Source organism: Helianthus annuus, chromosome 13 (genome assembly GCF_002127325.2).
Source record: "Helianthus annuus cultivar XRQ/B chromosome 13, HanXRQr2.0-SUNRISE, whole genome shotgun sequence".
Lineage (NCBI taxonomy): Eukaryota > Viridiplantae > Streptophyta > Magnoliopsida > Asterales > Asteraceae > Helianthus > Helianthus annuus.
In genome coordinates, this window is record NC_035445.2 from 134,288,152 (window position 1) to 134,360,240 (window position 72,089).

Consider the following 72,089-nt stretch of genomic DNA (forward strand, 5'->3'; position numbering starts at 1 on the left):
GTTGTTCCCTGCATCCTTTGTCATGACGAAAATGCCCATATGATGCGGTGCCAGCCGCATCGTTACGTTCATCTGCTTCCACATACAAGGTAAGGCTTCTCGTCCTCAGACCGATCGGATTCGAAGGACGTGACCGCATGGACGTGGTTTATTGCTGGTGGGGGTTTATATGTTAAGGGTGATGGTCGATTTAGGACCATACCCCTTCAAGTCCCCCAGTCTAGTGTTGCTGCCTCGTGTAAGTTGCATGTGGGAGGAGCACTGGACTATGGTGTCTGGAAGGTAGTTTACAGCCTGGAGAAAATTCTAGGCCATGTAGATGGCTTTCGTTTTTCGTAAATCAAGCTGGAGATCTGGTAGAGTCATGTGACGTCTCTTCCGTACCGGTGAATAAGTTTCGTCTGATGCGAAATTCTCAGCCGTTTGGGTAGCGGGCTACCTTTTCCTGATGTCATCAGGTTGGTTGCCACCTGTTGGTGTGTCGAACCAACCTCTGAGATCGTGTCTCTGTCTTGGAACCAACCTCTGAGGTGATGAATGAAGAAGAGAGGAGGCTTCGAACCAATCTTTGAGACGGTAATCGAAGATAGCTATGCTGCAAGTGCTTTGCTCAAGCTCTACGTTCAGCAATTGGACATGAAACACGGATCCCTATCTTGTGGGGTGTTCGTGTTCTTCAGTCTAGCTCTCAAGTAACTACACGTTCTTTGCGGTTATCTCGTTGTATCATTGTTGGCCATGTTTGGTCGAACAAATTGAATCTGCACTATAGGCCAATAAACATGGTTACAGGCCAGGTTACGCCCACCATTGTTTATTCTATGCGGCTCATAGGTGGGCAAACTGTCATAAGCAGACTTGTTATCGTTGTTCGGCTGCTTGTTGTTCGATGAGATCTCTTTAGGTGATTGGGGATCTCATCTATTCTTGTTCTGGAGCCACTTTCCATCACGCTCCGATACCGGGGAGCTTTCCTTGAAGTAACTTCGTTCATCTGTGTGATGACTTAGTTGTGGCTCTTCCGTAGTAACCATTTGCGGAGCTATGGGTGTGTCCGCAGCGACTCATGAGTGTCTGCGGTTTTGTAGCCCAAGACTTGCTTGAAAAGAGTGTGTTGCTCGGATGTAGCTCTTGAAGGATCAGGAGTCAGGGTTGCTGACGTGCGGTCGCGTACATTCCCATCCTTCTTCCCTACGGAGAAGCTATTTACGCACCCTCTGTGGTTGTGAACTGGACAAGAGGGATTTGAAGCTTGAAGAGAAGGAAGGCAGTGCGGTTTACCTGTTCCTGAGATGCGGTTCAGTCCAAAGAACAACGCTGGTTCTGAGTATCTGACACACCTGTACGGACTCGTGTGTGTCATTTCCGCATATTCCACGTGTGCTCGTGGGTATGTGCGGATATAACTTATACCCCCTTATATAGTGTAGAGATATATATTTTTTGGCTATTTTTAGGGGTATGTAAAAAAACGACATGCGGTATGGGTTATGGTGCGAAATACCAGAGAAACCGCATGCCGCTTATAGTTGGATAATGTAGTCGCTTTTTTGTTGCATACGTGGTTGATTGCACGTGTGAGTTGGTGGAAGTTTGTGAGATTTTTTGTCATGTGCTGAAATGAAAGGACGTTTGTACTGCCCGAGGTCATAAATGCACTGTAGCAAGAGTGTGTAAACGTCTCTTATGTCAGGCGCGTGGGCGGCCACGCGCGCGTGATTACCGTCAGCAGAACTGCCGCTGAACACGTGGCGCCGCATGATTCGTTCTTTTTGGACGTGATGATTCGGTTTCCATGTCGCATTTATTGTGATGAGTATATAAGGGGAAACCGTTCGTGGTTTCCCTCACATGTTCAAAATTTCAAAATTTTCCCGGCGAGAGAAAAAAGATTCCTCCGTCTTCTCCGATAACGATTTCTGAAATTCCGGTGAGATTGTTTGAGTTTTAGTACTCACTTCCTTTTCTTCGACATCTCTTGTGGCTGAACCATCAAATCCACATAATGTGGAGGGTGAAAACCCTGAGCAACAACCACTGGCGGCGGCTGATGATGATGAAGACGATGATGGTGGTGCAACCGGTGGTGGTCTTCCGGTACTGAAGTGGTCAAAGGGTCAATTTAATACCCTGATGACCAGTATACAAATGGCGGGGGAGTGGGGTGCCACCTACCCACAAGAGGGTGACACCGTTGCCGATGCTCCGGCGGGATATATCACTCTGTGGGCTGAGTTTTTTAATGATGGCAACCTCCGATTGCCGGTGACGGTGTTTGTTGCCGAGGTGTTAGAACACTATCACCTTCATATTTCCCAACTGACTCCATTTGGGATGTTCCGAATCAGGAACTTCTACTACACTTTCCGTGCCCTTGGCTTGGATGTTACCGTTGAGAATTTTCGGCGGTTCTACCAGTTGACGGTAAACACCGGCTTTTTCTCTTTCAACCAGAGGTATGGGAGTCCCAAGCTGATGACCCCTCCGAAGGGTCTTACCAAGTGGAAAAAGAGATTTTTCTACGTTAAAGCCTGTGCGGTGTATGCCGGTGTGACCTTTAGGAACGTGAATGTGGGCGTTACTGCGGAAGATATTGCTCTCCCCACCGCGAAGACTGTAGATTGGTTCTTTAGGCTTCGGCCTATTGAACTTAAGAAACTGGACAACAATGAGTTGTGGGTGTTGCGGATGATGCTTACCAGGCCGGATAGGAAGGCAAGGCCCGTTTTGCGGGAAAAGAGTGGTGATAAGCCTGTTACTCATGTGTGTTTTCCTTGCTTCTTTATGCTCTTATGAATTTGCATGTGTTTTATCAGAGGATGCGGTCGGCCTGTGGAGGATGTATGAGCCAAATTTCAAGGGCAAAGTTGAGTTGATTCCATGTGGGGAGCGGGAAGGTTTTAACTTGGAGATTGTTGGCAATTTCCATGTTCCCCCACGCAATGTGTTGAACGCACCGATGCCAGAAGGCAAAGGTATCTTCGAAGATTTCATATCTTCTAAGATTTCCTTCTTGCTTAAAGTTCCCCCTTGTATTTGCTTGCCTGATTGTTTAAATGCAGGTAACCTTGGGAGGATTTAGGGAAGTCTGAAGTGAAAACTGTCCCTAAAACATGTGGAGAGGAAACAGGTGAAGAAACTCGCGCGGGGTCGCGGTAAGGAAAAACCTGAGGGTTCTGTCGCCCCTCCTTTGGTGCCGCAGGCCGCAGGTATCTCTCGTTCTTATTACCGCAGATATACCAATTATGTGGTAGTATCTAACACCCTTGAGGGTTTGGGTGTTCCAGGTGGCGGTGCGGCTGTAGGTGGGACTGCTGCGGGTTCCACACTTGCTGGTGAGAAGAAGAAGCCCGAGCAGATAGCTGCTGGTGTTGGTGAGGTGAAATGTCAGAAGCTACAGGCCAAAAGGTCTGGTCCAACACAAAAGAAACCTGTGGTTATTTCTGGTAAGTGATTTATACCCTTCACAAGTATTTGCCGTTGTGACCTGATTAATGGTTATTGTTGCTTTGTTCGCAGAACCGCAAGATGAAGATTTCTCTGTCTTTGACGCTCCTTCGTCTCCCCTGCGTACCACGGTCACGGATGCGGGGGTTACCAAGGAATCTTCGGCACCTTTTGTCAAGGTGGTGCCTGATCCGTCCGTGCAGGCGGAGAAGACTGTGGAGAAGGTTGCGGCCCAGATTTTTGATACTGTTGATTCTTCTAACAACCTGATCTCTCCAAATGATGCTGATGATTTGGATTTGAGGTTTTCTGATGCTGGGAAACAAAAATCTGGTGCTGAGCCGCAGAAGTCTCCCGCTGCTGAGAAGGTTTCTGGTTCTGCTTCTGGTTGTGTGGGTTATGATGGGCCTCCAATTCAGCCTGGGGAGTCTGAACTGGAGTATTATTACCGCACCTACACACAGGATCGGAGTACGAGTTATCACCGACCCCCTGGACTGTTATGCAGGGGGATGATATTTCAAACGATCCTTCTGCTTGTAGGAAGATTCTGGGTGGCCTGGGAACACCGTTCGAAGTTGATCGTGCCCGTGTCGCGTCCTGTGAACTTCGAATCAACCAACTCTCTACCATGCTTGTGGGAAGTTCCATAGTGGCGAATGCCATTATGGAAGACTACAAGGTGTTGAGCCGGAGGGAGGAAGAAGCTGCACGCTTGCGGGCCGGGGCGGAGAAGTTGGTGAGAGCTGCTCGCGCGGGTGCGGAGCAGCTTGAAAAGGATAGAGCTGCTTTTGAGAAGCATAAGCAGACGGAGGAGTGGGCTGCCACCGCTGAGCTTAAACAGGTGCGTACTCTTGCCAAGTTACTTTCTAAGGAGCGTAAGAGTTGGAAAGAAACCCTTTCCAATGAGCGCAAGACGTGGAAAGAATCTTGGGCCAAACAGAATGAAAATTTGTTTCGTGTTCTCCAGGAGTTGGCCAATGTAAAGGCAACGAATGTTGCTTTGGCTACGGAGAAGGCTGCGACCGAGGCAGCTGCAGGTAGGGCTAGGGAGAATGAGGCCTAGACCTTGAAGGCTCTTGAAGAGGCCAAAAAGGCGGGGGCTCGTATTGCCAATGCCCTCGATGAAGCGAATGCTGACCGCACTCGCTTAAACCAGACCGTTGTGGGCCTCCAGGTATGAGTTGCCTTTCCTGTTGAACTTTTCTTTTCCTTTCTGAGGATGTTTAATGACTTTTATACATACTGCGTTTCTTGTTTTCGAAAGGCTGAGGTGCAGACTCGCGAGGCCAAGCTTGCGGAGGTTAATGCCCGTGTGATTGAAGCTGAAAAGCGGGCTAATGAAGCTGCTGAGGCTAGAGATGGCCTTACCTCTTCATTTAATCAGCTTGAAGCCGATCGTGAGTGGATGCAATTGCACGGTTAGGCATGTAAGTATCTAATGCCTTCACTTTTTATTTTGGATTTGCATGTGATAACCTGATTGCTTATGTTGCAGTTGTCAAGGCTATCTTGGATGCACCTGAGACCGCAACTGGTATCGACTTGATTAAGCAGCGTGCCCGGGGGGCTGGCTTTAAGGCTGGTTACAACCGGTGTATTGGTCATATAAACGTGTTGGGTCAAGGCGGATACACTGACGAACGGTCTAGGTTCCACGGTGTGAATACCGAAGCGCGTCTTGATGAGGTCGTTGCATCATTTTATGACATGTCTCTCTCTTCTGTTGAGAAGCTTGATGAATGCTTAGAGGCGGAAGACTATGTATACCGCTTGCGGATGCTATATGCCGATGCGGAAGAGTTGGAAGAGGAAAATACTGCTGGTGATGGCCAAGATGGCGCGGGCACTAGTGGTACAAAATAGGACTAGGTTGGCCTGCATGCCCCTTTTTGTTTTCCTCTTTGTACATGTTAGATCTTCATATAAATCCGTTGTGCACCACGTGGGTGCATGAATTTTTGGAATATAAAGTTTAACTGTTTGCTTAATTTGTACAAGTGTTTTTACTTCTTGCATGTTTGGACTTGTGTATGCAGAACTCTACCCGTTGTAAACGCGGTTAAGTATACTTTATACCTTTGTCGTATGAGTATTAGTCAATTCCCGTGTCCCGTTAGGGTTTTGGAATTGTGTAGGTTTTGTAAAAACCGTGAGTGTATCCGGTGGGATTGACACTTAATGTTTTGCCTTGCTGGCCTATTACAATAATTGTGTGTGGTCACCACTTTGTGTGGGTATCGCGAATGAAGATTTTGCCAATCTGTTTTTGCAGATACCGCAAAGTGGAACACACATTTGTAATAGTAGTAATAAACAATATTGCATTAAATTGCTTGTTTTATTTATTTGCAAATGGCCTGCGGCCCGGTAGGTTACATGGAAAACGTAAAAGCATGGCTCACATGTAGCAGCGTCGAAGCTGTTGTGCATTCCATGTGCGTGCGATAGGTTCGCCTTCTAACGTTTGCAATTTATACGCGCCTTTGCCCAAGACCTCTTTGATGAGGTAGGGTCCTTCCCACTTGGGGGCAAGTTTTCCTGGGCGTTCAGCGTTAGATGCTTTGTTGTCGCGGAGGACGTAGTCTCCCGAGTTAAAGGTACAAACCCGCACGCGTGAATTGTAGTATTTTTCAAGCTTGATTTTGTGCTTGGCCTCGTTGATGGCGGCGTTTTCGCGCCTTTCTTCTAGGAGGTCCAAGTCAAGCCTGCGTGCTTCATTGTTGGCTATTTTGTTGATAGCCAGCATTCGAGGTGAAGGAAGACCTACTTCCGCGGGGATTACTGCTTCTGAGCCATAGACCAGGCTGAAGGGTGTCTCCCCGTTGCTCGTTTTTGGGCTTGTTCGGTAAGCCCATAAAATGCTTGGGAGTTCATCGACCCGGCCACGCCTGGCTGTTCCCAACCGTGCTTTGATGCCTTCGACTAGACTTTTATTGATACTCTCAACTTGGCCATTCCCTTGCGGGTGTGCCACGGAGGAGAATATGTGTTCAATATGTAGTTCTTCTAGCCATTTTTGAAATTCGTCAGCAGCAAAGTTGGTGCCGTTATCGGTAACGATGCACATTGGTAGACCGAAACGGCAGATGATGTGTTCCCAAATGAATTTCCTTGTTATCATAGCAGTGGTTGAGGCGAGTGGTTTTGCCTCTACCCATTTTGTGAAGTAATCGACTGCTACTATGATAAATTTGACCGCACCTGGTGCGTCTGGGAAAGGTCCGACCACGTCGATTGCCCATTTTTGAAAGGGCCATGCGGTGGTGACCGGGATCAAGTTGTTCTTGGGGCGCAAAGTCTTAGGAGCATGTAGCTGACAATTAATACACTTGCGCAATTCTTTGACGGCATCCAGGTGCATGACGGGCCAGTAATACCCAGCATTCATGATTTTAGCCACTACCATGCGTGGCCCTGCTTGTATGCCACACATTCCCTCGTGTATCTCTCTGATGAGATATGTGGCATCTTGGGGGTCGACGCAGCGTTGGAGTGGGCCTAGGTATGATTTACGGTATAAGATACCGTCTCCCATTTGATAATGGCATGCTTTGTATTGTAATTTGCGTGCCTCTGACTTGCTCTCGGGAGTCACACCTAATTGCAAGTATGCAATGATTGGTGTCATCCAGGATGTTGTACCGTACTGGATGACATTGACCTGGCGCAGGGGTACCGAGGGATTCTGCAGAATTTCAATGCGTATCTCCTTTGCCAGGTGTTGGAAGCTGGTGGATGCAAGTTTTGACAGTGCATCCGCGGATTTGTTTTCACTTCTGTTGATATGACGGATATTGAAGGAAGTGAATTTTGATTTTAGTTGCAGGGCTTGCTCGAGGTAGAGGATCATGATATCCCCTTTTGCGGCATAGTCACCACGCACCTGCCCTGCAACTAACAAGGAGTCGACGTGTGCTTCCAAATGTTGTATACCAAGCTTGACTGCCAAACGTAGTCCTGCCAATAGAGCCTCATACTCTGCCTCGTTATTTGTGCTTTTGAAATCGAGGCGGATTGCATAGGTAAGCTCTTGGCCATCAGGACTGACGAGTCGCAGACCTGCGCCTGCACCTTCCTCGTTGGAGGCACCATCGGTAAAAAGTGCCCAGGTTTCCGAGGAAGGTGGTGTTGGTGTAGGGTTTTGTTCTTCTTCGCATTCTTGGATGCGATTTGCCGGTACCTCGGCAACAAAATCAGCTAGGACCTGGCCTTTAATCGCGGGGCGCGGTTTATAGTTTAGCGTGCGCGCGCCCAGTTCGATTGCCCATTTTGCTAATCTCCCAGAGATGTCAGGTTTGGATAGGATCGGGCCGATCCTGTAGTTGGTTAACACCGTGATGACATGGTTTGCGAAGTAGCGTCGCAACCGTCTTGACGCGTATACTAGTGCTACGACCAACTTTTCCATTATTGAATATCTTGTCTCTGGGTCGTTGAGCATCTTGCTGATGTAGTAGATGGGTGTTTGAACTCCCTCCCACTCCACTATTAGTACCGCACCTACCACATTACCTACGGCGGATAGGTATAATATAAGTGGTTCATCTTTGCGTGGTGCGTTTAGCGTTGGGAGTTGTATCAAACACTCTTTCATTTCCCGGAAAGCGTTTTCAGCCTCTGCGGTCCATTGGAATTGTTCTTTCTTTAGACAATTCCGCAGGATCTTGATGAAAGGATAGGACTTAGCTGCATGGTTGGCTAAGAATTTGTTTAGTGCGGCTAGCCTGCCGACTAGTCGTTGCATCTCTTTCATTGTTGAAGGCGATGGCATGCGCTCGATCGCCTGAACTTTTTCCGGGTTTACCTTGAATCCATCTTTGGTTACGATGAATCCAAGGAATTTGCCTTCTTCCATTCCAAACGAGCATTTCCCTGGATTGAGCTTTATATTGACGCTTCGCAGAGTTTGGAATGTTCTTTCGATATTAGTGAGCATGGTATCTTCTTCCATGCTCATGACGACTAGGTCGTCCATATAGATTTCGACACTTTTGCTGATTTGCCCGCGGAAAGTGTCGTTCATCAGCTTTTGATAGGTTGTGCCCGCGTTGCGTAACCCAAACGACATTTTTGTATAACAGTAATTTCCGGTAGGAGTGCGGAATGCCGTTTTGTCTTCATCCTCGATTGCCATCTGTACCTGGTGGTAGCCTTTGTAACAATCGAGGAAGCACTTCCATCGGAATGGTGCGAGGTTATCGACCTTTTCGTCGATTTCTGGAAGTGCGTAACAATCCTTGGGACAGGCTTTGTTAAGGTCTTTATAATCGACGCACATGCGCCAGCCCCCGGATGGTTTCTCTACCATAACTAGGTTGGACAACCAAGTCTGGTATTTGACTTCTCGCAGGATGCCTGCGGAGAGCAGCTCTTCCACCTGCTCATGCATCGCCTGGTTTTTTGCGGATCCAAGGTAGCGTTGGCCTTGGATCACTGGCTTGATACCTGGCAAGGTATTCAAGTGATGTTGTGCGATTTCGCGTGGGACCCCAGTCATGTCTACGGGTGTCCACGCAAAAGTATCTTGGTTCCTAAAGAGAAGCTGCTTCAGGTGCACTCTGGTGTTGGGGGACAAGGCGTGGCCCAACGTGACCTTTTGTTCTGGGTGTCTCGCGTTGAGAACCCATTTTTCTGGTTGGTTGTTGGGGGTAGGCCTTGCTATCTTGGTCGGACGTATTTCGTCCGACATCATGACGTCTCTGCGTGCGTAGATTATCGCGACCCCTGTTTCGGTTGGGAAACCGACAGTAGAGTGGGGTACGGACGTAATCATGTTGAAATCGCCTTGGGATTCTCTCCCGAGTAGCACGTCATATTTGGAGGTATGAGGTAAAACCATGAAGATCACCTCTTTTTTTCGTGTGTGCCTCCCGCTGGTGAGGCGCACATGAAAAGTAATTTGGCCCAGGGGAAAGACAGTTTCCCCTGCGAACCCGGCCAACGGGTAATCCACTGCTTGCAACCGATCTTTGTCCTCCTGATCGAACTGGTTGAAGCACTGCTCGTAGATGATATCAGAAGTACTGCCCGGGTCGATGAATAGACGCTCGGTGCAGTAATGAGACAGTTGGCCTGTAATAACGACGGCGCGCGGGCCGCCTCGGACTTATGGAAAGACGACTTGCTCGTCTTTCCAGTCATTGTCCGGTCTTCTCGCCGCCTTGCGCGGCCTTCCTTTGCCTCCGTTAATCATATGGGTTGAGGCCACATACATGGTCCTCTTCCCTGAGGAGGTGCCTTCGTCGTGGGGGGTAATGCGCTTGGTGGGCTTTTGCCTACCTGGCAACAGATGTTGCAGTTTCCCCTCTTTTAAGGCTCGCTCAATCTCCAGTCGGAGACTGATGCAGTTGTTTGTATTGTGGCCCGAGTCCTTGTGATACTCACAATAGGGAGTGAGATCTTGATTTTTCTTGGACTTCATTGGTTGGGCCGGTCGCAAGAACTGCGCGTCCGTAAGAAGGACTTCGCTTGGCGACATAGTGATCTCGGTCCAGTTGCGGTCCCGAGATTCTTTCTTTGACGCCCGGTTATCCCGTTGGGCGTTAATTGTTGCCCTTGCGTCGAACGGGTTGGTCCGCGGGAAATATGGTTTGGAATTGCTGCCGCGATTCCCTGTGTCCCGGTTGTGTTTATTGTTACGCTTGGGCTCATGGCGGTAGGTTTGACCTTCCGCTTGGGGCTGTGCCTTTGTAAGGTGCGGTTTAAGGGACCGCTGCGTCTGGGCGTATGTCTTGACCGCAGCCATGACATCTTCCCATTTTTTGGCAAGCCATCCTTGCCGGAGATGGTCATAACCATCTGCTCGTCTCTGACGGCTTTGATGAAGTGGTTACGTGCCATTTGGTCTGCCACGTCACATATCTCCAGGCATTCTTTATTGTATCGGACGACGAATGCTTCAAGAGATTCGTCGTCCCTGCGCCAGATATTCATGATGTCCATCAAATCACGTTCGTGACGTTGTTGCTGGCTGAAATGAGCGAGGAACTTTGCATGTAAGTCCCCAAATGAGGCCAGTGATCCTACTGGCAAAGAATCGAACCAAGCCCTGGCCAGGCCCGTGAGTGTCTGGGGGGAAAAATGACACCAGGTGGGTTCGTCCCACCTGCCGTTGCACCCTGCACCCATGAAAATGTTCATGTGATCGTCCGGGTCAGACGAACCGTTGTATTTCCCAATGCAAAATGGAAATCTTGTGGTGGTTACATGGGCGTGGGCGATTCTTGGGGCGAATTTGGAGTTTTCGGCCGCAGCTTTCGGCCTATAGGGCTGGCTCTCGGGGCGTTTCGCAGCCCTGGGGTATGTGTTACGGGGGTGAGTGGGAGGAACATAGTGTCGTCCTCTCGGTCTGCTACTGGTAGCATGAGAGTCCCCGTAATATGTATGGTCGTCCGGGTCGGTACGGCCATACCCTTCGTCGTGCGGCTGCGGGCCCAACCGGCTATGAATTCCGGAGCCATGCCGGGCTGTGGACTGCCGCCTGTCCTCACTGTTAGGGCCTAGGCGGGTATGTACGGGGCCCCTGCTGTGGGACCCGTATGAGGAATCATCCTCATCAATTGTGCGGACATCATAGTAAGATGATCCGCGATCTTCACGCCTACTTCTGGAGGCTGGACGTGAGGGTGCTCTGCCGTCGTATTGTAAAATACGACCCGCAGGTGTATGTGGTGCCGGGGTGGCCCCGGCTTGTACTTGCGCTTCAGCGCAAGCTCGGTTGTATGTTGCGGCCAGCAGGGCCGCCTACTGGTCATACCAGGCATGAGGGTCCATGTCTGGAGGGATCACAGATGCGTACTGTGATAGGTCGTGTCCGAACGTAAGGGATGGACACCTTTTCGTTGATGTGCCTATGTGGCCAGGATTTGGGGCTGAGGGAGAAGTCCCTATAAGCCCTGGGTTTGTGGGGTTTAGGTTATCCCCAGTGGTGTTATTTAGGCGATCAGACATGATCTTTTGAGTGGGAGAGGGATGGCTGAAAAAGTGCTAAGAGTAGCGGTGGGCGCCAATGATGAAACAATGGTTAACCGGGCAGCGTTAACTCACTGGTCTCGTCAAGAAAGGTAAATCCCTTCCTCTCGAGGATCGTTGGCTGGATCGTCCGCTGGTTGATCTCCTACACAAGGGAAACAAACCGTGACTCGTAACAAGGAGGATGGGGTGGGGGGTGCTCCTTGTTACCACTCTCCGGCGTGAGAATCAGTAGTCTGCTTGGGAAGCAAAGTATGATAGTAGTAGTAGTGAGAGAGTTGTGAAGAGATACCTCAAACCTGGTTTGGGGTTGGAATTTATAGCCGAGGAGTGAAGGAGGAGATGGATGAACGAACTGACGACATGCTGCACCTTTGCAGGTGTGTCAGGCTTGTCGGTTCTGGAGGTAACGCCACGTCAGTCTATCGCTTACGTAGACCTGACAGGCGACTGTCATTAGTGCTACTTGCACCGTGGTGTCAGTCCCACGTGTTGAGCGCACAGGATGCGGTGCGGGCCGCATCGCTGCCTGCGGTAACTTTTGATGTTCCCGCGTCTCATGCTTTGATCAAGAAATACGCGAGATGCGGTGCCAGCCGCATCGTCGTCTGTGGAGACTGTTGCTGTTGCCTGCATCCCTTGTTATGACGAAAATGCCCATATGATGCGGTGCCATCTGCATCGTTATGTTCATCTGCTTCCACATAAAAGGTAAGGCTTCTCGTCCTCAGACCGATTGGATTCGAAGGACGTGACGGCATGGACGCGGTTTATTGCTGGTGGGGGTTTATATGATAAGGGTGATGGTCGATTTAGGACCATACCCCTTCACTGTGGTTGCTTACAATTGTGGTTAAACTGCTTTTTGATTTCTGATACATGCATATTCATGCATCATACTTTATTACTGTCACTCCATTTATCACACAAAACTATAGTGACAAACTTGATGCACAAAAGCACAGTTAGCACAATGAGCGAATAACCCAGTAAACATGCTGACATAGCCAACACTAGACAGACACTGTCTCTGAGGCCAGTATGAGCCGGGAATAGATTACTACACTAGTAGGGAGTGTAGGGGGTGAGGATTGTAAAACTGCGTCACTAGGTGTTAGTTATAGTGACCGGATGCGCCTAAAACATGCTTTAACTACAAAATTCTACACTTTATTACAAAATTCAGCATTTAACTTAACTAGTAAAGTGCAAAAATTTGGTAAAATAATACTAGACACTTTCCAAAGTGTCGGGAATTTATTGTGTCACTAAAAGCACTATAAAAGCACTTTAAAGCTTTACTTGACACTTTAACGGATCAATATCCAACCAAACAACCGGACTTTACCCGGAACATAAAAATATTGGCAGTGACATTGTTTACACTTTTCTGAGCTAGTTAGTGACCCCGAACACCCTAACACTCTTTGTATTATACTACACACATAATACTCTAATTAACACCATTGGAACTTAACTAGATCTAACTATATCATCAAAATCCAACCATATACCCCCCCCCTCTCAATTGACGGTCACCATGTGGTGACCCACACTCCACCATTTTGATTATTTTAATCAACCTTCCCTAATATCTAGTAAACACTTTGTATAATGGATAAAAGCACAAGATTGGATTATATATATGCATACTAGTTAACCATTATCTCACCTTAACACTTCACAAAATTGCTCTCTCTTTCCCCCTCTTGCTTGCTTACGGCCGAAACCATCAACCACCATCTCACCATCATTCAAATCTTGTTCAACCATTTCCTACATATACAAGTGTGCAAGGGATCATACAAGGAGGCTCGGTGCTTTCGAAAACTCAAGAACCTCTCTAGATTGCTATTATCCACCTTGTTTACGCCTTGATTCTTCCCTAGCCACGAGCTAGTAGTAAGTGCTTTTAGACATCCTCTTGTTCTTGTTTAAAGTGGTTAATAGGTGATTTAACGGTTAAAAATCAAGAACACACAAGATCAAAACTAAAAGTCTTGAATGTATGATGAACAAGTTGGTTAAAGAGTAACTAGTGGTGTAAATCTTGTAAATCTTGCTTTGTTGTGAATATTTGATGTAGTTTGATGCTAGTAGTGGGATGGATCATCATCTAACCATGCTAGATCATGTTCATGAAACATGAACTAGTAATATGTTAAGTGTAAAAGTTGTAAGATGATGAACCCTTCCACTCGCAAAACATGAACTTGTGTAAAAGTGATTTTTCTTGTAAAATAGAGTTCTAAACTAGTAGATCTAAAGATCTACAAGTGGTTTTTCAGAAGAACCAAGTAAAAAGATGCAAGTCTTGTTCAAAACCCGGATCTAACATAAACTAAAGGCATTTTAGTGAATAAACAAGTGTGTAAACACTTGTGTAACAAGAAGATTTAACAAAGAAATATTTTCGTAAATTTTGACTAGAAGATGTTGAACTTCAAGTTCCATAAAAGATGAGTTTTTAAGGAACAAATTTCATTTTTAAAGATAACGAGATCCACTAAAAATGTTATAAAGTTGCCACATATTTTTACACAACATTCAAGTTCATGAGTTTGCGATTTGTACTTATTTTGACAAGTTTGATGTTTAATATTGTATATTGATGATTGGTGAAATGTTTGATTGAATTTGAAAAGAAAATGATACGCTAGTAAGCGTGGCCACCTCCGGTTACAGAGGAAAATCTGGCGAAATTTTTCCAGAAAATAACACTTAGAATATTTTTGTGACAAGTGTTTATAAATATATTTTTGACTTGATTTTCCAAACAAACTTCGCCATGATTTTTGTTATAAAATAACCAAGTATTCGGAGGTGGATTTTCGTAAATAAAACTTCTTAAATATATGTCTAGAATATATATTTCATAGTATAACGCTTGTGTGATGATATGATTATTTTGTGAACTAAATATATTATTTTTAGGATAAAAATAATATAACTTGAGTACACTGAGAAGTTACGACTCCAAAATAATATTAACGCTATCACAAGTAAATATTTAAATTACACCGGTATTGTTATTACCACACGAACCTTAAAATGTAACTTATGTATTTTCGGAAAGATACTCTTAAATGCGTATTTTGATAAAAGTATTATTTTGGAAATTGTATGAAATAAAATATAATATTTTTGGGAAGAATATGTATATTTTGGAGATAGAATATTCTAGACAAATGAATTAAAATATATTCTTTAAGTGAGACTTAAAAATATATTTTTGGAAATTATAAAAACGCACATGTATTAATACCCCCATCCTTGGGAAGGAATATATTTACAAAATAATTAAGAAGTGTAAATACGAAATAGTTGTCTAACTATTTCCCAAAAACATTAAACCTTAAGCCAAGGCACGGTCGTCCGTCTAATAGAAGTTAGTACGTGTAGGTCATCACGCAGCAGGTTATTTTGGGACGGACTATTTCGAGACGCACTTCAGTGAGTTCATGTCCCCCTTTTCTCTTAATTGTTTTCGGTTTTTATACTTCGGGGGTGAAATACATGTTACAATGTTTACGGATACTTATGTGAGTAGGTAGGCGGAAACTAGAGGCCATTAATCCTCATTGTAGGACCGAGGGTCATTAGCGGTAGATCTATCTGGGTGTAGCGAGCCCAATTCCAGGCCCAACTGTACGGACCTCGGGGTGACTTTGAGCCCGACGCAAAAATCTACTAGGTTTGAGTCTTCCTACTGTACTTCACACATATCATTGACCTTGCAAACCAATGGTGATCTCATTTTTCCTTATTTGCTACATACCAGGGATTTTCATACATACAAATGTATTACAAAGGTTTTACATACTCACTTTTACATGAACTCGCTCAACATTTTTGATGATTTTTCAACTTACATGTATTTCAGGGAATTAGGGATCTGGCGAGGTATGCTATGTCTTCATGCTGCGTAAGAGGATTGATGTCATCCAAGTTTAGGGGTTGTGACTTTTGCCTGGACGAGTCACAAGTCTTAAACTGTGTTTATTTCATGTTTGTGGTTGTGTCTTATGGACAAGATTTTATTTTGTTGTGTAGTATTTTCGTTGCATGTGTCAACTTTAAAACAATATTGTGGTATTTTATTTTTAAAACGTGAAGTAATGGATGATTATCATGGTTTTACTATCATATAGCTTGTTTGTGATTGAGCTATGGTATTAAGAAGTCACACCAAATAAACCCACGCTTTCGCAAAGCCAGGGTGTGACAAATTCGATCTTAATCATCACTTGTATCAATTACATGACCACAATTTGACCTCATCAACAAGCCCCAATTATGCTTTTGCATCAGTTGAAAAACCAATAATCCGCATACCATGTAACAACCCATACTTTGGCTGTTCCCCTTTTACCATCATTTCATTCGTAGACGCTTGTACTCCGATATTCAATTAATGCCACTGGGTTGAACTATAATTTAAATGCATTTTACATCGATCATTTATCGCAGTTAAACGCTTACTATTTAAACACTTATCGCAACGCAAACTCGAAACGCGGATTTATTTACATTACTTGTGTGTTCAATATGTTATATGTGTTGATTACATCGCTCAAAAGCTACTCGCATTTTATCACATCGAAACGCAACGCTACACTTAATGTCTCACTAAAATACTTAACATACTCGTACTAACTAACGCAACAAAACGCACTACACGAGCATCCTACACACGAACCGAGAGTTTTCCACACAAGACTGGCCCCTTTGAACGAAGCCGGCAGCTTCGTACGAAGGCAGCCAGCTTCGAACAAAGGCTTCAGCCTTCCTCTATAAATACCTAGCCACTCTCATTCATTCTAACTTGCTGCCATTCTCTCCAAAACTCTGTCGAATTGTTGTCCATCTGTTTTCCAACGCCTTGTGACGAATGGTCCATGAAATTATCCGAGTAGGCTCCAAAGCCTTGTGACGAATGGTGGCTAATCGAGCAAGCGCGAGACTATTCTCATCAAACTGGAGGAATGCATGTTTCTTTGGTCCAGCCATAACCTACACAACAACTTTTAAGAATGAGTGATCAGCAAGAGATTTATATGCTAAACTCTAATACGACTCGTGTGGAATGGAGATTTAGTACCATACAAGTCGTACAAAGATTGTTGCATAAAAACTTGATGCATGCATTGATTATGAAGTAAAAACACATTATGAAGTACATTCTCTTAAGTAAAAACATTAAAGTCCGATAATCAAGCGCAACAGAGTTCGAAAAAGAAAGAAAAAAAATGCAACAGTCTTTTAGTTTTTATTTATTAGCTAATGGGTGAAACAATTATGTTTATTGTTTAAAGTGTCAAACTTGGGCCGCGGGCCATGACCAGTGGGTCAAACAATTAGTAGTCCAGTAGGGTTAATATTATGTAATTTGCTTTTTTGGGCCGTAATATGCGAACCGGTGTGAGTACGCATAATACCACTGCAGCGGTAATGATGGAAGAGACGTGTCTCTTCATTGAAGCGACATAACTGATACTCACACCCATTCGCTGCTATATATACGGTTCAAAGCATATATATACGGTTCAAAGCATATCAGTCTGTATGAAAAGTTTGTACTACAAGATTCTGTTTATAAAGTTCTGTTTGATTCAAGATTTGATTACAAGTTTCGGTTAGTTCGGTTTCTTTCAAGTTACTGTTTCGATCATGTATTGGTGTGAATTGTGTTGTGATCATGTTGACAAATGTAGGCATCCTTCGACTCCGACATCTCGGTCCCGTGACGCCTGGGACTTCGATACCAACATTGGTATCAGAGCCAAAGGTTCCATCAAGATCAAGGAGGAGAAGGATGGGGGATTTGGAGATTATCTGAGAGTGAACCAGGCGAAATCGGTTGGTGCTGGTTTTCGCGACAAGGGCAAGAACATAGGAATGTGCGGTCAGGGCAGCGTAAGGTCGAGTAAGAACGTGCACGGGAAGCCATCCACTCGTTCTTGGAAGTCGCCTATTGATAAGTTCCCAAAGAAGATGATTCCGAAAAACTACTCCAGGAAAGTCAACATGAAACGATCCGCACAAGTGGGAAGACCAAGAAAAGTAGGGATCCGGTGTTTTACGTTCAAGCAATTCGGTCATGTCGCCTCCATTTGCCCAAGTAAGTATGTTAATCTTAGTCCGTTACCGGAGAACGGTGATTATTTGGTAAAAGATACTTGCGGAGGGAAATGGGAATCGATATGGGTTGTGGATCCCACTTTCAAAAATCACATGACGGGAAACCGAAATCTATTCAAAGTATTCAAACGACACTTTGGGGTCTTAACCAACAGGAAACGAAGGGAATTCTCATTCATACACGGTATCGGTGAAGTTAAAGTTCCCGTTGACGGAAAGGATAAGAAAATCCCTTGTGTGAATTACGTGCCAAAGATAAGCGTAATGTTCTTAGTTTAGAACAATTGCTATATCAAGGGATTGAAGTGGTTACTTGGGGTGATGAGTGTATGTTGAAGAAGATGTTTGGTGATGGAGCGAAAGGTGTTGATATATTTGAAAACAAGTCTGAAGTGGATCTGGAAGAAGAGTATTTGGATAAGTTTTACGAGAACTTAGACGTTGAGAATGGTTATCTCAACGAAAAATAAAAACTACAAGAATAAGTTGAAGAATATTATGAAAAGGAATTCGAAATAGAGACACAGAAAAACAAAGAAAAATTCGAAGAAAGCACTTCGGGAACGGAAAATGTTGATGTTGAATATTCTAAGCGGGCGAAGTTGGGTTTGATAACTTACTTAGAAGGCATAGAAGAGAACCCGCTAGAATCAAGAGAAGAGATGCGACGGAAGGCGGTGTCGAAAGCAGAAGACGAAGAAGATATAATAGAGAAAGATACCATAATCGAAAGTTGCTTGGACGTGCTGGATTTGATCATTCTACATGAAGAAGTGGCGGAACATCAAAGATTCTTCAAGGCGAGTATAAAAGAAATCGTAACATTGTTCATACCATGTTACTTTGGAATTTGCAAAACAAGTGAAATGCCACCTACACTGTTGAACGGTAAACCCGTTGATTTGGTTGCACTCTGCGAAGTTGTTAAGGAGTATGGTGGATTCAAGAAGGTTATACAAGATAATGCAAGGAACAAAGTGGTTGTATAATGCGGTTTCGATTGTGATGACGATTATGAAGTGAAGGTCGCATATGTTCGTTACATCGTATTGGTGGAATAGTGTTTTGAACTCATGAAGACCAGGCGTGAAGAAAATGAAGACAACACGCATGAAGCGGGTACTAGCGAAGCAAAGGTTGATGAAGAAAGAAAGGCGGTCGATGAAAAGAGCAATGGCTGGATCGACGATTCGAGCAACGATGATTTTGTGATCATAGTTGAGGTCACCGACAAGAAAGACGAGTAGCATGAAATAGCAAACTACGGCTGCACTGATTAGGAGGGAAAATGAAGTCCGATAATCAAGCGTAACCGAGTTCGAAGAAGAAAGAAAAAAAAACGAAGCAGTCTTTTAGTTTTCATTTATTAGTTAACTAGGTTATAACCCCGTGTATTACACGGGTTGAATAAATGTAATTTTATAGACCAAATAATTAAAAATATATCTTTAAAAATCTCGTTTATTACACGGGTTGAATAAATGTAACTTTATATACCAAATAATAAAACAATATATATTTAAAATCTTGTTTATTACATAGGTTGCATAAATGTAATTTTATATATTAAATAATAAAAATAATATTTTAAAAAACCCGTGTATTGTACGGGTTGATTAAATTTAATTTTGTATATTAAATAATGAAAAAAGTTACATTTTTAAGAACCTTATGTGTTATACGGGTTGAGCACATGTAATTTTATATACTACATAATAAAAAAACTTATATTTTTAAAAACCCTGTGTATTACACGAGTTACATAAATGTAATTTTGTATAGTAAAAAATAAAAATCTTATATCTTTAAAAAAACCTCATTTATTACACGGGTTGAATGAATCTAATAAAAATTTATATGATATACTCGATATACGATAGATGGGGGGATCGCGGTGATGGTTAGTGTCACGTAAACATTGTGATTACCGTATTTGAGTTGAGAGTTGAACACGAAATAAAAGTACAGAACCAATAAACATCAATTAATATTTTTGTTAACTACTTTAGTTCAATAACTAATTAAATTATTTACATTATATTAATTTATATTTAGCGTACATCTTTTGTTAATTTCAGGATAAATAATTTTGAAATCTGATAAATATTTTAAAATATTATATTATCTCATATACGAATTGTTTAAATTTATATTAAATTAAATTTTATAATTATCTTTTAATTGATATTAATTATCTATATAAATAGATGGCTTAAATAAATAACATGTGTTCTCTCATTGGTTTCTTTTATTATATAGTATAGATGGGTCAAACAATTGAGTACGCATAATAACCACTACATCGGTTATGATGGAAGAGACGTATCTCTTCATTGAAGCGACACAACTGATACTCGCACCCATTCGCTGCTATATATATGGTTCAAAGCAAATCAGGTCTGTATGAAAAGTTTGTACTACAAGATTCTGTTAATAAAGTTCTGTTTGATTCAAGATTCGATTACAAGTTTCGGTTAGTTCGGTTTCTTTCAAGTTACTGTTTCGATCATGTATTGGTGTGAATTGTGTTGTGATCATGTTGACAAATGTTGGCATCCTTCGACTCCGACATCTCGGTCCCGTGACGCCTGTGACTTCGATACCAACAAACATATTATGAAGTACATGCTCGATATAATTGCAGGAAAATGAGAAAAGAACACGCTGACATTGATCATAAACGAGCATAATTCAGCAAAGACATAGTTAGAACCTAGAATTCTAACAAATGAACTGATTACAACTCGAATGCCAATAACACAGCTGTTTGCAACACGAAACAAACACGCATGGATGCAAGAATGAAACATCATGATTCAACAGGTTGTAGTCCATGACCATAATATCTCATAACCATCTTTAAAAAAAATTAACACACCAGACTTATCACAACCATGTGATTCTAACAGGCTATGAACAAGTGTAACCCAATCATCAAAAACAAGCCAGTAGTGAGGACATGATCGAGTAACAGCAGTAGAAACAATTTTTAACCAATCAAACCCATTACAGCCAATTTATAGACATAACGTGCATCTATAACTCGTTTCTAACAGATTATGAGCATTAATTGACAAGCATCCCTCGGAATTTCAGAAAATAGATGCAACCGAAACGATTCTGAGTGAGCAGGTTGCGATCGGTGTCACAGCCACACGCAACCCAAAACACAGATCTACGAAATGATTTTTTTTTTTTTTTTTTTTTTTTTTGAGAAACATTGCAGAAAAGTTCAACCAATTCCCACCATAATTTCAGACTTGTTGCGTAAACAGGAGCAAAACTCACGTTTCAGTAGCTCAACCTGATAAAGGCAAAATGTAGACTAAAACATGCATCATGAACATGATTCTAACAGTAATGAAGCATCAATCGACACAATTTCACTCCTCAAAGCAGAAAAGAAATCGATATTGACTAGTACTAATCATAATCGAATAACAACCACATCATACCCCTGTTTTAGCAACTTAACCACATGAAACCAAACCAAGACTAAAACATGCACCCCTAACTCGATTCTAGCAGGTACTGAACACAATTTCATCTCAAGACGCTCAGCCAACAAATCAAATAAAACCAAAAATTTCATGCAAAGTTAAGGTAGGGTGGGTAAAATGTAGACTGCCTTACTTCTACCGCATATGACTAGAGAGACTGCTTCCAGTGAGACCCCCGGCTCCATATTAGTTTTGCATCAAGCCTTGGACATAAGGCACATAACTCTCGGCAAAAAGACCGATTAGTGCATGTACCCCCTTGTCTTTCGACTATCAACACCACTACATGATGCATGATTAACTGTCCCCCGCCTTTAACGTTATTTTCACGAAATTAGTAACGTTAAAATTAGTGCAATTTCACTTTTTCCCTCCGAGGACCTACACATATATACATTATATATGCACACCGCAAACGGGGCGTAAAATAATCACAATATACAAATGTGTATATAAATAAACACTAGGATACATGGATAATAAACAAATCAAGTAAATTAAAACCTAGAGTGATACATAATTACGTACATATCATTCTTAATGATCTCATGCATGAAAAAAAAATCATTTCCTATAATCATCTAAAGCCAGTACCTCCCTGCCTATGATGCAACAAGTCTCTAATCTAACTCAGTAAGTTGCACTACATTTACGGATTTACCTACCATTTACCCAACGACAATCTCATCGTCAAACAAATCAAACTTCAATTAAATCCTCATCCATGGCCTCATTGTTGATCTCACAAATGTTGTGCAAAACACAACATGCCCCTAAAACCCTTGGCAATTTTTCAAGCTTGACTTCTGTCCTTTTTTGTAAATATGCCCATCTCCCTTTTAATCTCATAAATGCATCTTTTGCTATCCTTTGTACCACACCATGTTTCTCGTTAATTAAATGCTCTCTCCATGTTTTATTTTGATTGTTGTGCGGCACCAAAAGCCAGTCTAGTAGTGGGTAGTTGGAACCGCCCAGTATTGATATGTTTTTTAATTGACCACTATTGAATCTTTGCGAAAGAGCTGATTTTTCCAATATTTTGGCAACGGGCATTGAGCCAGGGTAGCCGATACACACATCGATGAAGACGCCTCGTGAGTCAACCACACCTTGGATCGTGATTGAGTATGATATTTTTTGATATCGCTCGGTGTGTTTTTTGTTAAAATATGCAGCCATGTTGGTTTTTGGTGCGATTACGGAGATGTGGGTGGTGTATATTGATCCACAAATGTCGGGTATGCCTGAGATTGACCCGAATTCAGTTTTAATGTCTTCAAGACGTTCCTTATTGGGCCATTGTATGAACTTGGGCATTAGGACTGTTACAATCGCGTCACATACTTCAAGGACTAGTTTGTGGCATGTAGATTTACCTAGCCCAAATACATTTGATACTTTTCGCAAAGGATCACCAGTTGCTAAACGGTATAAGCAAACTGCGACCCGAAGACGAACTGTAATAACCGAAGGGGGATCGACGTCATTTTTACTGACATGTGAATCTAACTCGTCACAGATCATATCAAACGTCACTTTACTCATTCGGAAAACTTTTTTAAATTCCTCGTCTGGACATTCGTCGCTATTGTAATGCTCCCACATCGTCTTCGATCTTTCTTTTACCCACAACCGCCGCTGTCCTCCACTGCCACTGTCCTGGCTAGAACTCGCCTCCGTAACTTTGTCCAAATTTGGGGTCTTGAAATCTTCCATTTCGGAAACAAAATTCGAACCTGGTATTTTAAAATCCATGTCATAACAAAAAATTGTATTTCCGGTTTTTAATATTAACCCATTTGATCCATCAGAAGTTTCACCTCGACTCGTAATAACTTCATCGCATTACTTCTACTCTTTTATGGGACAGATAAATAAGTTCCAGTATTTATGTTTTACCTTCTGAATCATCAAATTCATCTCTGAAGGGGGTTGACTGAGAGCAATCGTCATCGGCCCGGTCATGAAATCTGTCATATATTAACAAATTGACTAAATAATGGAAAAGGATAAACCAAAAAGTCATCATCCAACGAAGCAGACCTTGGTTTAATATTGAGAGGACGATCATCATCTAGTGATTGATACATTTGACTATGGCTGCTTTCAAGTATGGGTACGTTTTCAAAAATCTCCTGTAACGTTCAAGATTGATGTTAGACTTGCAACATTGGAAGATTATAAAAGAACAAATGAAATTGAAATAACCTGTTGTTCGAGTGAAAACTCAAGTTCTTTAACGATCTCAGCCATGGTGGGCCGCTCTTCTCGAACTTTTTTCACACATTGATAAGCAATTGCTGAAAATGATTCCAAAGAGCCTGGATCCATTTGTTCTCTTAGATCAGGAAGAATAATCTCATCTAATCTTTTTTCATCATAATATCGTCTCCATTTAGGTACTAAAATTTTAGTCTGCTCACGATTACAAGACTCATAGCATAATCTCCCACACAAAATTTCAAACAACACAACTCCAAAAGAATACACGTCAGACTCTTTTGATAGGAAACCCAACTCCATATATAACGGATCACAATACCCAGGCATGCCAACACCATAGGAGACCATATATGTGTGCGCTTGGTTAGCAGGGCCAACTTTTGACAATCCAAAATCGGAAACTTTAGCTGTCCAGTCGTCATCCAAAAGAATGTTTGCGCTTTTGATGTCTCGATGAATAACTCTTTGTTGTGAGTCCTTAGGATCATGTAAGAACTGTAGCCCATGTGCAACCCCGACACTTATCTTCAAGCGTTGGGTCCAAGTGAGAGTACTAGCATCAGACAAATACCGATCGAGGCTTCCACGAGAAGCATACTCATACACGAGGATCATCTCATCGTCCTCGATGCAAAAGTGCATAAGGGTGACTAAATTTTTATGTTTGTATTTGGAAAGCATCATGATTTCCTTCCAAAACTCTATGTCCCCCTGCCCTAGTCTTCGATCTAAATGCTTAAAAGCGAAGGTGATTTGTCCCTCTGGGGAAGAGAGTTCTCCTTTATACACTTTTCCGAATCCACCAAAGCCGATCACCCTGGTGGGATCAAAGTTGTTGGTGGCTGATACTACATCTTTCATTTGAATTTTAAGGTGATCAAAATCTTTCATGAAAGACATCGTATGATCAAATCGGGCAAAGGAGAAGATCTGACTTAGTTGATTATGGACCGGACCTCCAAATCCTCTACCTTCACGTCGAGTCAGCTTCACTCCTTTATTACTACAGGGAAGTAAAAAACTACAAAGATGGAAACAATGAGTAGCTTAAACGAAGCTTGAAAGAGCTAGCTACTAATTATTGATGTGTTCTAAAGAGAAATCAAAGTTCGTCAATCGCCAATAATTTCACACAGCCATGGGCCAACTGACCCACACCTTAATTCATCCTTTATAATAAACGACAAAAACTGGTTAGTACCTTGGTGGGCTGTGGGCCAGCTAATTCCATCTTTAAGTTTTTTAATGAGTAAATTGTGATTTTAGTTTCTTAGGTTTGTGTAAATTATCATTTTAGTTTAAATAGTTTTTATTTTCCTCTGGTCTAACTACATCCATAACACCCAGTTAAGTCAAAGGGTATTTTGGTCAGTTTATAATTATTATTATTTTTTTTGCCATTTTAATGATTTTGGTCACATAATATATGGTCACATATATATGTATACTGTGTATATATGGTTTGAGGGTTTGGATTTTGGGAAGTGTTTTGATTTCTTTTGTTTGTTGCCGATCGGTTGGGCGATGTATTGTAGCTGGGCTTTGGCTTTGATTCTTAGTGCCTTGCTATGGATCAGCTGAATATTTTGGTGGTGAAGAATGAGATTTGCTTTGGATGTTAAAAAAAATAATGTCTGATGATAAACAAATTATGGAGGAAATTAGATAAGGATATGTTGAATATTGACTTTAATGACTTTAATGCATTATCCATTCACAGATCCAAAATGGAAACTAAAATCACTTTTAGGTGCTATTTGTTTTTTTTGTCAGAAGTACTTCTGGCCATTTATGTCTGCGTCGCGCAGACATGCGTAGACCTTTGAGTCCTGCAGTTTGTTTATTTTCCAGAAGCACTTCTCACCTTTTAACTCTTCTCCACGCAGACATAAGCCCACATCTTCTCACCTCTTCTCTTTTTCAAAACGCAGACACTCTCCACATCTCTGCATCACCACTCTCCACCGCCACTCTCTGCATCCCCGCCACCACCACATCTCCGCCACCACCTCCACCCCCACATCTTCGCCACCACCTCCACCACCACATCTCCACCACCACTCTCCACAGACCTGCATAAGAGGGAAAGAAGAGAGAGAGACCCTAGAGAGAGAGAGAGAGGGGGGGAGCAGCAGGAGAGAGAGAGAGGGAAAGAAGAGAGAGATCGACGGTGGTGGGTTTGATGTTCTTCATCTTCAAACAAAACCCCCAAATCGAACGACGACAGCGGTGGTGGGTTTTGATGTTCTTGGCGGTGGTGGAACGAGGAAGGCGGTGGTGGTGGTTGCGACGGGGGTGGGTTCTTGGAGTGGGGGCTAGGGTTTGCGGTGGTGCTTGGCTTCGCGGCAGGAGACAGGGGGCGGTGGTGCTTGACGGTGGTTGTTGGTTGTGGTGGTGGATGGTGGAGGAGGTGGTGGCGAATGGTTGTGGTGGTGGTGGTAGATGAAGGCAGAGAGAGAGGAGTGTTCTGTGTGTGTGTTGTGAAGTGGTTTTTGTAGAAGTAAAAAAACAAACCCTCTTCTCCTTGCTGACTGCAGACCTTTGGTCCACCTCTTCTCCTGCAGATGCCTGCAGATGTGGTCCGCAGATTGCAGACCTTTTGCACCTGAAAAAACAAACACCACCTTAGTTTGTATATATGAAAATCGCTTTTGGTCTGTGTGTATATGTAAAGGAAAAAGGATAAATTGAAAAAAACTTTGAAAGAAAATGGCAAAATCCTTGACTTAACTGACTTATTTGGATAGAGTTAGCGAAATGGATCAAAATGGCAAAAAAAAAAGAGAAAACTCAGGGACCCATAGGAGAAAAAAAAAACTATTTGAACTAAAATGGTATTTTGAGTCAAACTCAGGGAATAAAATGGCAATTTACTCTTATTAATTAACTTCTTTTATTATTGTTTGTTGCTCCCACTAAGTTTTATGGTTTAGCCCCACTTAGATCGTTCATATTTCATCCTCCATTCTATATAATACAGAGAAAAAAAGGAAATATCAAAATCATAATAAAAAACACAACTATATTGAAATCTCTATAGTAGAGAAAATACAAATAAAGTAAACGACACCTCTACATAGAGTATTCACATTGGAGCCTCTATATTAATAGATTCTATATAATATAGAGTAAGAAATAGAAGAAACATTAAAAACATCATTATATTAGAATCTCTATAGTAGAGAAAATTTTATAGATATTAAAATAAACCACTATATTTAGAGGATCATATATCCAAGCCTCTATATTTTTGTTGTGAGTGTGTAAGATAGAGAAAAAATAATAAAACATGTGATTGTGAGTATGATAGAGATAGATAGAGAGTTGGCTGTGGAAAGGCTTTTGAAAAATAAACATAATTTAGAGAAATATGTGTTTTTGATTAGATTATATTAGATAAGGATAAAGGCTCCAATGTGAATGCTCTTAGAGGTTCATATTCAACCCTTTGTAATTTTATCGTGAGTGTGTAGGAAAAAGAAAAAAAATAATAAAATAAGTGTTTGTGAATAAGAAATAGATAGATATAGAGAGTTGAATATAAAAGGCAAATTGGAAATAAATAATCCCACCTAACTCAATTTGGCCGATAATAATCCCAAGTCAGTTATTGGCCGATAATAATCCGAACTGGTCAATTTTTCTTTTGTAAAATAGTCCGCTGTTAAAATAGCTTAACGTAGTTAAGTTTTTTTCGAATTACAAACTGATGTTTTAGGGGATTTTGATCAGAACGAGGATACGAGTCGATTGATGTAAAATTTACCTTGAAATACCGCCCCAACCCACGAAAACGGTGCTTCAATTTGGGTGTTTAAACTTACCTTGGATGTTTTAGGGCTCTGATGAAGATTAAAGTGCTGATGAGAAAACTAAACATCAGTTTAGCCCCGAACAAATGTTCAATATTAACAAACAGATGTTTGCCAAAACAAATGATATAATTACAACAGAGTCTGTAAAATTGTTGTAAGGAGTCTTAGAACAGATGTTAAGATGGTCAGATGTTCTCTAAACATTTGATAATATTTTCTGTTAGGAATGTTAGATATCGCTATCAAGGTGATTTTAGCCCTGAATGCCTAACAGATGTTTGTACTTACTATAAATAGTTCTTCTCTATTATATAATACTCTATTTTTCAACATTTCTATGCATCAATGGTTGTAAATTATGCCTCACGTGTTGTACCAGTTGTTATGGGGTGCAGTTGTGTACCATGCCAGACACACATAGAGAGACATAAAAAGGAGAGTCACGGATTTTAGAGAGAGAGAGAAGAGAGATACGGTGGAAGGACCACCGTTTCTGGTGGTGAACCCGACTGCGCACGGCAGCGCCTCTCACTTCCGACGCATAAACGACCGACATGGCGGCGGTGAGTTGTAGGGTTGTACTTCAGGTGAAGTCCGGCCAGTCTCTGTCACACCCCCAAAATCCACATGCGGAACACCACCGCTTGGAGGCGTGACTGACCAGGATCCAGCCACCAATCATACTGAGCATTGAATTAATAGTAGAAATATTTAATATCCAAAGTAGTTAGCAACATCGTAGTTAAGTTCGATAATTAGTTTAACAAAACAGCGGAAGCATAAACCAAATAGTTTTAAAGATAGTCCTTAGTTCAAGATAGTTAAACCCAACACACAGGTTTTGACGAACACTACACATCCCCAAGCAGCAGCTCCTGAGTCACTGGTTACCTGCAAAGCATGCAGTAAGGGGTCAACAATAATGCTGAGTGAGTTCACTAGTTGTCCAGTTTTAGTTTACCAAAAACTTAAGTTGTTTAGATAAAGCATTTATAATCACGTTGTGGGGAGCTACCCCACCTGTAAGCTCACTAAACTGTAGATACCGAAACTGTTGACGGAAAGTTGTTGTGCCCCGAGTCAATGTCTATCGTCATTGACCATGTTGCAAGGTCTACTAGTTCACGCCCGATCTCCCCCGGTCACGGTGTGAGGTTGTCAAACCTAATAGCGCTATCAACTAATAACCCGTTCGCCCCCGGCGATTAATCGGTACTGTAAGCAGGGACTTAAAGTGATAGAGTTTCGTTTAGCATGGCTAGTTGTGATTTATAAATAATATCCAAACGTATCTCCCCCGGAGATAGTAATTACCCATTCTGTTTTCCCCCGGAGTAATGGGTCAAAAGTGTTTTTCCCAAAGTTGGTAGTTTGTTCGTGTCCCTCCGCGGGACGCATGCTTTTAGTGTGTGAACTCATCTTGGGTTGCTCGGCAGATTAGGTTACTTGTCAAACACGTTGGTCACCACGTCCTAACATGGTTACCGGTAAGTCAGGTTTGGTGTACAAGCAATCACGCAAAATCTACACTTAACTAACACGTTGCATGCATACAAGTAAACAGTGGGTTATTGGGCCGGCCCTAACATTTACAAAATCAAACAGCAACACATAGTCCAGTCAACAGGTAGCCCATAATACACACATTATGGCCCAATAACCAAAGTGAACAGCCCAGTCGCAACCAGGTGATCTCGAGTCGCAACCAGGAGGTCTCGGCTTGTCACGCTGTGGTCGCAAGTCGCAACCGCTGTGGTTTCGAGTTGTCACGCTATGGTTACGAGTCGCAACCGCTGTGGTTTCGAGTTGTCACGCTATGGTTACGAGTCGCAACCGTGTGGTCTCGAGTCGCAATGCTGTCCTTTTCATGTTCACGTGTTGATTCAGATACATCAGGCTAAATTGTACTATGTATTCAGGCCCAAATCAGGAAACAACCAATAAGGTTTCAACTAACACTTTTCCTAATCTGACCATTAGTAAACATGGATCAAACATTGCCCTTTTTAAAATCTTCCAACCATATTCAACAAGTTCATCCTATATTCATAAATTTCTAGGGTTTTCATCTTATCATAATCATACATTTTTATGAACCAAAATCACCTATTTTAACAAGATCATCATGCAAGAACAAGAAAACATACATTTTGTAGCCGAAATCTTATGTTTAACAACATCATTTTGCAAGAAACAATGAAGCATAGTTTGGTTGGCCATGAATACTCTTAAACTACCATTTTCTAGCCATCTTTAAACATGTTACCAAGTATTTACACATAATGGTTTACACATATAGTGAAACTCACAAATCAACCTAAAATCATGCATAACAATTTTAACTAAACACTTTCTAGTTCACTTAATACACATAAAACACACATAAAATAATCACTAACCGGTTGTGAAGAAGGAGCCGAAGCAAAGGAAAAGGAACCGAGAAAATGAAGTGTCCGAGTGATGATGATCTTGACCGAGATTCCTTGTGAAATCCGAGCTTGAACCGAAGGTTGGAAGAGAATGGGATGTTGTTTGGGGTTTTCTAGTGAGAGAGAATAGAAGGAGTGTGTGGATATGTTTGTGTAACAAATGAGGGAAGTGGGGAAATGTTGGAGATTTTATATAAGGCTTCAAGGTAGGCTTAGGGGGTTTCGGCCCAAACCGGTTACGGCCCACTCGAGACCGAGTGGCCCACTCGAAACCGAGTGGTTGCGAGTCATGGTCTCGAGTCGCTAGTATATACGCGTATACTTATATATATATATAATACATACACAACACATATCATGCAAAAAAAAAAAAGATCACGTTTTCATTTAATAACATATATATACACAAAAATATTACAAGGTGTTCGTTCGGAAAAACCTAGAGTGTCACATTATCCCCAAGTTTTAAGAACTTTCGTCCCGAAAGTTAAAGCAGCCACTGTCAAGCTAGAGTGTTTCAGCAGGGTGTCACAGTCTCCGGCGAAGATCCGATAAGTATTGTATTGTACTGCATGTTAAATTTTCAGTTAGATCTGCTCTTGGTATGTTGTTTGAGACTATTTTTGGTAATACATAATTTCGGCAAGAATCCGGACCAAGGTTCGATGAACGAAAGTCTACCTTCATGTCTTGGATAATAATCTGGGTATAATTTTGGTAGATCGGGTATGGAGCTCATGGGATGCCTCCGCAAAACAGTGTGGAAATGATAACACAATCACAGATTTGTTGATTCACACTCAAATTTCACATATTTTTTTTATTGATTTGCAGGCGAACGAGTCTCTGGAGACGGTGGAGTTGCAGCGGTAGACGACGCCAAACCGGCCTCTGCTCGGTGAGTTTATAGTCGTTGTTTAGAAGCTCCTTCAACCTTCATGTTGTTGTTAGGGTTAGGGTTAATTGTAACTATTTGTTGAAGTCATGTGGGTTTTATAACAGAAATTATGGGTGTTTTGGTTAAGATTCGCGTGTATTCGTATTCGAGAAGTTGAAAAGGATATTTGGTGTATGATGGAATCACTTTGTTCATCGAAAGGCTTCTCTTTACTTCTTTCTTCATGTCAACTGTAAGCGATCCGAATCTATGATCTCTTTTTTTCGTTCCTAGATCTAACACAGTGTGGTGGCAGATTGGATTTGAAGATATAAATTTAAAATTGAAGACCGTGGATGGTAATTCATCAGTAAGTTTGTCTACACGATCGATTAACTGTAGCAAATTTCCTTTACTATTGTTATATCTATTGTTTACCATGAAAATATTGTTTTGTTGTGATATGAATTCATATGTTTATGTGAACATGTACCTGATTTGCAAATTTTTAGACTGAAATTCGTTGTTTCTTTTGAGGATTTTGTTATTGTTTTTTTTTTGGCCAAGTTAACAGCTGCGGTACTGTACCGGAGAGTTGAGCCGCTCACCATCCGATTCGGATCGTCGAAAGGAATACACCGGAGTTGAGAACCGACATCTCCGGTGAGCTTTTGTAATCTTTCTCCTGTTTTCTGTTCACGTTTTTCAAGATGTATTACAATTTCTAAATTTCAACCCATCTAAATTTTATTTTAGAAAAGATAATGACTCGAAGTAAATTACTAAGAGCAGCTTTGAAAAGTAAGCATGGAGCTTTTCAAAGATTCATATAATGGTTGAGTTGACAAGAGTGCATTTTTCTGATCAACAGGTTGATGCGTTCACCGATACAGCGTTTAAAGGCAATCCGGCAGTCGTTTGCTGGTTAGACAACATATCGAAAGCCGATAAGTGGATGCAATGGGTTACGACCGAGTTTAACCTTCCGACCACCGGTTTTTTATCGGCTGATCACCGTACAGAAAAACTAAGATTCAACCTCCGTTGGTTCACTTGTGTATCGAAAGTTGATAATTTAACGTGCTGGTTTCTATACATGAAACTAGACCACTAGAACATAATTTGTGAATAATTAATTTTGTTATTTTTTTATGTTAGGTTCCGCTTTGTGGTCATGCAACTTTAGCAGCTTCACACTTTGTGTTTGAGTCTGGATAAGTGGATTCTAACTCGGTTGAGTTCTCAACTCTGTCTGGAGTTTTGACTGATAACCGGATTCCGACTAACGAGATCAATGATTCGGAACATGGGCTTTACATAGAGTTGGATTTTCTGGTTGGGAGGGTTTCTGTTTTTAAAGATGTTGAGGTTTCTGTGGTTTCGGAGATGTTAAATGGTGTTCCGGTTGTTGATGTTTTGATGAAGAACGCATTTGATGATATTGTTGTATGTGTTTTAGTTTGGTTATGCTTTTGGTGAAAATGTTGGTTGTGGTTAAAGAATGAATAGTTTGAAGGTTGTTTTTTGTTTTGTTGGATGCTAGCAGGTGGTGCTTTCATCAGCGGAAGAAGTTGCGGATTTCAAGCCGTAGTGTCATAAGATCAAAGAGGGTCCGGGTAGGGCGGTGATAATTACAGCACGGGCACCTGACGGGTCGGGATTTGACTTCTATTCGCGTGTTTTCGGCCCGAAGATTAGGTTGATGAGGTAATTGTGTTGGAATGATGTTGCAAACCAATTTGGTAAAATTTGGGATTTTGTTATGTTAGGAAGTAGACACTGTTATAAATGTGAATTACACATTAGCACTTTGTTTGGTTGTTCAAAAAAAGAAAATAATTGGTAATTTGGGATTACCTTTGTTGGAATCTGGTTAGTTTTACTTTTTAGTAAGATTGTTTGACCCTTCACTATGTTTTGGTATCTTTTAGGATCCGGTCTGTGGCAGCGCACATTGCGCGTTAGCACTCTATTGGCATGAGAAGTTGGGGAAATGTGATTTTGTTGCATATCAGGTATGATTTTCGAGTCTTCTCTCCCCATTACCGTGTGTGTTTGTGTGGACAGAAAGCATGATACATATGTTCTAGCAACTAATTGTTAGATGCATATGGTAATCAACAAATCTTTTACATCGGCTGTGGCTCTTTGTGTAGGGTACGGGGTACCCACGCTCAGCGAAAATTTTAAAAGTCTGCATAAGACAGTGAACTTCACTGTCTAAAATACAATATGATTAAGGACATATTTGGTTTCACACCACTTACATTAAAAACATACCAAAATAAAAACTTAACATATTGAAATTTTGAGAAATTCAAAATCGGAGTCATAACTCATAACCATCAGGGTCGCGTGCATTGGCGCAGGTTAGAAGGGGCCGGAGGGCACGCTTGGCCCCCCCGAACTTTTCGCTCAGTAGTGTAATACATGTGCTTTTCGTATAGAAATTTTTGGTTATATACGTTTTCGACCCCTGGTTCTATAAAAAGTTTTGGGTATATATGCTTTCGACCCCCCCGTCGGAAATCTCAAGCTTCGCCACTGAATATGAGGGACGTTAAGTAGACCACATAACTACTTATACGTTTTAGTTTAACCGTAATATATAATTATAACGGTCTGCTCTTTTCTAACATGCATTATTTTTCAAAGCACTATGAATTATTTAGTTTCATCTGATTCTATAGTTAAAATTGCGTGATCAGTTGATTGTGGCCACTCACCACTGGGCCATAATGCTTGCTAATAGGTGCTATTATATGAACCCTTTCATTTACTATATTTGGATTCTTTAGCCTGTTGGTCACTGTATGAAAACGAGTTGTATGTTGTTTGATTGTCAATAGAAAAAAGGCCTTTTGGGTTCTGAATTTGCAAAACTGAATAATAATTATTAATATAAAATACTCAAGATGATTAATATAGTTTTAATCAAATTTATCAGTTTTGTTATGATAAATACTATCCCATTTGCTTTCTGATAGTTGAACTTTAAGTTTGTATTATATGTTGACAATTTAGCGTAATTCAAGCGTTTGTATATCATGTAGACAGAGACATACGTATTTGTGTCTATATATGTGACAAAAAAGATTTATTTATTTACAATTAGTAAAGAATCATGTAGATAGAAACATGTACGTATTTTGTGTTTATATGTGTCTATATGCCAAGCAGAATAATTTTTTTACAGTGTATAAATTAGTTAAAGTAGTACATGGGTTTGATATTTATGTCTATGATTGACTTAATTAGGACCGCCTTATGTTAAGACATAAAATATACTAACAAACCTCTTTGAAATTTCAGATTCAAGCAGTGCTTCTAAGATGGGGCGTCAAGAATGATAGGAAACCACAACAACTGAAAGCCGTCACTCAAGAAGCCATGTCACCTAGGACCATCTCTTTTGCTCAAGTCATGTAACTAACATCCTTAATGTTAGTCGTAAAAACTGAAACCGTAACTAGATGCTAACTTTTTTGGTTCAGCTATGTAACTAATTGTGTCGATGTGACTGACTTTGTAAGAATGGCAACCATCTGAACAGAAATATAAATCTAGACCCCGCCGCATCGCGGCGGGTAACGCTTCTAGTTAAGATCTATTTATCACTTTCACCACATCCCTTTTGTACGTGCAAAGAGTTATAGTGATCATGCTAAGGGGGAATGATAGTTATAACTTGTAATTGTAATCCTTTGATTATAAACGAAATACAGTATGAGAACTTTTCATATTTGTGCTTGTGTTTAAATTTCATTGCATTCATTAAAGTTCCTTTAATTACACTTCACTATTTCATAGATAAAACACACTCGGATCTTAACAAATGGTATCAGTGCTAGCTCACATTAAATTTGATTTAACAATCAATTTAATACAAAAAGATTATCTCACATAACTGATAATCGGTATGTTCATTAAATCGAATTACTGAGTAAAGTATCAGTTTCACTAAAATTTTTGGACACACTTTGTTTTTCAAAAGATCAAAAGGATGTCTCAAAACAATCACGATCTTCACAACACTTGTTTTAGTAACAAGCCTCCGATGTTTGACAAATCTGAACACTATATATCTAGCAACGTCGAATGACACATGTTCTAGCTCAACGAAACACTGGATGTTGGAAGTCCGTTATATTCGGACCACATGTTCCAATGGTACCCAGTACCAAAGATCTAAGTTGAAGAGACAAAGAAACCAAAAAACTACTCTGAGCAGGATTTCAAAATTTTGAGTTAGATGCAAAAACATTCAGTATTGTTGCTATGGCTCAACCAAATGAAATCTATGCTGGACTATGACACTATAATAGTGCTAAAGAATTGTGGGATTGTAAGACCCTTACTTAATTTATACGATTTTTCTTGTAGATTTCGATAAACATAGTGTATTTATGATTAAACATACACTTGAAAATACGAGTTTGTTAAAACTTTTTAAGAAATAAAACATTAACATCTTGTATGTAAATTCACCGTTTAAAACGTGACGGCGAAACTTAGCGCGAAAGCTTGAATCTTGATCGTGTTCGGTTCTTCATTGGTGAGCTTGATCGTCCTCCGGTAACTTACTTTATACCTACATTTCATAAAACATGAAATGAGACAGTGATACTAGTTTAAAACATGTTTAAACAAGTTCCCAATATCAAAACAATGGTACAGCAGCACTTTTGCCAGGTTTAGTGGCCCTCGCGGGCCGCGACACATTTACTAGATCCTTTCGCGGGCCGCGAGCAGCGTCGCGTGTCACGCCAGAAATTTGCTCCTCCGTCGCGTGGCGGAGGATGCAATATTTCCAGCGAATTTCGTTATCAGACCTAAATTTTCCAGCTAACCATAATTTTACCAAAACGGACATAACTCTCTCGTTTTTTATCTGTTTTGTTCACATTTCTTCCTACGTAATCGTAAATTGATTCTCCATCATATGTAGTTAATATCCGACACCCGGATTAACAAAATTTAAGACTTTTAAGCCTTCAGCTTAATATATATTTACAAAACTTTTGACCCGTTCATGATTTTATCAAACAACTCATTTATTTGCATTCAAATTTTCATGAACATCATACTATAATTGTTTTCTATTAGCCTGGGTTCTATTCAAACCTGGAAACCGTGATGAGAGGCGGTGACGGAGGTGTTAAAGGGAGGCGGTGCCGGAGGTGTTTAAGGGGAGGCGGTGCAGGAGGTGTTACAGATATATGATTTGAGAAGATTAGTAGCGGTGGGCGGGTGGTTGTGATGGTCGGGTGGCGACGGCCTAATGGTGGTTGTGTGGAAAAGAGAGAAAAAAGTGAGAAAAAAGAGGGTTGTTTATGGTGGTGGTGGTGGTGGTAGAATGGTGGTCCGATTGGGTGTATGGAGATGGTGGCAAGTGGGTGGTGGTAGTGGTGTATGGAGGTGGTGGCAGTGGTCTGATGTGTGTATGGAGGTGGTACCAAGTAGGTGGTGGCAGATTAGAGACTTTAGATATATAGAGAGAGATAGAGGGGTAGGGTGAGGGTGAGGGTGGGTGGGTTTTATTTGTTTATAAAAAATAAAATTGTAATTGTATAGGAAATGACCAAAATACCTTGGGTCTACTTGGTCAGATTTAATGAAAAAAAAACTAACTAGGTTAGGGTTAAAAGACGTAACGTACATGAGTTTGCAAACATCGAGTACGTTTTTTATACTTTGAAGACAAATGATACAGTTTGCAATCTTTTCGTTGAAGAACTGAACTGGTCACAAAAGATAGTCTAGGGATCAAACAAGTAAACTTCTATTTTTGGACTACAAGCATAAAAACAACTCAAAGTATGCACGGAAACTAAACACTTGACATAATAAAGGCCTTTTACAGCCCAACCCTATTAACCCTAAACCCCCACATCTCCAATCTCTCAGCGCCTCTCATCAAACCTGCAAAATCTCATTAATCATCAATCATATCTACTCAATCTCGATCATCTTCTTCATCTCTTACAACCTAATTTACAGATCGATCGCTCTATTCACCACCATCTCACCGTTTACACTGCATCCATTAGGTAACTACATCGTTTCCTTCAATCAGAACCCTAATATTTTGTAGTTTGTTCAATGTCATGTTATATAAATCTGTTGATTGTTGAATTGCGTATTAGATGTAGCTGTATGTGTTGGAATCGGTTTATTGTATAGGATTGTTTTCTGGAGCCTTGTTTATTGTTACTGATTTATGTGTTTTGATTTATGAGTTTTGTAAGTATGTGAGTTTGTGTTTATACAAAGTGTTTTGCTGGATTTAGTTGCGTGTATATGACGGTTTATGGTGGTTTTAGTGTTGTGTGAGCTGAAATGTGTGTTTTGTGGTGGTAGCTTTTGATAACGGAGATTGAATCTTGATAAAATTCATGCTTCTCTGAAAAAAGTTTTTTTTTTTTTTTTTTTTTTTTTTTTTTTTTTTTTTTTGTGATTACTTTTTAGGTTAGATTTTTTTATCTTGATCTGCCACACAATACATCCTTGAAAATGTGAGTGGTGCATATTTGTTTAAATGCTACAGTTCATGATTGTGCACCGAATGCAAATTTTAACAATATGGATAACAGTGGAATTGGTGTTATATGTCAAATTTGAATCATAAGTATGTGTATCCATCTAGGCAAAGGCGATTGAATAGTTGCGATAGTACAAAGTGATATGATTCCATCTTATAAATTAGGGGTGTGCAAATGGTGGTTTGGTTTGGTTCGGTTATTACCTTTAACCATATCCGTAACTGCTAGCTTCGTTTAAGGAGTTTTCTTAACCATATCCATAACCGAACTTTGGTTTGGTTAATCGGTTATGAGACTCGGTTGTGGTTCGGTTTCGGTTAATTAATCTTCTAAGTTTGAACGAAAATTTAAACGAAATGAACATATCAGAAGGGGGTAGCGGCGCAACTTGTTGCTCGTCTACCTGCCATTAGTTTGTAATCGTCTCTGTTTTAAATGTTTATATGTCGTTAATAGATGTGTTTAAACTTCTTTTTCAAAAAAAAAAAAAAGAATTGTTAACCAAAATTAAAAAAAAAAATTAGACGATTATTGTCTCAGTTACAATCGTTTTTATAAATAAAAAAAGACAAAAAAAAATATACACGTGCATAAAATGAGTCAGTTTTATACAATAATAATTTTTTAAACATTTTAAAACTAATTATATAACATAAAAGCTTTCGTATATGTTTTTTATGTATATAGAGTTTGATTCTTTGAACATGTATATTTTAAATGTAGATATATTGTAAAAGCATGTCTTAATTCATTCCGGTTCAGTTCGGTTAACTATTCCGTTATTGGACACCTTTAACCATATTCATAACCAACATATCGGCTAATCAAATAACATTATCCATAACCGTCAATATCGGTTATTGGTTAATTCGGTTTGGTAGTGGTTTGGTTATCGGTTAATTTCGGTTAACGGTAAGGTTTGCTCACTCCTACTAAAAATTATCTTCTTCTTTTAACAATGTCAAACTCCATGCTAATTGCTATGTGTTTATACAGTATTTAAATTATATATGTAGTGTACTGATCATGCTTAGCATCTTGATATCATGTTCTCTGTCTGTCTCCACTAACTTTTGCTCTTCTTACTTCAATGTTAGCTTAAAGCTGTGGATGCTTGAATCGTGATAACTATGACGTCTCGTGCAACTGTTCATCTCATTACTTATTCAAACGAGCTTGTAAATGGTGAAGCAATTTACGTTTCCTCAAACAGTCTTCCAATAAAGTCTACACGTTTCGAACCTGCCGGTCATTCTTTTCATGATGTCGCACTTAAGCTCCGCGGCTATTACGAGGAAGAAAACGTCCCCAGTGACGATGAGAATCTGCCTAAAGACAAAGAAAACGACTATATGCAATCATCGGATTCATATAGCAGCAAAGGTAAAAAGAAATCTGGTGACAAAACGGCCCAACAAGATCATTACGCGTTATTGGGCTTGGGTCATTTACGGTATCTTGCAACCGAGGAGCAAATTAGAAAGAGTTATCGTGAAACCGCTTTGCGACATCACCCTGACAAACAAGCGGCTCTTCTTCTCGGAGAAGAAACCGAAGCTGCAAAACAAGCGAAAAAAGACGAAATCGAAAACCATTTCAAAGCCATTCAAGAAGCGTACGAAGTGTTAATGGACCCAACACGGAGAAGAATTTACGACTCGACAGACGAATTCGACGATGAGATTCCTACCGATTGCTCGCCGCAAGACTTCTTTAAGGTGTTCGGACCGGCGTTTATGAGAAATGGGCGGTGGTCGGTGAGTCAACCGATCCCGATGCTAGGAGATGACAATACCCCGCTTAAAGAAGTCGACGCGTTTTACGATTTTTGGTTTGCGTTCAAAAGTTGGAGAGAGTTTCCGCATGAAGACGAGTACGATCTTGAACAAGCAGAATCACGTGACCATAAACGATGGATGGAACGACAAAACGCAAAGCTTTCGGAAAAGGCGAGAAAAGAAGAGCACGTGAGGATACGTTCTCTCGTAGACAACGCGTATAAACGGGACCCGAGGATTTTACGGAGAAAGGAAACGTTAAAAGCGGAGAAACAGAAGAAGAAAGAAGCGAAGTTTATGGCGAAGAAACAACAAGAGGAAGAAGCTGCGAGAATCGCGGAAGAAAATCGACGTAAGAAAGAAGAAGAGGATAGACTGGCGGCTGTAGCCGCTTCAAATCAAAAGAAACAAAAAGAAAAAGAAAAGAAATTGTTACGAAAAGAACGAACACGTCTTCGAACTGTTTCAACCGCTGTGGTGTCTGATAATTCACTTACTATTAGTCAGGATGAGGTGGAAAACTTATGTATGTCACTTGACATGTTACAACTACAAAATTTATGTGACGGTATGGAACGAAAAGAAGGCGATAGTCAAAGTCAAGCCGAGCTTCTAAAGCAGGCAATTAGCTCGGACCATGTTGAGAAAGATCATGCGACGAAAAACAGTCAACAAAATGGGTCTGCGAAAGTCAAAGTCAACGGAAGTGTTTCTACAAGCAGTTTCGAGAAAAAGGAGAAAGAGAAACCATGGGGGAAAGAAGAGATCGAGCTTTTGCGTAAAGGAATCGTGAAGTATCCGAAAGGAACGTCTAGAAGATGGGAGGTGATATCGGAATACATCGGAACCGGACGGTCTGTCGAGGAGATTTTAAAAGCAACGAAAACTGTTCTTTTACAAAAACCGGACAACGCTAAGGCGTTCGATTCGTTTCTCGAGAAAAGAAAACCAACAGTTACGATTTCATCTCCGCTTACGACTAGAGAGGAAGTCGTGGGGACATCTTCTACGGTTACACCGACACCGGCCCAACCCGATGTGGTTCCGGTTCCACCGAAACCGAGCCAAGCCACGGAAAAAGTGGAGCCGGTCGGGTCAAGTTCGGACCCGGATGCGTGGTCTGCTGTGCAGGAAACGGCTCTGGTTCAAGCGTTAAAGACATTCCCTAAGGAAACTAACCAGCGTTGGGAGCGCGTTGCTGCTGCGGTTCCCGGGAAAACGGTTAACCAATGCAAGAAGCAGTTTGCGTTGCTCAAGGAGAAGTTTAGAAACAAGAAAAGTAATCAAAGCGGGTGATTATAAGCGCGTTTTTTGGAGATTATTAACCGGGGCATCGTTTTTGTCACTAGCCGAGCTTTGAAGCGTATTATCTGATGAAGGTGGGTGCAAGCACAATGCGGTTTTGAGGAGATTTGGGTGGGTACATTGCCAACTTGATACTGGAGGTATGTGTTTTTCATGTTCTTTGGGATAGGGTAGTAATGGGTTTTTGTTATTGGTTGACTGTTGTATTAAGTCAACGCTATGAAGAATCTATACTGTTTATGAGTTGTAGTTGGAGTTTAAACATGTTATTTGAATATGCTACCATCTTTATTTTACTAATCTTGTTCATTATCAATGTGTTTATTATGATTTCAAAACAATATGGTTACGGTAATAGTTTGAGAATTTTAGATTAAAACAAGGAAAAATTACAATTTTTGTCCTGTATCTTTATACCACTTTTTAGGTGGTGTCCTTTTTAACAAATGTTGATAGGCGGTGTCCTTTACTAGGTATTTTGTTGCAAGTTTAGTCCTTTACACCCAACCTAGTTAAAAGACCTTGTTAATTGTTGGGTGTAAAGGACTAAACTTGCAACAAAATACCTAGGTAAAGGACTAAACTTGTAACAAAATACCTAGTAAAGGACATCGCCTGTCAACAATTAACATGGTTTTTTAACTGGGTTGGGTGTAAAGGACTAAACTTGCAACAAAATACCTAGTAAAGGACACCGCCTGTCAACATTCGTTAAAAAGGACAACGCCTGAAAAGTGGTATAAAGATAAAGGACAAAACTTGTAATTTTTTCTTAAAACAATTTAGAAGGCAGTAAGGGTGAAGGGGGCACCCCCAAAACTACCCGATGGACCCAAATAAACCAAACAACCATCGTGTGACGCCTCACTACAACCGAAAAGTACCCAAATGAACCTGATTCAGTAGCAGCGCTGTTCCCGGTTCACCTGATGAGCCTGGACCCAATTTTTAACCTTTTATAGCATTCTTTTTTGGGTTCACAAACCAAAATTCTTTCCTGAACATGGAACCCAAATGGTTTGCGACTTTGCGGAGGTGCTCCTGATTTACCGGATCAAGTTTACTGAGGGTGCCCTTTACACCCTAAGTGGTGTAGTTTTCAGTCTGTGGCTTGTTTTTCGTAGTTGTTTGAGATAACATAAACTTAAATGTTAAATCTTGTGAAATTAATAATATATTCGTTTACATGGGTAAAACAAGTATCGGAACATTAACACATATAGCTAGACAAGTATGGCCTAATACAGACTTGCTTGGGCTTGGGATTGAAGTTAAACAAGCCAACTTGGCTCGGCTCGACATATCTTAACCGATTGAAATCCAAGCTTTAACTCGGTTTGAATACAAACTCAAGTCAACTCGCAGCTCTACATGCCAACTTGTATATCTTTGATATTTTGAACATTTTTCATTCTTTCATGTATGTAGAGATATAGCCGAAAGAAACAATATTTCCACTAAAAGTGGTGTCACGTCACTTCAACGTAGGCGTCAAAAATATAAAAATGAGTGTGAATGTGTCCGGTCATAAAACAAGTCAAGAGTCACCCCTTGGTCTCACGCTCACTCGCCCCCCTCCCCCCTCCCCTGCGAAACGCCCCCAAAATGCCGATGTGGAGCGGTGTCCAACACCCAATGGCTGAGTTGGTAGGGGGAGATTACACATGCCCTATAACCATATAAAGAGTTAAAGGACCAACCTGTCCGAAGATTTTGGGTAAATCACTAAAATCTATCAAAACTAAACCAGCATGCAATTGAGCTTACAAGAAGTCAAAAACATTTGAGGAACAACTTCAGCAAGTATAACAGGTTAAGGGGAAAAAGTGTGGACTAAGCCTATCTAACATCTTTAGTTACATTCCAAGGAGATGCTCAAAAATGGATCATCAGAAAGAGATGCTCTAAAATGATTAGTGTACTACATGTATTTAACTAGCTTGTTATACCCGCGCTTCCCGGCGGGCACGGGACGTCTTCTTTGATAAAATTTGAAAAACTTCAATGTAAAAAAAAGACAAAATTGCAGTACACGTCCTTTATGTTTACATAAAATTGCAGTGCACGTCCTTTATGTTCAAAAGTTTCATTGCACGTCCTTTACGTTTGTTTTTTGTTGCATTGCAAGTCCTTTACCACAAACCCAGTTAGTTTTCTTAGTTATCTTAATCACATGCCTAGCACACGTTGGGAAAAATAGTCATTTTAATCCCCTAACTTGTATAACGACTCTTTCAAAACTCATATAATCTATATAATCTCTATAAGCAGGTTTCTCAATTTATATATATGCGCAAGAAAATGCATATGAAACAAACCGACTATGGAATGTATGTTTAGCAAACATGTTTTGCAAGTATTTTTGTGTACAAGTTCTATTAGGCATAATCACGATGAAAATGCAAATAAAAACACTCACTTAGTTTGTAAACAAAATAAATTGACCAAGTAAACCTTTATTGACCAAATAAACTTGTAGACCAATCAAAATGGCCAAATAAAATTCAGTAAATAAACCCTTAAATTCACCTAATAGATCTTGTACGCAAAAATGCTTGCGAAACATGTTTGCAGAACATGCATTTCATAATCAATTTGTTTGATGTGTGTTTTCTTACAATATACGTACATATATTAATTGAGAGGACATTCTTATAGAAGTTCATATAGATTGTCCAAGTAGCATATGGAATCTGAAAGAATCATTATACTAATTAGGGAATTAAAATGATTATTTTGCCCATTATGGGGCGTAATGGGAGGATATGGCGTGATATAAGGCCCCATTACGGATGGTCTAATGTGCATGTGGGTCCCTTGGGTGTGCGATTCATGTGATTTAACGTGTGGGGTCAATGGATTTGTACCAGGGGCAAACTCACATTATAGGGTGGGTGGGCGGCCGCACCCCTTAAAAAAAAATTAGTGGTATTTTTCGCGAAAAATTACGACCGCACCCCTTGGAAATTTTCGTCCGCACCCCTTGGAAAATTCCGACCGTACCCCTTAGAAAAAAATGTTATGAATTTATATAAAAAAAATTGTGAACACGGATTGAAACCCGATCAAATAAGGTAAACAAGTTAGCCCACTAAGCCCTTTAATAAAACTTAACTCAACCCATCAAACCCAATAACTTAATAACCATTCAAGCTCAACCCAACTACTAGGTTTGTTAAACAAAATCAGTCCACATAATAAACAAAAAAAAAAAAAAAAAAACACAAATCGCTGCCACTTGCCAGCGACTCCCGCCCTCCCTCCGCCTCATTTCAGCGCCCAGCGACAACATAATTCCGGTCGGCGACTGCAAAATTCTGGCCGCAAACTGGTTAATTCAGGCCGCCCCAGCGACATGTTTTTTTTTTTTTTTTTTTTTTTTGTTATTTTGATGTTTATGCGATTTTGTTCAAGAGTCACGAGATAATAGGATTTTAGGATAGGTTAAAAAGTTTAAACTTTTATGTGTTAAAAAGTTATAAAGTTTAAACTTTTATGTTTTTGAATACTTAATATGTTTACCCTTTGTTTACATTCCTCTATACATTACTCTAGTTCAATTAATAATGGATGGATGAATTGCACATGAATTTTTTTTAGGTAAAACAATGGATGACACTAAACCGGTACTAATATGGTAAAGTATCGAAATACCGGTACCAATACCGGTACCGTACCGGTACCGAATCGATAAGGTAATCGGTATCAATATTTCCTCAATTTCGGTAACGGTATTTACGGTATCGTACCGATCTCATCCCTACCTGACCCGATCCGACCCGCTATAAACAAATTTTTTTTATATAGCTAAGGGTCTAAAATCTTTAAAAAAATTCCGCACCCCCAGGAAAAAGGTCCGCCACTGATTTGTACAATATTGACAATCGACAACCTTGACTCTAGGGGTGTTCATCGAATCAAATTTCGAATTTCCGAATCGATTTTTTCGAATTTTTTTTTTTTTTACATGAATTCATATTCGATTCAATTCGATTAGTGTTCAAAACCGAATTTGAATCGAATTCAAACCGAATTCAAATAAATTCGATTTAGTTCAAATTCACCTCTGATTCCGCCCCTGCATTAGTTCGATTAATATTATTTTTGTTTGACTCCAAATCATATTTTTGTTCAACTTTTGCAGATTCGATCGAGATTTGAGATGGCGAACTGGAGTCAAGCTGGTACCGGGGGTGTGCGAAAGCACGATGAACTTCAAGATCACTAAAGAAGCTCCCGAAACCGCATACAGGAATGCAAAACGAAACAACGTTAAGGTCAAGGGGTTGCTTATAGCCAACCCATCGAACCCGTTAGGCACGTTCCAAGACCGGGAGACCTTAAAAGATGTAAATTTCATTAATGATAAAAGTATCCACCTCGTGTGTGACGAGATATATGCCGGCACGGTAACCAAAGGTGACGAGTTCGTGAGCATCGCCGAGGTGATAAAGGAAGAACCCCAAATGCAACCTCGACTTGGTTCATCGGGTTTATAGTCTTTCCAAAGACATGGGGTTCCCCGGGTTTGGAGTCGGGATTGTGTACTCCTACAATGATAAGAGTTTTGAGTGTCACCCGTAATATTTCGAGCTTTGGGCTTGTTCCGATCTAAGCCCAACACATGCTTGCCTCTATGCTCTCGGGCAATAAGTTCATTGATGCCTTTATTCCGAGAGCAGAATCAGACTGGCCCGTAGGCATGATATGTTTAACCGTCAACTATGCCAAGTCAGGATAGGGAGTTTGGAAAGCAAGGCGGGCTTGTTTCTTTGGGTGGACTTGCGTCAATTTCTAAAAGAACCCACTTTTGAATCAGAAATGACATTCTGGCGGATTATAATTAAAGAACTTAAGCTTAATGTCTCACCGGGCCAGTCTTTTCATTGCTCTGAGCCCGGGTGGTTTCGTGTTTGCTTTGCAAATACGGATGATGAGACCACATTGATCGCGTTATGGAGGATTAAACATTTCGTGCGACATAACAGAAGCCTTAACAACCAACATCTAAGGTTATCCTCAAGAAGGTTTGAGGATATGTTAACTCCTCACTCTCCTCTTGCCTCGGCCTTTGTGTGGGCGGAAATTAGACGTGCAATATACGGTATCGGTTGGTGTATGGTAGAGTGATACTCCATGTAATTATCAATGCAATGTGTGAAATTTAAATAATTATAGCTAGCATTTTTGACCAAAATAGAGGGTTGGTTATGACTTATGACAGAGATAGTAGACACATGACCTGAAATGACTGGCTTATTGTATTAAATTAAAATATTAAATGAAAGTTGAAGTTGTAACAATATTCAGAATAAACTTGGTCATGTGTTTTATTGTTAAGTTTTGGTTACAGTTTACATCGGTGTGTACTAAAATGAGGCAATCAGTTTAATCTATAGGGATTTTTACATATTTCCCCCTCTTAAGAAGCTTTATTACATATTTCCCTAAACCATAAATTTAATTACATACTTCCCCTTCCTAAAGAAGCCTTATTACATATTTCCCCAATCTTTAAATTTTTATTACATATTTCCCTAACCTCTAAATTTAATTACATATTTCACCTTCCTAAACCTCATATATTACATATTTATCCATTTTATTAAAAATACTCTTATAGAATTACTATTTTACCTTTATTATTTTTAAATCTTTGTATATATTTAGAGATAAATAGTATAATTAATATTTTTAAACAACTAAATCCATCAGCTCGAAACAGCAAGTGTGCATCTTACTTGCAAAATATGTGATTGCAAGTTGTAAGCCAAACTGCATATCTAAGATTCTAAGAAGACGTAAGCTGCAAATAATTTTAGAAAAAAAAGTGCATAATTTTAAACGTTGAAAAACCATGATCTTTTATACATAAGAAATCCAATTAAATTTCTTTAAATAAAATAAAAACTTTGGTGTCAATAATTTATTATAACCCAAGATAAAAAAAAAAAAAATAGTTGTTTTTGATCTTGATTTACTTAATGCCCTTTCGAAGATGTTGTAACAAGCAATGATATAAAGTATTATATGGAACAATATGGAACTCGCAAATATTATCCTTTGTCATATGTCATTTATCTATGATTAAGCATGGATAACCCATAAACTTACTTTATCCAATTACACCTTTCCGGTTTTCCTATGTCTATCAATAAGAATTTTTGACTGGAAACACATACAAAGATTTAAAAATATTATTCAAGTTGTTACTTTTAAAATTATAATTATTGCAGGAAGCTAGGAAATATATTGTAGTTATTTATTTAATAAACTCATTAGGGGTAAAATAGTAATTCTATAAGAGTATTTTTAATGAAATTGATAAATATGTAATATATAGGGTTTAGGAAGGTGAAATATGTAATTAAATTTAGGGATTGCAGAAATATGTAATAAAAATTTAGAGATTGGGGAAATATGTAATAAGGCTTCTTTAGGAAGGGGAAATATGTAATTAAATTTGTAGTTTAGGGAAATATGTAATAAAGCTTCTTAGGAGGGGGAAATATGTAAAAATCCCATCTATAATACATACTTTTCTATCATTTTATTCAATAGATACACATAAAATGTGGTCAAAGGTTAATTCACTGATTGAGTGTATGCAAATATTTGTCTCTAAAATAACATTTTGTAAGACCGCCCGTAATGGGGCGTTTGTTTTAAAAAAAAACGCCCGAACACGCCCCCATCTCATTACACCCGGGCGTTTTCCGGCGTGTTCTTTGACAAAATTACATCCGGCATTTTTAAAATAACGCTGAACCTAAAACAAATTGCATGAGGATGATATTGACTGGCCAATGGAAGTGGTCCAACTGGTAGTTTCATTTTCTTATTATTTTTCTTTTATCCTTCTCTCTATAAAAAAATAATTGTTAAATGATTGGAAGGGGCGTTATTATTCCCACTACGCCACTTTTACAATAACGCCCCCATGCTGACTGAACTGTCACATGGCAGAAAACGCCCCATGGTGGGGGCATTATTGATAAAACCACTACGCACAGTCTAAACGTGGGAAAAAACCGGGAACCTAAGCTGGTTCCTGAACCGAATAAACCAGTTTTAAACCAAACCGAACCGTCGGTTTGTAATCAATTTGAGAGGCCCTCCATTGAAACCGTATCTAATGATTACACAATACTCATAAACTAATTGTTCGAACTTCGAAGATCTGCATATCGCCGCTGCCAGTTGTGTCACACCCTCAAATTACCAACTAGGGAGTGTCCCTGTTAGGCGTGTGACGACTAGCAATGAGCCACCAATTACATTGAATCACAAGTTCTAAATAAAGTTTCATCATTTAATAGTAATAAAATCCAAACATAAGTAATTCAAGACTATCAAGTTCAGCGGAAGCGTTAACGTATCATAATGTAAATACTTTCCAAACAACCATAGTAAATAAATGTTTGATAAATAAACCCAGCAAGGCAACCATGACCACTCACGCCCTCCGGCCAGCAAGTTCCTGTTCCCAAGTACCTAACGACCTGCGAGCATGTAACAAGTGTATCAGACAAAGCTGGCGAGTCCACAGTTTAAGAAAACGTTTGTTACCAGTTGAATGTAAAACTGTAACATCCGTCAAAATGGTTTCCCAAAAATCCGACCCACTTTGAAATCTGGATCCTAAATTTTTTTTTCCTCTCCAACTAACTTCACTAATATATATCCTAATCATATACTCAATTTAAATATACATAATACACTTTATTAGTAATAATTATGACTAATAAACATTTGTTTTGAGAAATTAATAAAATTTAATGTAATGGTTTCACTTGTTTCTAAATACTACGTACATAAGGAATTTAATAAAAGAAACACTTTAACAATATATAATATATAGTAATATAATTTCTAAAGTCAACCAATCTTCCCAAAGTTGTCTCAATACTGACTAATGGTCACATTTTTTTTAAATATAAACCTTTACAAAATTTGCTGCCCAAAAACATACAACTGTCATTTCCTTTTCCTTTCCTTCGTTGACTTCTAGTAATTTACAGCTAATTATATGGTTTCCTAATTACTAATGTTATGAATCTAGACATATTATGGAGCCAAAAACACACACGCTGGTCAACTTTCGATTACAGAAACTACGCAATATACCGAAACAAGATTTTAAAGGTGTATATATATAGCATCAGCCATCTCGACTCATCGACACCACTCGAAAGACCCTCACAAACTCACGCCCAACACCTCTCACAACCCCACATCATTTCGAACACCTTACACCCTTTGCCGGAATCGGAGTTACGTCGGAACCAAAACCTCCAAAACTACACTCAAACTCGCCGGAAAACTTGCACATAGCCGGAACCTCGCCGGAGAAGACGACCGGCCCGGTAAACTTTTTTTTTCTCCGATTTTCTTCGTTCCTTCTTTCTTCTTTCTTTTCTTTTTACTTACTGTTATATCACGTTACTATTATTATTATTATTATTATTATTATTATTATTATTATTATTATTATTATTATTATTATTATATTTCATATTCATTATTATTAATATTTTATATCTTAATCAGTAAACTAATATTATAATAGTAAATCAGTATTTATAAACATTACTATCATTAATCAGATATATTATTTTCAGGAATATTGGTAATTTTTATTCAGAAAAATTAATATATAAAAGTCAGTATTTATATTGGGATTATTAATACTATATATATACTTAATTATAATATGTATAAAACAGAAATATTATTAATAATATTATCAGAATTATTATTATTATCAGAACTATTATAAAATCAGTAATATTATTATTAGACTTTTAATAATAATCAGATTTATTATTTAATCTTAAAAATTCTGGTTTTATATTTATTTTCAGAATTATTAATATAATATTTGTCATATTATTTATTTAAACATGTAAATAAGGTTCATATATTATTAATTAAATTCAGTAGTTTTATAATTAATGTAATCAGAAATTTATTAGTAGATATATATTAATCAGTATTTTATCACTAATAATTTATATATTAAATCAAAATATTTATTTTATGTATCAAGTTGGTTATATCACAAATATCATATTATTATTAACCTATTTTCGTTGTTATAATTATTCGACATCAATAATTAACAATCTAGAAGTCTTGAAACTTTATTTTCCAACATTAATTTCATCATAATCACCAACTAGTATTAACGAATTCCCAAACACAATAGGGTAATCTTCTTGCGCTCGTTGCAACTCTTGCAATCTATTGGACAACTCTTTCTCTTATTCTCTTACCAAGAAACGCAACGCACTCTAAGGTGAGTATACATGACCCATTTTCTATTTTCCACTTTTGGGTGCAATATGTATTCTATATCAAACATCACGATCACATCAAACATTTTACGCACACTCTATCCTTACTCTATGTGATACATTTTAATCATGTTAGACATGTTATGCTAATGTAAACATTCATGACTATGTGTTCATTAACTTCGTACAAGCCTCTCCTAACAATGGTAGCGCTATAGGTTGAGAAACGCCCCTCCTGTTCTATGAGCAGGTATTGTTAGGTTTAAACTATGTCAAACATACTCAAACTCGTTTGGGTACACTTTAATTGCGTTAAACTTTGGTTTGGGCACATAGAGTAACATCGTTTCGAGTATATACTGTTTACATGATATTGTATTTCACATTTGGATATGAACAACATTTTAAACACGTATTATGCTATGTATGCAAACTTGTATACTCGCCAACATGCTTTTGTTGATTTATTTTAATACATATTGCAGGTTGATTGATCAAGATACAAGAAAACAAGCTAGGATGGCTTAGAAACTCATTCTAGAAATAAACTATTGTTTGAATTTATATTTGATTGTTGAAACTTTGTATTATCCTTTAGAATTTAATAAAATGATTTAAATTAGATTGTCACATTTAGTGTTATGTTGTTTTGAGCAATTTGTTCGTCTCATCCCGATGTTTCCGCCATCGGTTGGGGTGTGACAAAAACAGTTCAATAACCAATGCAAGTAATATTGTTAATATCTCAATTTCGAACAAGACGGCTCCTGAAATACATGACTGCCCTTTCCCACGTACTCCTATCCAGTACTGGGCCCGACTGGGTCATTAGTTCACATCCGTCCTCTCTAGGAGCGGTGTGAGGGTGCCAAACCTAAGTAGCGCTACCAACTAATACCCGTTACCCTCCAGGTAACAATATAAGGGACTTACAAGAATGATAAGTGAGAATATTAACCAATATACCCGTTTTTACCCAAAAGACTTATCCCTCCACGGGATACCCACTGACTGTCCCCAACCACTGGGACGCATACTCGAATGTAGTGAACTCACCTTAGGTTTGCTCGGTATGTCTATTTACGTACTCACGTTGATCAATCAAGTCCTAGCATGAATATCAATCTAATCAGTTCACATACACCCAAGCTATATAGTTTCTTACTTACATCACACAAGTAGCGCACATGCATTACACTTATCATCAGACAACATAACAACCAATTATCATCATGAAATCTCACAATAACTAGTTGGTTCACGTACAAGTTCATGTCACAATTTCATACCTCATATGTTACATAATAATTAACATCGCACAGTGCACCATTTAAATACGCTATCGGCCTAACAAAGTTTACAACTTAATCTTCTTACCCAAACCTTCACAGTCTTTTCGCGGCTCAGACGCCCCGGCCCAACATACAAAAATATGTGTGTGTGGGTCGCAACCCTTAATAGGCCCACGAGAAACAACCCGGAATGAATGGGCCGGTGTTGTCGTGCAACCCACTATTCCGAAGCCCAGCCAAGATTACGTAAAATAGTGTGGCCCAGTCATGCATGTTTATTTATACAAAATAGCCGACCCATGTGTAGAGTTGTGAGTTAACCGATTGGGCCTAGGTGTGTAGCCAATCACAAAGTCAGGCCATGCCTTAAGTGTGCAACAAACCACAATTCTACTGGACCGTTAATCCCTACTGTTACATCAATAATTTATTATAATTCACATGTTATACATACACAAAGATGGCACCTATATTCATGTAATCAGTTACCCATCATCGCCCACAACTTAATGATTCAAACGTTTTTCCATCATTAACCGTTATCCAATCAAATACCATATTTATTATGCAAACTTATCATCACTCCTCCTAGTTTTTGTACACTCCCAATCAATATTCATCAATTCAGAAAATGACACAGCCCAATAACAGATCCCTTTTAGCACATATTCTACAATATCAACATCATCACTTAATTTTAGGCATACTAACAGATTCCATCATTAACAAGTAACTAACACCACCCAATAATTCATTATTATCCTAATTATCATGTAACCTTTATATCACCAATATGTATATTACGAGAACAGTTTATCATACAACCGGAAATCATGAATCAAAATAAATCATCACAACATGAGACTAGTTCATCTATTTCCAAGTAATGTTCACTAAAAGTCAAGACATCTCATGGATCAATCATTACTATCATCAACAGTCACATGCCAACTGACACTTTCATGCATATTTGAAACACATTAGCCGACATTACAGTGATCAATATCAAGTTGGCTGCACCTTCAATGCATAGCACATGCACTAATATTATGTGTGCAATCTAACAAGGTATTGGCCCCACAAAACAAAGCAACAAATGATATACTAACATTACTAACCAAAACACTCGATCCACCAGGAGAATGCCTCGAGGGGGGGGGGGTTCTCTTCTGCCGACGCAACTTGAGTGAGGGAAAAGTAGGGTTTTAGTTCTAATTTGTGATCACACTTAATTCACGTGTACAGGTAGTTAAACGGACAAGGAACTGGGCCGGCTATGATTACTAATCATATGGTAATTTGGGCCGATCATGTTTGCTAATCAAGACAGTGATTTGGGCATTATAACCATAATGCGAAACCGTATTTGGGCCAAGTTCGATCAATTATGACAATGGGTTTCTTACTCAAACAAATACACATACGTTGCGGTCTGATTATACTAACACATATAATTCTAACAAGACTACCACAATCGTTAAACAGAATCATACAAGTACGGATACAAGCACGACACGCTAAAGAGGAATAACGAAGAGTTAGGATCGCGCTACTAACCTTGAAAGTTCGGGTTGTTACAAGTTGCCTTGCCACACACCAAAATCTAACACCAGAAGTTTATGGTTTTTGAACTAAATGACAATTTATATTTCCCACTTTATTTTGTGCTTCTTGATATTGTTAAGAACATTTTTAGAATCATGATTTTAGTTATGTATTGTTTTTGTTAGTAAAGTGTTGGACATTTTTAATTAAGTTAGGATTTATTTTTGTTGAACGTAGCCTTATAATTCAATCGAGGGAAAACGATCCGCTCGATTTTAGTTAGGATTTGATAAAAACCAAGCAAAAACGATCCGATCGATTCAAATTCAATCCGAGCATAAGCATCACTTTTGTGCTCGGTTTTGCAAATCCGATCGGATCGGATCGGTTGTAATTCAATCCGAGCATGAGCAGACCCTCGATCGGATCAGATCGGCTCATGAACACCCCTAATCTAATCTAACCGAACCAGATAAAAACCTGTTTCAAACTAAACAAATATTTTCCTCTTATAGACCAATTTCAAACCAATGTCACCACCAGCCGCCGCCATCACCAACACTGCAACAACCGCTACAACCACCACTTCAACTGAGACACCGGCTGTTACAAAGATCTATTTTTATTTTTCAATAAATGGGTTGATCTTGCTTAATTTTGTTGTACAGCCCGTGTTGACACTCATACCCCTTACGATGAATGAATATCCACCTTTTCCCTAAATTCCCTTTTATTCATTCCTTAGTCGGTTACAATTGCTCATGTTGTATGTTTATCAGTCGGGTTGGAATCTCAATGCACATAGATCAACGTACATTTAAGAACAGGAGATCTGGTCAGTATTGAAGAAGCGTTAGGAAAATGGAAACGGGATGAAACACTCATATTTGGAGATCAAAACTGTTGAACAAGTTTGTAAATTGTGAATGGCTCTGCATACAATTGAGTTTACTAGAAGTCAAAACAATCAACTTCAGAAAGTGTTACAAGTTAGGGAAAATAGAATGGACTTACTACACGTCTTTCATTACATTTTAATAGACTTTTTGAAGGATATCCGTGGTATATATTTTAGTTTTATTTTATGAACCCGGTTCATATTAAATATGTGTTTATTTTGTCACAAGGATTTAGTCAAAACATTTTTGACAAAAGAGTGCATGTAGAAATAGGTTATTCAAAATAAACTTTAACTAGTTAAAAAAAAACATATACACATTTTGGCAACGGAAGCGTATGTAACAAAATTAACATAAACACTTTTATACCAAGGATTACCCGTAATGGAACAAGGTCACCAACATGCAAACACGAAATAGAACATCAACCATAGGGGGTTTAGATATACCTTCGGTTAGTAAAAAACCGGTTGAGACACCGAGGTTCAACGAACAAGTGCTAGTTACGAACCAACGAGACGCGAGTGAGGGCCGTGTAACGGCGGCGGCGGTTGCCGGCGGTACAGGCGGCGAGCAGCGGCTGCGGCAGCGGGGCGGAGCCGGTGGCGGCGTTGGTGGCAGCGTCGGGCTGCCGACGGTGGCAGTGGTTGTGGCCGGTTGTGGTTGTGAGTATTGAGAGTGTTTTCTCAAGTTCTTCTTCCTCTCAAATGCAAGACCCAAACCCAACTTAAATAGGACATGGAGAATATTGCATGAATTCTCATTGGCCGAAATGTAGGTGCATGCCAAGTGTTGGAGAGAGACTTTGCATGAAAAGCCATTGGTGTAAATCTAGGTGCTCGCCAAGTGGCGACGCAAGAGTATTCTTGTCCCACCCGATTTACGAACCCGTCTCTCAGTTCAATACCCGCGTATCGTTCGTAATTACCAGTTAAATTAGTTAAGTGGATTTTAGTTCGTTGACCAAGGTGTAACTCTTACGGGTCAAGACCCGGTCGGCAGCGTTGACTTATCGAACCGGACATAAATATCCAACAGCTCCCACTTGGACGGTTTCTGATAAGATCTCAACGCAGACAGCCAGCGGTGCTCTAGCTACACATAGCTGCCCCCAACAGGTCATAACACTTTAAAGTCACTAACCAAGGTATCTTCCCTTTAGCAACGATTTGCTACTTGAAGACAATAGACTTATGGCAATCGTTGTCATCTATCCCTTCTGTAAAAGACATCAATTGAACAATGAGACATGGATCAGATTCAATCTCATATGGCGTTCAATCATTATCGTTCTCGTTCAAGAATCAAAGTGGTCCAATCAAACACACAGTAAGTTTGGGTAAGGCCTTACACTTCACCAGTTTGAATCAACGAGGGCGCCCAGATGTCTAACTGTTACATATAATGTAAGAGTACAGAATCCCATCTTGACTACATACAACTCCCACTGAACTTCAGAACCACTCCCAACCAATGCCTTTATGACTGGAAGTTACGCGACAGCGATTGACACTGATCAAAGAATAGTCTTTAGTAAACGGAAGTTCTAGCATGTATCTCAGGTCAGAGGATACTAAATGAGTATGCCCAAATCAAAAACATCTTATGACTAAGATCCATGAAGATGATTTGATGCGAGTTACATCCAACATCATTCATAATGAAGCCTGTGAATTTGGAAGTCAATTCATTGAGTCCAAAATCAGAATAGTCTTAATTCAGAGTCGTTCCCACGAGTCTGATCGACTACGGATAATTTAGAATACAAGATTCACGGATTAAACTTATCAAAATCGAACACAGTTGTAGGATTCAAGAATTGCATTTAACTAGTAAATCAAAATGAATACAGGAATACAACTGCTTGATGTTCGTACATCCAAATACTAAATCAAAACATTTCACTAGCTAATCTAAGCCCAATAGCATCCATATGACGGTCATGTTTCTCTTGAGTCATTGGCTTAGTAAATGGGTCAGCTAAGTTTTGATCTGTGTCAATTTTGCTTATAACGATGTCTCCACGTTCCACAATCTCACGTATGTGGTGAAATTTTCTCAAAATGTGCTTGGCTTTGTGATGTGATCTAGGCTCCTTGGCTTGAGCAATAGCACCTGTGTTATCACAAAATATCTGGATGGGTTTAATGATACTTGGAACCACATCGAGATCGGTTATGAACTTCTTCATCCAAGCAGCTTCCTTTGCGGCATCTGATGCGGCAATGTACTCAGATTCCGTGGTAGAATCAGCTACAACACTCTGCTTGGAGCTTTTCCATGAGACAGCTCCTCCGTTGAGAGTGAACACGAAACCCGTTTGTGAGCGAGAGGTATCTCGATCAGTTTGAAAACTAGCATCAGTGTAACATTTTATAGTGAGCTCCTCATTGACTCCTCCAAATATCAAGAACATATCTTTTGTCCTTCTCAAGTACTTAAGGATGTTCTTAACTGCAGTCCAGTGGGCAACCCCAGGGTTCTGCTGGTAACGGCTGGTCATGCTCAAAGCATACGAGACGTCTGGTCGAGTACATACCATAGCATACATGATAGAACCAATCGCTGAAGCATATGGAACTCCTTCCATTTGCTTTATCTCTCGGTCCTCAGAGGGAGCTTGCGATTTGTCCAAGACGGTTCCTTTAGTCATTGGAACACCTCCTTTCTTGGAGTTTTCCATCTTGAAGCGTCTCATTACTTGATCTATGTATGTGCTCTGAGTTAGCCCAAGAAGTCGCTTAGATCTATTCCTATAGATCTTGATTCCTAGAATGTAAGCAGCTTCTCCAAGATCCTTCATTGCAAAGCAAGATCCCAACCAATGTTTAATTTCCTTAAGCATGGGTATGTTGTTTCCAATGATCAATATATCATCCACATACAAGATGAGAAATGATATAGCACTCCCACTAGCCTTTCTGTAAACACAAGGTTCATCTTCGTTCTTGACAAAGCCAAACTCTTTGACTTTCTGGTCAAAACGAAGATTCCAGCTCCGAGATGCTTGCTTGAGTCCATAAATGGACTTGTTTAGCTTGCATACCCTATTAGGATATTTTGGATCGATAAAACCGTCAGGTTGAACCATATAAACATCTTCGAAAAGATGTCCATTAAGAAAGGCGGTCTTAACATCCATTTGCCAAATTTCGTAATCATAGTACGCAGCTATGGCAAGTAATATCCTGATCGATTTGATCATAGCAACGGGTGAGAAAGTTTCATCATAGTCAATACCTTGAGTTTGAGTGAAACCTTTCGCTACTAGCCGTGCTTTATAGGTTTGTATATTTCCATGCATGTCAGTTTTTCTCTTGAAAACCCATTTGCTCCCTACTGCCCGAGATTCGGGGGGTAGCTCAACCAAGTCCCAGACTTGATTGTCACGCATGGATTGCATCTCGGCTTTCATGGCCTCTAGCCATTTCGCAGAATCTGGATTAGAAATAGCAGATTTGTAACTAGTAGGCTCGTCATCAGACTCGGCTACTGTCAGGACTTCAGAACCCTCAACATGCCAAAGGTATCTATCGGGTTCTTTACGAGTCCTGATGCTCCTGCGAAGGCTTGTGTTCGGGTCTGATTCGGTATCACCAATTTGTTGTGGTTCAGACGTTCCGACCTCGTCAACGGTTGCTTGTAGTCCTTGGACTTCTTCAAGATCTACTAAGTTACTTCCAGTTCCTCGACTAAGAAGTTCATCTTCAAGGAACCTTTTAGCCTTCCTTTTGATGGAAATCGTATTTGCATCAGGATGGTAGAAGTAATAACCGCATTGGTTATAGTATCCGACGAAAACAACCTTTTCGCCTCGAGGGTCGAGCTTGTCATCAGAGTCACTTGTGATGTAAGCATCACACCCCATACTCTTAGGTAACTCAAATTCGGCTTATGCCCATGCCATATCTCATATGGAGTTTTGTTTACCTTTTTGGTCGGCGCTAGATTTACGAGTCGAGCAGCAGTCATAAGAGCAAAACCCCAAAAGGAGTGAGGTAGATTTGTTCTACACATCATCGATCGAATCATATTTAGTAAGGTTCGATTTCTCCTTTCACACACGCCATTAAGTTGGGGTGTGCCAGGTGGAGTGGGTTGTGAAACAATTCCACGTTCCTTTAGATGATCGAGAAATTCCAAGCTGAGGTATTCACCGCCTCGATCTGAGCGGAGCATTTTAATCTTTCTATTAAGTTGGTTTTCAACTTCGTTTTGAAACTCTTTGAACTTTTCAAAAGTTTCATGCTTATGCTTCATGAGATAGACATAAGCATATCGACTATAGTCATCGATGAACGTAACGAAGTATCTCTCGTGATTCCTAGTCATGGTTCTAAAAGGACCACATACATCTGAGTGTATGAGTCCTAGTAGATCGCTAGCTCGTTCACCAACATGGGTGAAGGGATCCTTGGTGAGTTTGCCAGCTAAGCAAGACTCGCAATCATCAAATGAGTCCGTTCCGGTGGATTCAAGAATCCCCTCAGATTGGAGCCATTTTACGCGTGCCTTGCTTATATGGCCAAGTCTACAATGCCATAGGAATGAATCACTAGTACCATTTTTCTGACATTTAGAAAGGTGATATATGTTACTGCTAGGCTGAACATTAATTTCATAGATACCGTTTCGAGGTTTAGCCTCAAAATAGTAAATACCATTTAGATAAGCAGAAATAGCAATACCATTAAAAACATATCTAAATCCTTGTTCATAAAGCAACGAAACTGAAATGATGTTTCTGGTTAAACCAGGTGCATAAAGACAATTGTTCAAAACAACAATAAGACCAGAAGGACATGTAAGATTAAATGTGCCAGTTGCCAGAACTGGGACTCTTTTCCCATCGCCAACAATGAGCTCCATGTCTCCCGGCTTCAGTTTCTTCCACTTCTCAGGCTCCTGCAAGACATTAATGATGTGATAACCACACTCGGTATCAAATACCCATGTGTTGCTTGAAACAGTGAAAAGTTCGATAACATATATTAGAATACCTGAAGAAGTGCCTTCTCCATTAGCCTTCTTCACTTTGAGCTTGGCAAGATACTCGGGGCAGTTACGTTTCCAGTGCCCCATCTTGTTACACTCATAGCATTGCCGCTCTTCTGGAAGAGGGGCTTTCACAGCTTGCTTGCTCTTGTTGGTGGTAGGTTTGGCAGCAACAGGAGCCTTTCCTTTGTTTTTGCTGTTATAACTTTTCTTCTTTGTTTTGGGCTTTTTAACACCACCAGATCGAACCATTAACACTTGGCTTACTTTGTTGGAAATGTTCATCTCTGCCGTTTTGAGCATCCCATGTAGCTCTGGCACTGTCTTTACCCAGTCATTCATGTTAAAGTTCATAACAAATTGATCATAGTGACTGGAAAGAGAGTTGAGAATGAAGTCAACAGCCATCTCATCTTGGAGAGGATAACCAAGTTTGTTTAGTTGGTCGATGTAGCCTTTCATCTTGAGGACATGAGCACTAACTGAGGAACCCTCTTGCATTTTACAGCTTATGAGCTGTTTCATGGTGTCATAGCGTTCCTGACGGGCTTGTTTCTGAAACATGCCCTTGAGTTGTTCAATCATGTCGAAGGCATTCATGTCTTCCATATTCTTCTGAAGATCTGGAGACATGGTGGCTTGCATGAGGCAAGCAACTTCCATAGCATCTTCTTTATGTTTGTCGAAAGCCTTCTTCGCAACCACAGTGTTGTTTTCGAGTGCGGTTGGGATCGGGGTTTCCAAAACATAAAGCCTTTTTGCCATCTTAAGAACGATTCTCAAGTTGCGGTGCCACTCAAGAAAATTGGTGTTATTCAGCTTGTCTTTCTCAAGTATGGACTTGAGAGCAAAAGAGGAGTTGTTTTCAGATGACATCTGTTAAGCAAAAATTATTTAATTAGTATTTTCAATGTATTTCCTTATTTAGTGAGGTGAGACGATAAGGAGCGAGAATCCGGTTAGAAGCTCTTTCTAAAGGCAGCTGGGGCATGCAACATTAGCAAGAGGTTCAAGCGGACTGACAACGATTGTCAATTGTGAGAAAAGCACAACTCCCAGGGTTTATGAGGCTGCGAGGACAATCTTTTGTCCTTGCATTGATACGTTTGGCCTCATCTATGCCACTTTTGTTCTCGAGACGGCTGGGGCACGCAACACGAGAAGAAAAGTAATAGTCGTCCTAAAACGGTCACATGTGGAAGGGCCGGATGTGTCGACGGAACCCTTGCACCTTGGAAGGATAAACTAGACATCAAGTGTCGTGCTGTGGCTCCAACACTGATGGTTCGCATTATGCCCCAAGTGTTACTAGTAGTAGGATGGCATAGACTATTGATTTTAATTTTTACCAAATAGGGTCGTTATAGTCGGTTTTAATCTAAATATTATATTTGCGACATAACCAAAAGGACCCTTTCACCTCTCGGGACAATTAGTTTTAGATAACCTATAAAACTAAGTTTGTCGCGACTTGGAATAACCAATTAAAGTTAATAGTGAAAACTATTAAGTTTATGAGTTTTAAAGATGTGAAAAAAAAAACAAGTTATAAAACTCTAGTGGTTATAAAAAAAAATATCCAAGTTGCTAGAACTTGCTTTTTCCGATTTCTTTTAAAAAAAAACTTTTAAGAATACATTTTGGTATTAAGTTGAAGTGTGATAACATTTATCAAAAGGCAACCATAATAGCAAAAATGAATATGTAAATCATATGGGCATGATTATGATCTTGCTAGAGCCAAGTAGCAAGATCAAAAGGGTCACGGTCACATAACACAAAACAACCACAAGGATGGACTTGAGTGCATCTTGTTGTCTTGAGCGACTCCCACTAACTCCAAGACTCCTCTTGGCATTCGGTCTTGCTTCGGGTCTTCGGTTCAACAATATTTAACAAGTAAATATAACAAAGACAAAGAACCTTATCTATTACAACTTTGAACCACAAAGCGGGTTAAAACCATAAACTAATCTATTACAACTTTGAGCCGCAAAACGGGCCAAAACCATGAACAAAACCAAATATAAACACAACCACAAGGTCGGGCCCGATTTACATATTCAACACAACCAAAAAAAATTTGGGCAATTTTGGTCAACAAAAAAAAACTAACAACTAAAATATGACCAAAAAAAATATATAGCCCAAAGATAAAAATAAATCAAAAACTTTAGACTTTTAAAGTTTGTGATTTATTATTCCGGTAAAAAAGACCGGTTTCGATTTGCGTGTGGTGAGCATCGGCTCTGATACCACTGAAGGATATCCGTGGTATATATTTTAGTTTTATTTTATGAACCCGGTTCATATTAAATATGTGTTTATTTTGTCACAAGGATTTAGTAAAAACATTTTTGACAAAAGAGTGCATGTAGAAATAGGTTATTCAAAATATACTTTAACTAGTTAAAAAAAAAACATATACACATTTTGGCAACGGAAGCGTATGTAACAAAATTAACATAAACACTTTTATACCAAGGATTACCCGTAATGGAACAAGGTCACCAACATGCAAACACGAAATAGAACATCAACCATAGGGGGTTTAGATATACCTTCGGTTAGTAAAAAACCGGTTGAGACACCGAGGTTCAACGAACAAGTGCTAGTTACGAACCAACGAGACGCGAGTGAGGGCCGTGTAACGGCGGCGGCGGTTGCCGGCGGTACAGGCGGCGAGCAGCGGCTGCGGCAGCGGGGCGGAGCCGGTGGCGGCGTTGGTGGCAGCGTCGGGCTGCCGACGGTGGCAGTGGTTGTGGCCGGTTGTGGTTGTGAGTATTGAGAGTGTTTTCTCAAGTTCTTCTTCCTCTCAAATGCAAGACCCAAACCCAACTTAAATAGGACATGGAGAATATTGCATGAATTCTCATTGGCCGAAATGTAGGTGCATGCCAAGTGTTGGAGAGAGACTTTGCATGAAAAGCCATTGGTGTAAATCTAGGTGCTCGCCAAGTGGCGACGCAAGAGTATTCTTGTCCCACCCGATTTACGAACCCGTCTCTCAGTTCAATACCCGCGTATCGTTCGTAATTACCAGTTAAATTAGTTAAGTGGATTTTAGTTCGTTGACCAAGGTGTAACTCTTACGGGTCAAGACCCGGTCGGCAGCGTTGACTTATCGAACCGGACATAAATATCCAACACTTTTAACCTATCTAACATGGTTCAAAAGTTGATTCAGGTCTTAAACAGGTCCTTTTAACAACCAATGATAGCTACTCATGAAATATATCTTTAAATTTTTTTTTTTTTTTTTTTTTTTTTTTTTTTTTTTTTTTTTTTTTTTGGAAAGAACTACTAACAATTTCTTGTTTAAATCACTAAATACATTTTAGTTTCAAAATACATTAGAATGGCATAAACTCAATACGATTACAAACTAATGGTAGGTAGACGAGCAACAAGCTGCGCCGCTACCCCTCTGTCTTGTTTGACTTGCTGTTTACTTTCTTGTGTAAACGTGTTTATAATGACTTAGTTATATATAACTTTCTGTCTTGCAGGTCACATAGGTTTAATAAAATTTCCTTTGAGAATACTTCATCCATACTATTTATGTGAAGTGTCACAAATTCTGAATAAAATCTGTCCTGGATGTAAAAACATTAGAAAAGATAAGGCCAAGGTCAGGTATTATGTTGCATATACATGTTGTCATGTGGAGTTCAAATATAAGAGTGCGCTTTTAATGTATAAATAATAGTAGTTATGTAGATACCGCATTGTTTGTCATCTAACTTTGATTTCAGTCCTTTTTCAGTTTCTTCGATTTTAAATCGGTTAATCATAGTAAGTTTAAAAGTTTAGACCAGCAGTTGTAACATGGAGACTTTAGTTTCCATTTCACAAACTGACTTTAGTTTCAATTTCTTCGATTATGGTTAACCTTCAAACAAGCCTATGCACCTCTCTGTTCAACGACTTCAATTGTGAATTCGTGTTTGATGTGACGGAAGCTTCATGTTTAATGTGTAACATTTGTTCATGTTGGTTGCAGATATAAAGAAAGATATACATTGCCACTAAAAATAGACACTAAATACGCACACTCGCGAAGCGTTTTTGCTTTGTATCTTGCACATTCCCCACATTTCTCTGCCAGATCTTGAAGACGAAAATGCCTGATTGTTGAAGATCATCGTTGCCTTCTGTTCTCTTTCACACACTAATATTAGCATTTTACATATACCGGTCGTAGAGGACTACTACAAGAATTTGTCGTAAGATGCCCATTTGGCTTTCATCTGAGTGTTGTTTATTGTTTGTGTTGATTGTTAATAAATACTGTAGATGACTTTACTCATTGGTGATGAGTAGGCTCCCTTACGTAGTGGTCATCCAACCATAATCTTCGGAACTGATGTCACCCATCCTTCACTAGGAGAGGATTCAGGCCCTTCTATTGCTGCTGTAAGTTACTATGACTTAAATTTTTAATTGTTAATGTTTTTTAATCTATATTTGATGAAAGGCAGACAACATACTGATTTAGAAAAGCTTTGGTTGTTGAGCGCGTAAGAGGAAACTTGCGGTTAAGTGGTTACTCCGCTTGTGGACAAGATGGCGGTGTTCAACTTCCATGTTCATATGTTAAAAGTTTTTTTCTTTTTGTCCACTTTCATTGAAAGTTTCATTTTTCAGTACAGGTTGAGTCAGGCTGGATCTGGCTGACCCCTAATCACTTCTTCTCTAATAAACTATGTAGCACGGGGACTCCATTTATGTGGCCGTACCCGTCTCGGGTACTTGTCGGGGACGGAAACGCCATGGGTACTCGTCGGGGACGTTTCCAATGTCGGGGACGTATCAGGTAGAAGTATCCAGCCCGTTTCCATTTATTTTTAGGGTTTTAACCCTTTCAAATTCCATAACCAACCATGAAATAAATAGAACTATCATATTCGGCTTCTCTAATCTCTAAACTCTCAAGTCTCATCATCTCTAATTCTCTATCGATTGCCGATCTCTCACTAGATGAACCGGAATTTGAAAATGATTTGATTATTGATAATTAATTACCTTTGGAAGGCTAGTATTTTTGGAATTTGTTTAATATATTTTTATTCTTTTATAATTTTTATTGCCGTACCCGCATCTTGGAATTTTGAGTTTTGCCGTTCCTCGTTTCCGTATCGTCCCCGTACCCCGATCTCGTACCCGTTCCAGTGCTACTTAGCTAATAAATAAATAATCATGCTTGCCAAAAAAATATTAATCGAAATCTTTGAATAAAACAGTGTATGAATGTACACAATAGTTTGTAGAGGATGAAAGTGTCGTTTGCATCATTCATGACAACAATTTAATAAACAAATAACATGACACAATATGTTATATCGAACTTCTAGTTTTACATGTCATTGTAAAACATGTTTTACTTGTTAGTTGTACAAAACATAGATCCTTATATCTTACCACAAATACTGGTGCTAACATATTAAGTTTATAGCATGCATAAACGATGGTTCTCGGTTTTACGTATAGGTTTGGTTCGGTTATGATCAGTTCTTGGGTTTTACATTTGGGCTTGAAACGTTTGGGCATGAAATAATTGATCCAGACTAATGAATTTCACCATGAAACATTTAACCTAAAATTTTTGTCAACTACTTATAAATGAATTTGGACCTGAAACTATTAGCCCAAGATAATGAATTCGGGCCATAAATCCAACATCAAACAAGTTCAGTGCGGATGGATTTTAGAATGAAGGCAGTGGCGGATCCAGCCAGTTTTTTCACTGGGTTCCTTTTTCCAAATCATACAAGGTTTACACTACAAAAAACGTTCTTTTCCAAATCATACATGGTTTACACTATAAAAAAACGTTTTTTTCCAAATCGACTGGGTTCCTGGGAACCCGGTAAACCCCTCTAAATCCGCCCCTGAATGAAGGTATAACCATACCCAAGTTGTAACTTTTGGTTTAAAAAAACAAAACCGAGCCTTTAGTCATTAGTTTGGCACTGTTATTTCATTGAAGTTTTACTGGTTAGTTCGGTCTTGGCTTGGTTAATCGGTTTTTTTTTTTTGGCACTCTATGCAAACCATGAGAGGAGTCATTGGACATACGGACATGAAAGAAGCCCACATAGAAGTCTAGACAGGCCAAACCCATGTGCAAACATCTTAGGTGGATTGACCCAATTGTTGAGTACAAAATTCATTAATCAAGGTTTTCTAGGTTTCAGTTCCCTACTTGATAGGGCATGTATCAAATACGAAGGTATTTCCATTTTTATCTGTTTTTGTTTTTATCCAACTTTTTTAACAGCGTACGGTTAGAATGTCGCTAACCAAGTTAGTAGTTAGTATCTTAGTATCACCAAATTAGTAATAAAATCCTTCTTACATGGACTTGAACCCAGGACCTTCAAGAAAAAGCAAAGTTTCCCACCTCCCCCTGACCACTAGGTCAAGAGATCACTGGTCCAACTTTTTTTCATGGGAAAATCACTAAATTAGCCAATTTAACCAAGAAAATTAACATAATAGCCTTGACTTCTTAGAATTACCAAAATAACCATGGCTTTCTCCTCCAGCGCCAACCCTTGGTCTCCTCCGCCAAAACCCTCAATCTCCTGCTCCATTAAGTTTCTATCTCTTGCGCCAAATCCCAAGTCTCATGCACCATTAGTTCTATCTCCTGCGCCATATGACGCATCACATGATATTCTCTTGTGCCATCTCTTAGTTTTAAGCCCCAATAGTCTCCTCATGCGCCAATTCTCTGTCCCTGCACCAAATGGACACATGTCGTACCCTAGTAAAGTGGTAATTTAACAAATTTCATGGCTATTTTGATAATCTTCTTGGTCAATATGGCTAATTTAGTGATTTCCCTTTTTTCATTATACAAATACTTAACAAGTAGGCAATCATGACCATCTATATTAGTTATGGGCCTGTGGCGCCCATTTTTAAACGGTTTTTGTACTAGTTATCGCAGAGTATATCAACTTTGACATCTTTCTAAGATGATATTATAGGCTAAAACGAATAGTTTTGTATGCTGAAAGATAATTTACTAATGATGAGATGCACGAATGAAGTTAAGACTATAGGTTTGACTTGTTTGAAAAATTGGTCCCTATTCTCCGATAGGTCATACAAAACCTGAGAACAAGCTTTAACCACTATACGATTATTATAAATACAAATCTTATTGTCATTATAAGTTGTCTAGTCCCGAGTTCTAAAATATTAAAATATCTTTAGTTAGACCATGGGTATATCCTGTCATATTATTTAAGTGGACTCATAGGTTCTTTAACGTTTGTTAGATGTATTTTTATTCTTTCCGTCATGTCTGAGATATCTTATTGTTAGAATTTATACGAAAGACGACAAAAATTCTAAAAGGGTATTGATACATACGGTTATAGAACGTAACGATATAAAATTCGAATAACTAAAACTTTGCATTGACGGTGCACCGTCCAAAGAAGTGTGTTTTAAATTGATGATCGAAAGTTAGGTTACAATATGTTAAAATGGAGTAAATTTGTTGACCAACACGTTTGTTATGATTAAAGTTTCATTCAAAATGTCCCACTTTATAAATATCAATTTGTCACGTGCTTGTTAAGTTGACCCTCGTGTTGTGCTTCCCCTTTTTGGTAAATATTGGATACTTTCGGTTCATAATCATTCAACTTTATTTAGCAAATTTATTGGGCAATGAGTGATTAATTTCACTAATAATATCTATACTATATAATAATATTTTCATAAAAGAAAGAATAAACAAATATATTTTCTATCAATTGTCATTAGAAACCATTACTCACATTTGTTACTAACAACCAAGTTGCTACTCATTACTAGTAACTTACCACTTATCGTATTTGTCACTCATGGACCAAGTTGCAACGGACTACAATTACCAATGATTCATAAGAACTTAATACCGATGGTCGTTTCAGTTAGCTTTTCATCATCAATTACAAAACAGAAGCAATCTCCAACAGCTTTCCAATGAGGTAAAATACTTTTTCTTCAAGAGACCAGGCAATGTGACCCCTATTAAAACCGTATTTTGTATTTGTAATAAAAACACTAAAAAATAACTTTTGGCGTCCCTTATACAAAGTTACCATTTAGAGTAAATTACAAGTTTTGTTCTTTATGTTTACACCAACTTGCAGGCGTTGTCCTTTAGCGTAAAAGTTTGCAAGTTTTGTGCTTTATTTTTCAAAATCTTGCACGTTTTAATCTTTAGGCCAAACTCAGTTAGATTTTTTAATTAATTACGGTCATGTGCTATGCACATGAGAGTATTCTTGTCATTTTACCTCCCCAGAGACTATTGAGTAAATAACTTGATATTCAAGGGACTAGTTGTGTAAGAAATAAAAAAAATATAAATATTAAAAAACCTGAAATCTATCTCTCTCGCCTTCTCTCTTCTCTCTCTCTCTCTCTCTCATTCTCATCTCCCTCCTCTCTCTCTCTCTCTCTCTCTCTCTCTCTTCACCCATTACCACCACTTTCCACCACCACCTCCCACCTCCCATGTCGCAGCCCCCGACCCCTACCTGGGAGCGGGCGCCACGAGGACAGTATCAGTGGTATCGGTGTTTATTAATTTGGCAGCGGAATACATCAGTACCGTAGTTAGGAAATATTTTGATTAGAGTAAAACACCAAATTTTTATAATAATACATCATTGGGATAAAACCCAAGTTCATTTGACAATACATTTGTAGGGGTAAACGCTAATTATTGAAAACTCCTTTTTATTTAGGTAACTTTTATAGCCACTTTTCCAAGCCTTCAGTGTTCTCCAGCTGGTTTCTATTTAGCTTTCACATTGTGTTACCTGAAACGCGTTTCAAAAACATTTTATCAACAAGAAATACTTGCGAGTGCATCCCAGTTTAATCAAAACAATTTTTTATCTTTACAGTATTGAGAGTGATTACAATGTTTTTATCTATCCATTTACCACCCACGGTACTGTCAATCCTGACTTGTGGTCATGCTACTACTCACAGTGTAGTAACAAGTAATGTATACAAAACCCCAACATACCGACAGTAATTGTAGAATACATAGACTTAATCACTGTTAATTATACTTTAAAACAATTGAGGTTTTGTAAAAATAGTTTACAAAAATAAGATGTACTCACATAGTTGACTTAGGTAAACTAAAGCTTCCTGGTGATTCTTCTGGTTATTATCTATTTAAAATTAAACAATCCACACGTGTTAGTAAAATAACCCAAATCACATTGACTGTACAACTCGAGACAGAATTCCAATGATTGAGTCGGGCAGAGCCGACATGCATTACGGAATCCTAAATCAATCGGGTGTACACACGAGACAAAACTCCAACGATTGAGTCGGGCAGAGCCCTGACATGCATTACGGAGCCCTAAATCGATCGTGTAAGGTAACAGTAGGGTTATAATACTTACAACGAGGCAGAGCTTCGCTTTATAGTGGTATTATGCCCGAGTATAGTTTCTACTATAAAGAAATTGAGTGAGAAATCGGGAAATGAACGACTGACAAATGATCTCGAGCCCCCCTTTTATAGGCTGTTCAGCCACTCCGTCACGCCCCGCGACCCAGTAGGTCTCGGCTGTCGCGGGCCGCGAGAGCCCACGTGTCGCATATAGGCTTGCCGACTCAGGGGGTAGCCGTGTCGTGTCATAGGACACGTGGCATCATTGTGTTCCGGCCAAGCAAGGGAGTCGTGCCCCGCAAAGGATTATCCTTCGGCTGTCGCGGGCCGCGAACAACACAAAGATTTTGTTTTTCTTGATTTTCACAAGTACCAAGGTATTTTGGGCTCGTTTCTCGCGTACGAGGTATATTTAGGAACGTTTATGGTTACGTTAAGGGTTCTAGGAGGGTCGTTATATCCTCCTCACCTTGTTTTAGATCTCGTCCTCGAGGTCTACTGGAACAGGTGTGGGTATTTCCTTTGCATTTCTGATTCGAGTTCCCAAGTGTATTCTGGTCCTCTCTTGGATTCCCATTTCACTTTAACCAGAACTAGTCTCTTGTGTTTGAGATTCTTGATCTTTCTATCTTCAATCTGAACGGGGTTCTCGATAAACTTAAGTTTCTCGTTTACCTCTATCTCCTTAAGAGGTATTACCAATGATTCGTCTGCTAAGCACTTTTTAAGATTACATACATGAAACACATCATGTATTCCTGCCATTTCCTTTGGCAGTTGTAGCTGATAGGCTACAGGTCCCATTCTTCTAATAATCTCAAAAGGTCCAACATACCTGGAGCTTAGCTTTCCCCTTTTAACGAATCTGACTACTCCTTTCCATGGAGAAACTCTTAATAATACCTTATCTCCTACTTGAAATTCTAAAGGTTTTCGTCTGTTATCTGCATAACTCTTTTGACGATCTCGTGCTGCTTTTAGTCTTTCCTTGACTTGAATTATCTTGTCTGTCGTTTCTTGCACTATCTCAGGTCCAGATAGTTGCTTTTCTCCAATTTCTGCCCAACAGACTGGAGTTCTGCACTTTCGTCCATAAAGTGCTTCAAATGGTGTAGCATTAATGCTAGTATGATAGCTGTTATTGTAGGAAAATTCTATTAATGGTAGATAGTCGTCCTAATTTCCTCTGAAATCAATTACTGTTAGGATCTGAGGCTCTCATGATTGTGCTTGTTTGCATAAAATGAACATTTAGAACATATGAAATGATGTAAGTGCAGCGGAAATGAATAGCAAACTTTGTAAACACAATCAAAGGAGAATATAGTTTGATAAACAATTGCTTTTTCATATAGTCAAAAGATTACATCAAAAGCAAAAGATTACAATGCATGCTTACAGACTAAACTCCCCCTCAGCCTGATACTCCAGAGTTGGTTGCACAAGATGAAAGGATTGAATTGAGGAGAAGAACTCACTCAAAACGAATCAAATATAACAGTACAGAGTACTGTCATATTTATAAGCAAACCAAACTACTGATGTACCTCAGCTGACGTCACCATGATAGTGACATCTAACAGCCTAACAACTTATAAACACCGATCTATACAAAACTACTGATGTCTAACAACTGATTGATAATACAATACAAAACAAGTCTAACACTGTTCACGTTCCACTGTTGCAGCCTAAGCACTGATTACTTGAACATCAGTGCTTTCTTCAAAAGGTGATCAGTCTTTGAATGAGCAGTGCTTGGATCTTCAGCAGTACTTAAGAGACAGCAGTAGATAGAGCTCAGCGTTTATCTTTGAGCAGTCTTTAGTTGTTTCTTCAGTGTTTGGTTCATCAGTTGTTCTTCTGAGCAGTGTTTAGAGTGTATCAGCAGATAGATAACCACTGTCAAGGGGAGAGCTTAGTGTAAACATCTGCTTATTGTGAATCCACTGTTGTGATCAGGTTTTGGCTTTGCATTATCTGTTCCTCTGGTAGGGTTCAATCCCAACAATCTCCCCCTGGAACAGATAATGCCAAAACCTGTCATTATTCTGGATCTTTATTCTTCATCAGAAGTTCCTTTGCGTTTCTTTTAAAATCTTCCTCAAACTCTTTGGAACTTAAATCATCCTCATCCCTGCACAGTGTAAGCTCAAGGAGATCTTGTAGATCTTCAACACTTAGGCCTAGTGCTTGATTCCTTGATATATGCCTCACTTCTCCATTGGTTCTGATCAGAGTCAATACGTGGGTCTTTTGATCAGAGAGCCACTTTAGTATTTTAAAACCAAATGGGTTTCTTGGGAGAGGTTTATTGACTGATGAACTTAGAGTGATTGGCCTAGTGAAGAAGTGCAGAGCAGTATCATGAGCTTCAGACACTCGTATGAATGCTTTTTCAATAATCTCATTAGCTGTAGCTAGGTCTGCTTCAACTTCTTTGTCATACAGCTCACTGTTTGTGACATCTGCTGATGACTTTTTGCTTACTACTTTGACCCTTTTGGCAAGGTTTTGTAGTTTTGCTAATCTTTCTTTGTCTGAAGCTATTTTCTTGATAGCTTCTTCAATCTGATCAACTTCTTTGTTCTTTTCTTCTCCAGCAGACAACATTTCCTTCTTTTCTTTTCTCAATTTTGTGACAAAAGCTTCTGCTGTGCTGATCTGTGTTTCAAAAATTTTGACTTGCTCCTGTAGCTTTTTGTAGTTAGACTTTTTAGGAATATCAGAGACTTTCAACCTCTGCTTCTCAAGCCTTTCATAAGCTTCATCAGTTTGCTGCTTTGACCATTTTACTATGGCATCCGCAGTATCCACCTTTCCATTCACTAATTCCTGCTTCTTTCTTTTATGCTCGGAAATAAGATCAACTATGAATTTGTTGTATTTGTTCCAATTTGGAGCTGTCTTTTTCTTCCGTGGATCAAGTTTAATCTTTTCAATTCTGTTAGCCTTAAACTTTAGTGCAACGATTGGCCAGTCTTTGAATTTTGTTTCTTCAGCAGGATAGAACTTTTCTTTCATTATGTATGCAAGATATTCTTTTCTCAATTCATTTCGTTGTTCTGCTTCAGGGAATAAACTTGACACTTCTTTGTTCAGATCACTTGCATATTCTTTTATTTGTTTGACTTTGTTGAGCAGGAATTCCCTTCTTTTCAAAATGGCTTCATCACCTTGATCCTTGCATTCAACTTTGGCTCTTATCCTTGCTTGTCTTGCTTTTACTTCGAGATATTCATCCATGTTTTCTAGAATTATGAAACCTATGAGAGAAGGAAATTTCCTTTTTGTAGGATCATCTTTAGTGTAAAACTGCTTCATCTCATTTTTCACAGCTTCTAATTCCAATGGATATTTAGCAGCAACAGGATCATACGTTTCATCAGTAGCATGTGTTGTTTCTCTTTTTCTTTTGTGAGGCTTTGGAGGTGGTGGTGTCGGAATGATGAGATCAGTGGTGGATGTTTGACTAATAGTGGTTGATACAACTGGTGTTTCAACCGCTGTTGTCATTACAACTGCTGATATGTCAGCAGATGTCTTCTGCTTTTGAGCAGGGGATGGAAGATGTGAGATAGTATTTGATGGTGGTGATGGTGGTGGTGACTCATCATCAGGAATGAAAACCCTTCTCCTCTTTATTTGAGGAGAGGCTGATGATGTTTTGGGTGGATCAGTGGTTTGAGATTGGATAGCAGTGGTTTGTGATTGTGATTGACTGACAGTGGTTGAAACAACTGGTGTTTCAATCACTGTTGTCATTACAGCAGATGTTGTAACATCTGCTGTCTTCTGCTTTATGGCAGGAGGCAGTAGTGGTGATATGATTTTAGATGATGATGGTGGTGGTTTTTGTGCTGTAGACACAGATGGTGGTGGAACAGTGGTTGTGATGGTATGTGATAGAGTGGTGTGTGTTGGAGGTGTGTGTGTTGTTGTCTTGGCAGCTGTTTGGCTACTGACAGCAGTTTTTGTAACTACTGATGTATCAGCTGTTTGAATTGTAGTTTTGGATTTTGTGGTTTGAAGTGATGACTGTTTTTCTTCTTCTGGTTCAATATACAGCCCATCTTCTATTCCTTTCTTTCTCAACTTGATTTTCTCCCCCTTTTTTGCATTATCTGCAAGGGGTGTATTCATGAAGAGGATGGAAGATGGAACTTTTTCACTATGGGCAGTCTTTTGTATGCTGGCCTTTATAGCCTGGATATCTGCTTGAGTGTCTTTAAACCTTGATTCTACCATGTTGGTCAGCATTTGTACTTGAATAGCATGCTTTTGATCAACCATATATTGCTGTTTTTCAAGCATGGGTTGAAAAATATTCCAAAGCTCATTTGCAGCAAATGCATGTTGTGCAGGTGCTTGAGCAGGAACAGCAGTAGCTTGTGCTTTCTGAGCTTTTAAAATCTCTTGCACCATATCTTTAATTTCAGCAACTGAATCTTCAAGTTTTTCAACTCTTTTCGTCAATTCCTGATATTTTGAATCATCACCTACATTAGTAGGATCATCTGAATCCCCACCAGTGGTGGTTGTACCAATGTGTGACTTAGGAACTGAGTCCCAAAAAGTCATCGATTGATGCCCCTTTTTCTTGGTAC

General features: G+C 39.5%; 3 protein-coding genes, 1 long non-coding RNA gene and 1 pseudogene across 37 annotated transcripts; 4 read left to right on the plus strand and 1 right to left on the minus strand.

The window, feature by feature from the left end:
- Positions 1 to 21,440: 21,440 nt before the first annotated feature.
- Positions 21,441 to 24,411, minus strand: LOC110868623 (receptor-like kinase LIP1). Its single transcript, XM_022117832.2, has 4 exons — positions 23,274 to 24,411; positions 23,109 to 23,200; positions 22,965 to 23,035; positions 21,441 to 22,801 (listed from the first exon to the last, which is right to left on the minus strand). The coding sequence occupies exons 1-4, from the start codon at positions 24,186 to 24,188 to the stop codon at positions 21,762 to 21,764; spliced, it is 2,118 nt and encodes a 705-aa protein (XP_021973524.1). The 5' UTR covers positions 24,189 to 24,411; the 3' UTR covers positions 21,441 to 21,761.
- A 3,091-nt stretch (positions 24,412 to 27,502) lies between these two features.
- Positions 27,503 to 34,013, plus strand: LOC110868622. 34 transcript variants are annotated; one of them, XR_004877814.1, is made up of 9 exons: positions 27,504 to 27,666; positions 30,367 to 30,430; positions 30,558 to 30,662; positions 30,726 to 30,779; positions 30,977 to 31,072; positions 31,281 to 31,855; positions 31,956 to 32,116; positions 32,341 to 32,424; positions 33,722 to 34,013. XR_004877814.1 is itself a non-coding variant. In XM_035982520.1 (7 exons), exons 1-5 carry the CDS (start codon positions 30,105 to 30,107, stop codon positions 31,336 to 31,338), a joined length of 375 nt encoding a protein of 124 aa, XP_035838413.1. In that variant the 5' UTR covers positions 30,025 to 30,104; the 3' UTR covers positions 31,339 to 32,116; positions 32,341 to 32,424; positions 33,722 to 34,013. The 34 variants fall into 34 exon arrangements, 1 of the variants encoding a protein (XP_035838413.1); XR_004877808.1 differs by having other exon boundaries at positions 27,505 to 27,666; positions 30,535 to 30,662; XR_004877794.1 differs by lacking the exon at positions 27,504 to 27,666 and adding an exon at positions 30,035 to 30,258 and having other exon boundaries at positions 30,535 to 30,662.
- A 2,219-nt stretch (positions 34,014 to 36,232) lies between these two features.
- Positions 36,233 to 40,346, plus strand: LOC110868621 (dnaJ homolog subfamily C member 2). Its single transcript, XM_022117830.2, has 2 exons — positions 36,233 to 36,459; positions 38,049 to 40,346. Exon 2 carries the CDS (start codon positions 38,082 to 38,084, stop codon positions 40,023 to 40,025), a length of 1,944 nt encoding a protein of 647 aa, XP_021973522.1. The 5' UTR covers positions 36,233 to 36,459; positions 38,049 to 38,081; the 3' UTR covers positions 40,026 to 40,346.
- Positions 40,347 to 42,335: 1,989 nt separating this feature from the next.
- Positions 42,336 to 45,355, plus strand: LOC110866955 (annotated as a pseudogene).
- Positions 45,356 to 48,113: 2,758 nt separating this feature from the next.
- Positions 48,114 to 49,962, plus strand: LOC110867331. Its single transcript, XR_002551527.2, has 3 exons — positions 48,114 to 48,400; positions 49,243 to 49,332; positions 49,816 to 49,962. It is a non-coding gene; the product is annotated as an uncharacterized LOC110867331 (long non-coding RNA).
- The last annotated feature ends 22,127 nt before the right edge of the window (positions 49,963 to 72,089 follow it).

Bases quoted from the DNA above. Each gene is read 5' to 3' on its own strand.
- LOC110868623 (XM_022117832.2), bottom strand. From the start codon at position 24,188: ATGTCTTTCATGAAAGATTTTGATCACCTTAAAATTCAAATGAAAGAT. The intron at 23,201-23,273 runs GTTATTTCAATT...TGAACGTTACAG, and splicing joins AGTTTTCACTCGAACAACAG to GAGATTTTTGAAAACGTACC. The intron at 22,802-22,964 runs GTAAAACATAAA...TTAAAATACCAG, and splicing joins TGAATTTGATGATTCAGAAG to GTTCGAATTTTGTTTCCGAA.
- LOC110868622 (XM_035982520.1), top strand. From the start codon at position 30,105: ATGTTAAATTTTCAGTTAGATCTGCTCTTGGTATGTTGTTTGAGACTA. The intron at 30,193-30,366 runs GTTCGATGAACG...ATTGATTTGCAG, and splicing joins CGGCAAGAATCCGGACCAAG to GCGAACGAGTCTCTGGAGAC. The intron at 30,431-30,703 runs GTGAGTTTATAG...TTTCGTTCCTAG, and splicing joins GCCAAACCGGCCTCTGCTCG to ATCTAACACAGTGTGGTGGC.
- LOC110868621 (XM_022117830.2), top strand. From the start codon at position 38,082: ATGACGTCTCGTGCAACTGTTCATCTCATTACTTATTCAAACGAGCTT.